The sequence below is a fragment of the Cupressus sempervirens genome, chromosome 2 (genome assembly GCF_028749045.1).
Source record: "Cupressus sempervirens isolate cs-2001-9-10 chromosome 2, ASM2874904v1, whole genome shotgun sequence".
Taxonomy (NCBI): domain Eukaryota; kingdom Viridiplantae; phylum Streptophyta; class Pinopsida; order Cupressales; family Cupressaceae; genus Cupressus; species Cupressus sempervirens.
The window spans coordinates 203,369,654-203,441,742 of record NC_143119.1 but is presented as its reverse complement, the minus strand read 5'-3'; positions in this window follow the sequence as shown (position 1 = coordinate 203,441,742).

The following is a 72,089-nucleotide window of genomic DNA, read 5'->3' as shown; positions in this document are numbered from 1 at the left end:
CTATTAATGGTTGGGAGGAACCATGCACTTAGTTTATTATGTTTGATGTTATGATGGATGTATATGTTTTCTATGATGATGTATCATGTGTATCATGTGATTATCTTTACTTTGATGCATCATGGATTAGGATAGGAGGATGTACCTTATTCTATGAATGTATATTCTTTTGAGCTTGTCATACCCTGTGACATGTACAGAGGATGGATGAGCATTTGAAATGTAATGTACAAACATTGGACTTATCATTATTGTTTCATGTGGATGTTGTACTCGATGGAATCATATATGTAATTCAATGTAAAGGGATCTTAAAGAATGTAATATGTTATGTATGCTATGTTTATTTTTAGATGGACGTTATAATTGCTTCCATTATTGTACATAAGTTTTATGTGATGTTTACTTCCATGGAAAAAAAAATGCTGCTAAACTTAGTGAAATTCTAGGTTAATTCTTTGGATCCCTTGGCGGGGCATTACACTAATAGATTTATTTAATGAATATAATTTTATTTATTACTAGTTTTATAGTAAAATATACCAGCACTTGCACCATAGAAGGTGCAAGAGAATAGTCGATAAACAATTTTGTACATATTCTGACTTAACTACCTATATGCTCAAATGTGTAAAATTAAACAAATTATCTAGGTAATTCCAATTGTGTGTATCATTTACCTTGATCAAAGAGTTTTGTTGGCTCATGTAGTTATGGCATGAAAACTAGAGTTTCCCAATAGATGGGTTACTCTTGGACACATTCTTGTCATGGAAGATGAACCTAATAACTCAAGAAATAAGAAGAGGAAAGGTATCTCAACATGCTTGACTAATAAAAATTCTAGGGAAAACCACTATGCACCATCTTGCTTCTCAAATTTGTAGGGAGCATCAAGTCTATTGTCTTTCAATATGACATTGAAGGATGCCTCGAAGAAAAAGACTTCTTGTCTCCCTTGCCATTTGTCATGGTTGTATTGAGGCAAGAGTGATTTTCCTTTTAAAGGTTCAACACTCTTTACTTTGTTCATATCAAGAAGTGACAAAGTATCGGGTTCAAAAAGAATCAATTCATAACATAATCCCAAGCATCCTTTCATGTTCTGTAGTTTCCTACTTGATGGTTTAATATTTTAAGAACTATGGAGTCTATTTACCATCTAGGGTGACAGATTAATACATGTCAACAATAGACAAGAACATGTAACAATAGTACTCTTATTATTCACATATATGTCGAAGAGATCACATAGTACTTTCAATGATGATTACAATGATCTCTGATGGTGTACATATACTTCTCGAAGAACCTTCCCAAAGGGGTTCATTGACTACATAACAATTACTGAAGAGGTCCATTGATTACATAACAATTACCAAATACATGCTAATCTACTTGTCAGCTTTTTTTATACTTTTACAAACAATAGAGTGAACCATTCCCACATGTTTCTATTCAATCTTGGACATAGAACTACCTTTCATCCTTGTTGGCTTATGATTTAGCAAAATTTTAACAACCTCTTAAAAGATGAGAATACCTAAGAGTTAGCTAGAAACCATAATGTGTACTTGTTGTGGTCCCACAACACATGCTCCATTCCTTACTAGGAATGGGGACCCCCTACTTTTTTTGAGTCTTCGAACTCACAAATTGAGGATCCAAAGAAATGTTACAGAGTCAAAAAATAAAAAATAAAAAATCAATATTTAAAAAAAAAAAATGAAAAATAATAGAAAAAGTCAAAAAATAAAAAAATGAAAAAATAAGAAAAGACCAAAAATTTGAATATTGAAAAAAGTCATAAAAAATTTATAAATTTAAAAGTCACAAAAAAAAATACTAAAGAAAAAATCGAGTGTGCACTACATGTAACACCGCCGCGCGTGCTACCTATGAGGTCCGCACCATGCATCCCATGGGTGGGTGGGGCTATAAAGCCCCCAACCCCCATGCAAACACTTCACCTATTTTCTTTTCATTTTCATTTTGGCAACACCAGAACTCTTGCATGCAATGACTGGGCTCCACACTTGTAAAAGGTGCAAGCATAACTTTCACTACACGCGCTTCACTTTGTCGTACGTTGCACATAAACCCTCATTTTTACCTCCCTTATGCACAATGGATACTACATGTGTTTGCCACATAGCACCAAGTGTTTCCTTTTCCATAATCCACACTCGTTCCACACAACACCATGTACTACTTGTGCATCCACCTCCCGTGTGCCTCACACTACCGCACACTCTGCATTCCACCATGTTGAGCCCAATGCCACTGCAAGTGCACTCATGTGCTACATATCCATTTTCTCATTGTGCAATGCATCCACCCCACTATGCACCATGCACACCACCTTTTGTTGTGCACTGCACTGCTTGCTCACTTTGCACTCCACTACACTCGCTACCACACATGCTCACCATATGTCCCTATTACTACACAAGTATCAACGTGTCACGGATGCCACCATGCATCCTCACACCCTATCTACCTTTAAAACCAAAAAAAACCCTAAAATGTTCACAGTTAAAAATTTAAGAATATTAAAAAATAAAATAAATAAATAAATAACTAATAAACATAAATAAAAGGACCCAACTTTTTTAGTTTTTTTTAAAATTTTATCAATAGTCAATTAAATATTGATTAAGTTCTTTTCATCCTTTTAGGTTCTCACTATTTTGAGCTAATAAATTTTTTTCCTTGTGTTGTGCAAATATTATGGCAGCCACTTCTGGAGAGAAAATGGCACCCAAGCCCATTATATTCAAATTCCAAGGTGTGCCATCAAAGTCAAAATTTCATGACAATCATGTAGAAATTAGGGACACCAACTTGGGGCACATAGACTTGAGATAATTCCTTAGAATTTGCAACAAACCCACTAAAAGATTTTCACTAGTATCGTCATTGATTTTTTCTAGGTTGGTGATCGTAGCTTCACATCCAGTATCAATACAGTCAACCAAATTGATTATGACACTAGCACAAAACTTTGTCCCTAAGGAGAGAGTGGTTAAGAGTGTGACAAGAGAAGTGATCCTTGATCTCTAACCCAATAAAATTGAAAGGGTCTTCCACCTCCCAAGGGCAAATCAATTCATCAGACTCTCCTATGAAGCAACAGAGACGTGGTAGAAGAAACGCTAGAAAGAGGCAATGGAAATCATTCAATCCTCCTACCTCATTGAGAAGATTCCTTTGGGTAGGATCACATGGAAGGTAGACTTGACTAGGGGATACATGAAGAAAGATAGTGAATATTCCATCATTCTTTTGAGCAGAGTCATGCTGGGCACCTCAGCACCTTCACGGTTAACTTCATTGAGACAATCAAGATGGAAAGGATGTTGCTAGATTCGACAACCACACTAAATGAGAACTTGTCTAAGCAATTGGGAGTAGTTAAGGAGAAGAAGAAATTCTATATGACTTCTTACATGGTGTATCTAATTGCAACAAGGGTGATAAACTACCCTAGTTTGTATAAGAGAGGTAATATGCAAGATCCTAATGCCTAGCCCTACATTGTCTACCCTCAACTGGTAAGGAAGAGGCTCTAGACTCAAAGAAAGGAGTATAGAATCGTGAATGATGCATTGATTTTTGCAATCATTCGATTAATTGAAGGAGATTATGCAAAGAGGTTATCCAATGAGGAAAAAGCACATATAATAGCTCTTGGGGCCTACTTCATCCAATTCAAGACATTCACATATTTGTGGGTAGCTAGTGCCACTATCAACCCCAAGAAGTTCCCTATATATCTAAGTGACAAACTAGTGTTATCAGAGATTGTCTAGCAGATTGAGTCTGCATATGAGAGGGTGAAGAGATAGAGAAGACCCTATTGGGCATGACCCTTGGTCATTGGACCATATTAGGTAAAATGGAAGCAAGATATTCTATCTTTTGAGTGGGAATGAGAGAATTATCCCCTCAAAGAATACAACTGCCCTAGGCTCTATTTTTATAATATTGAGAGAGTGGAGAGTTTCGCCAACAAGGAGTTCCATCATGAAGATGTCATAGAAGATCATTGGATGAATGCCACAAATGACTATGCTGTTTGCGTAAGAGACTATTGTAGAATGACTTTGGATCTTGTAGAGAAGGCTCTTAAGTTTAAAATTCTAGAGGAAATAAGGCAACAGGATTCATGAGATCTGTTGTACCCCCTGTTCAACGTGAACAAAATAGGAGAGAGGCCTATAATGAATGTCAAGGTTGACAAGGACAAGGGCGATGATATTAATGATCAGGTGAGGCATGTTGTTAGAATGATAGAGGATTGGATCAAGAAGCCTTTTCAACTTGATCCAATACCCAACACTATAATCTTTCACTCTCAAGCCCACCTTGAGAAAGGTAGAGGGAGGAAAATTACAATTCCTACCTTTGTGGCCCAGTCTCTCATCAGGCTAGAGAAAATATACCAACTTGACCACCCATTTGCATAATATCATCCTCTAGAGAGGAAGAGAAAGAATAAGAGAAAGAGAACCTCCCCACAAAGGATTCAAATAGAGCAGGGTGAAGCACAAGTACCTCCCTAGCAATAGGAATAGAGTGTACAAGGGTTTGAGGATACTGGTGCTTCCAAAGTCCAGGATGGCCCTCAATTGCCTCCCTTTGTGCCCAACCAATCCAAAGAGGGAGAGAGTAAAAAAGTTTCCATTCCTCCTCAAGAAGAGCCTCCATCCCCTTTTGCCTCCACAAAACAAAAGAGGATTAAAATTTGAATGAAATAAAGGAAAAGGGTGACTAGGAGAATGGTGCTTTTTCCGTCTATTCCTAAGACCATTATGGAAGGGAAAGAGGAGGAAGAAGAGAAGACAGATGAAGAATAGAACTACCCTTGTAGAAAAGAACCTAGCTAGCTAGAGCCACCGAGCAAGAAAGGAGAAGTATCACTAGCATATTTCCATCCACCCAAATAGGACTCTTGGAAGTTTCTTCTTCAAAAGATGAAGTACAACAACGGGTGGATGAGCAAGGTGAAGAAGGTGATGCTATTTTCAAAATGTCAAATTTTGATTTTATGCCTATTGGTACATAACTAGTTGGGGATAAGATCAGGGATACCCCTACAAGTGGACCTCAACAAGAAGATTGGATGCAGATGCCACTAGATTCACAAAGTACTAATCTTACTCCCCCACCTCCACTACAAGTCACGGTGGTAGATAAGGGCTCAGTTACTCCTCTGCCCCAAGGTTTAGAAAAGGAATAGGTTTAGAAGGAACCATCACCAGGGGAGCAGCCTAAACAAACAACAATTGATGAAGTGTCAAAGGAGGGACAAATGCTGGAATATTCTCAATCACCTTCCCAAGACACTTAGGTGTAAACTATTGGGTCAACTAAGATTGAGACTGCAAAAAAAGAACCCTCACAATAGGAAACAACTCTGAGGAGGAGCAATAAGGGTAAGGAGGTAGTAGAACACACCCTTCATCCTTGAGAAGAAGGTCTTCAACTGAGTGCATCCCAAGGTGGTTCCAAAAGGAAATAATGATGAGTACTAGACCTCCCTTAATTTTGTGGTTTGGAGGAGGACGTTTTTGAGATTGTAGAGATTTTGAATAAACTTGAGTCTCTGTCATACAAGGTAAGACCATTGGCGTTTGTCACTAGTACATGGAACTAGGAATTGTTCTCGCAAGTGGCCATTCCCCCTAAAGACACAAATGTAGAAAGCCTTGGTCCCAAAAGATTATCAACTCAAAGAGAACATTCTTGGGAGAACTACATGGGATACAACCTGATTAATTGTAATAATGGGAATTAAAGAAGTCTTAAAGAGCATGGGGTAGGATGAGGTTGAACTCTAAACACTTCAAAGAAGATTGAGATCCCAAAGGGATATTTGGCTGAAGTGGTTGGTCCTCTTGATCCTAAGCACCCTGAGGACACATTGAATATCATTCTTAAAGAAGGGGGAACTATGCATATGGATACATTTTTGAAAGCTTGTCAGTAGTGGCAAGAAAGTTTTGAGGAGAAAGGTATTCTAATTATCATGGGAAATTTGGATTTACTACATGCTACATAGGAGAACATGAATAAAATCATAGTGATTTTGAAGCAGGACTTCAACATTATGGATGAAGTGAGGGCCTAGAGTAAGGATTTATAAACTCTGCAAGCCATAAAGGGGAAAAGGTACTTGATTTTGATTGATGTATATACAGGAGAAGAGTTAGATATAATTGATGATTGGATAAAGAAAATAGAGGATAGCAACATAGTAATGGAAACATTCATTGGCTCAAGGACAAAGCCCAAGAGTGAATTTCAGAAGCACAAAAACACTATAGCAATGCATGCTTGGATTTTTTGAAGATGAGGAACGAGAAAAGTTGTTACCTATAGAGACAGTGGTAGAGAATTTTAGGAAGATTTTTGTGTAAGTTATTGATGATGAGGACATCCAACAAGCCTTTAGAACTGAAGAAGTATTGTTAGAATTGGATACCAAACTTGGAGATTTTGCTAACACCCAAATTGAGGTAGACAATTGTAGACAAAGGGTCAAAGACAAGTATGAGGCTTTGGATTCACTAGATGTGGCCAAAATTATTGATATTATAGAGAAATTTAAGGGCAAACATCCAAACATAGCTTTGGGATGAAGAAGAACAAAACCTAGAGGCCAAAATTCCAATTTTGACACTCTGTAAAATTTTGAGATTTTTGACCATTTTGAGGTGTGCAGCTTCGCAGGTGCACATTTTTGAAAAAGTTCTACCAATAGTCAACTACCAATTCAAAAAATAGAGCTTTCCATTCATTGAAAACACATTTTGATGGTAGTTTGACTCCTATAAATGCCTTGTGAAGGATCAACTTCCATTTTTGGCACTCCCAAACACTTCCACTTCCACTTGGAGCTTTCTCTCTCATATTTCTTTTTTTTTAAACATGTAAAGGGCTCATTCATCCAATTAATGAATAAAATATGAATGGAGTCCTACTTAGCACCAATTAGATTTTAGTTTGTACATAATTAGTTTTTTTATTAAATTAAAAATATTTTATTCCATGAAGATATCTCTCACTCTCAACACAAATTGAGGAGACAATTTCTTATAAATACCCCATTGTAATATGTAATGAGGGCTGCCATTATTTTGCAATGAAATGATGGTTTTGGTGCTTACAGTTGGAGTGTAGTAATTGTTACCTAAATGTGTCATTGTTTTGTGGATTCATTTTAATGAAATTGTAATTGAGCCAAAGGTTTATTGCTTTGTTTTTGGTTGTGCAATTCATTAGTTTTGGTGTTTGTTATGGTATTGATGAATTTTTCTGTGTAAGTAGCTTGAAAGGAAATCATTGAATTGTGCTTACATAACTTTTTGTCTTGCATGAGTGCACTTTTTGTAGCCTTGTGATTGATGAAGGGTGAAACATCATACGCTCATTAAGTTTCTCACTGATGATTGCATTAGTGGAATCAGGGAAGCACTTCTCCTTCTTTCATTGGTTATTTCCAGATCTCTTTGAAAGCTTAATTTGTAGACATGTCGTTCTCCATAACTTATGTCCATTAGGAATTTTCAATTTCACATTATTTACTTTCAAGTTTGTTATTTGCTTTGCTAAATCCCTTGTTAGAATAGGAAATCAGACTAGTTGCATTATTAGATTGCATTTAGCAAGAAAAATATAAAAAATACAAAAACATAGCTCTTTTTGTGCATTATTTTGAAACAGTGTGCAGATTCTTCATCCCATTCTGAAATCAAAATGAACCAGTAAAGGCCTCCTTATGAATAATCAGATTTATCTTCAACTAAATGAGTTCTAGTAGGTCACAAGATCAACCCAGAACCTTGGAGTTGATTCAAAAAATCATCTTTTCAAGAGAGGAATTCATAAGAATTCCTACTGTTTAGCATCGTGCATGACGATAACACAATAATACTTTGAAATGTAAATTAAAAGGACCAACTAACAAGACTCTAAATTTTCTTCTCCATTTTGAACTCTAGAAAAGTTAGGTAGATATACCTAGGAATTCATCTTCTTTATCTAATTTTCAATTCGTAATATGAATTCCAATATAAAAAATAATTTAGCCTTAATTATTCTAATTCTGGGACTACAAAAGAGATGCTAAATGGCTATCTTATCAAACCCTAAAATTCCATGAATCAAGCACAAGTTTACTTTTCAGATCTTACAACAATAGAATGATTAATTTATAAACTATTTATACTATAGAGATATTCCAAAATAGATCAACTTTTAATAGATGGCCAATGCCTTATCTATTGGGCTATTATCTCATAGGAATTTGACATCTATTTATCATATTTATCTAGAATGAAAATGCCAACTTTATCCATTTGGTAATAATTTCTTTGAAACATGTACAATTAAATGCCAATTCCTATAAGAAGATACCTCAATTAGACCAGCAACTATATACTTTTTTCATTCTTTCTTTCGAACAAACTTATACAATAAACATGGAGCAATTTAAAAATGAACAAGAATCTATTTAGACTAAAATTCTCAAACCGTCACTCCACATCTTGGAAATCCTTTTATAGAAAAAAGGATTACAAAAAGTTTCAAGTGAGAGGACACATGTTCAAAAACAAGATACAACAACTTTTCCATATAAGAAAAAATAGTTACAAAAAGAATGTTGGAGATAGTCAAAATCAAAACAGCTATCAATCTGGATGCTCAGGATCAACTTTGTAGTTTTCAATGAGAGCATAGCCATAGTAGGTGAACCAAAAATATAAGGTATCTCTTTGGATAGTTTTCCTTCCTTTTCCATGCTCTTTGAATTTTCCTTGCATGTTTAGTCGCTATCTCTATATGGAATTGCCTTTATATAAGCTATAACCTCCTAGATGGTAATATCTAATTCTTCATATGGCTAGGTGGCTCCTCTAATAGTATTCAATTCATTCAAGAATTTATTTCATTTTTCATCTATCAAGGTTCTAATATCTACAACTGTGTTGCTCATGTTCACCTCCAGCATGTACAAAATATCAACAATGTCAAAAATCGTTACTATGTCAATTTCTCCATTGTTGTAGACAACAAATCTTTCATACTTTAAAATATTGTCAAAAGAATTTGACCATTCCTAACATTATGTTTGATCTTAAACAAAAAGGATTTGAACTCCTTAGAATTTATGAAGTCATCATCCTTCATAAATTCTTGAGTTTGAATGATTTTTTCATCTAGCATCCTTGCCTCAAGCTCAAGTTTATTGGGGATTCATTCATTTTTGGTGGCCTGCCTTTTCACGAAGTTATTCTTGATATCATCAAAATACTTGGGGCATAATTTGTAGTGCCTTCTCTCTTGCCCTATCTAGGATCTCAATCAATTTTGGTGTCTTTCTGCCACCTTGGGCCCAAGCTAAACTCTCTAGCCGATCCTCTTCAACATCAATCTCTATGATATCATCATGTTTAGGGGATTCGAGTGGTTCTCTATCTCTTATTTCAGGAAGGACCTGAGACATTATGTTATCAATTTTTTTTTGATGCACTTATTATATATGTCTAGGTACCTCTCCTCATGATAGAAACCTCTAAAAGAGGGATCAATTCTTTTCATCCCCTCTTCCACTCTCATGATTTCTCTCCATCTCATTGTTTTGTCTTTGTAGTCCTCTATTTCTAAGAAATTCATAATAACATCCTCTTCCCAATAGGGCTTGCTACTTGGCAGATATAATTTTCTCATCTGCTTGAGGGCATGCCTAGCAAGGTCATTAGAGTCATAGGTCCTAGTAGGAGCTGAAGCTAATAATAATTCACTCATGAATTCATCTATATCTTTAGTAGCATCTCTTCCTTTGAAAAAATCACCTACTTTGACACTTCTACAAATAAAGGAACCTATTTTGACTTTAGATCCTAGGTACTCCCAATTCATCGTAATTAATTGCCAAAATAATTCTACAATCTCCATTCTCTCTAGAATATACCTATTGGTGTTTGAAAATGTTAACCATTTCCAATTACCCTGATGAGAACAGAACACATCTAGGGGTAGCTAACTCCCATTCTCAACATGCCCATTCAGACACTAGGCCAACTATATGGCTAGACCCTTCTTCTTCTTCAGGCTCTACAAAACCTAGGTGGGTGGACCTATAGATTCTTTATATGGTACCAATTATCAATGCATACACTGAATCTGATATGAAGTAGATAAAACCCCTAAATCTTCTATACTTAACCAAGAATCACAAGCATGAAATAGCTAAGAACATAACTCTTGAAACTGGTAAGCTACGTGCGGGTTAACATTGAATAGCTTTCAACATAAAAGGGAAAATTGATTTAATATGTTGATAACAGCAAGACCTAGGTGTGAGAAACAAAACTTAATGATCCTATCTCTGACCAGTGCCCTATCTATTGGGAAATTAACATGAATTACAATCGTACATCTTCTTGAAATCTCAAACATATCTCTACATCAAGAACCCTGATCTATCCTTCAATTTGTGAACTGACATTTGCTAAAGAATGAATCTCATACTCAGAACATCCTATCATAAAATCTGCAAACCCTGTGATAAACACCAAGCAATTACATGGTTCTTTGTTCAATCTAAAAGATATTTTAACCACATACATTCCAAAATGAAATGCAACCTAATTCATGCTCTTTGATCACAAATTAGAAGAAATAATAGATCCATAATCAAGAGACAAGATTTAGACTGAACTTAAACCTTTGCTGTGCTTTATTTGTTTTCTTTAAAACCAAATACATGAAAGATATATAGAAATAACTCAGAGAAGAAGACAAAATATGTATGGAGAAGGCAATTCCCAGATTCAATTTGCAATTGACACTTATCACTTAAGAATTCCCTTTCAAGAAGATGAAAAATCTCTCTCTTCCTTCTCTCTACAACTGCATATCAGATCCTCTTCATTCCACCTCTCAAAGGCATCAAAATATCTCCAAATCTAATGATGAGAAAAGTAACTGATTTTGGTGTAAAAATGGGCTTGAGGAAAAGTAACAAATCAGTTAAAATGGTCTTGAGAAGACAAGAAAACAACCCCAAGTTGATTTTCTTCACTTTCAGATTGCAATAGACCTTTAAAAGTGTCCTCTAACCAATCTTAATCATCATTGAAGAACTCAGAATGTTTTGTTGCCAATGCCCCAAATTTTACAAATTGACCTACAATGTCAACCAGTGCACACCTATGCATAATCTGGCTCCAAAAATGGAAAATTTAGCTATTCTAAGTTCCAACGGTATATTGGAGCACCCAATTTGGTTAAAAAATCCCCAGATATGGCCGTATGAAAATTAGGCCTCTGTTCATGGCTTTGCACATGTTTTGCCAAAAATTAAACTTTACATATAGTTCAAACTATATTAAAGTTCAAACTTTATTTAAAATGTTATTCACGTCAGTTTGAGAGGAAATTAATAAAATATTCAAATTTGGAAGCTCACAAATTCCCCACCACTTTCCATTCAGGTCAAACCATGTTCACCACCCTTGACATATGTCAGCTTCTGATTGGTTCAACTCATTCCACATCAGCACACTACATGGATGCCACATCACACTCGCTACTTTGCTATATTAATCGGTGAGCAAGTTCGCCTTAGCGAGGTAATGAGGACCATCGGTTGTGCCACCTGGTGCAATCTGGTATGCTCCTGACATTTGCTCGCCACATCATTACCCAGTCACTCTCTTGCTACCACTTGGTGCGATCTGATTCATTTTTATCTCCAGGCAGGACCCACATTGCATTCTGACTCTTGCTAGATTTTTGGATTTTTTTGGTGACCTCGCTATGTCGCTACCTGGACTTTTTGAAATTTCTTGGCTAGCAAAGTAGTGAGGTGCTAGATTTTTAGAGTTCTTTGATTGCCTGCTACTTGCTGACATCATCCTTCTGATATGCGTGTTCTATCAAAATTATGTCATGTTCATCCTGCCGATGTCATCATCCTTTGGGTCAAATTGGGGGTCCTACGCATGTGTGAGCTTCCAAGAGCTCTTTCTCTTAAGACACAATGTAATATGTTTGAAATTGCATTTAAAGACTTAGAAAAACCTCCCACGACCCATGTGGGATAATCATTTTAAAACTATCATCCCCTGTTCCTTTACATGCCAAAACTTGACTGCGTGCTGACAGAGCTCCCTGCCTGATCTTATTTGGATCTTTGTTTGGCACTACTTCTATGGGGTTGTCCTTTCAAAAAGGCATGAGCTCTATCCTTTAATTCCTGGTAGATCTCATCTAAAACATTGCCTCTGCGTGAGTACCCTACCTTTACATGCATTGATTTAACTTGCATAAGGTCGCTTCTCTTTGACTTGTGTGAGTATTATTTTTGGTATCTGTTCCTTGCATGAGAAGTTTGTCTTATGCGCCTTCTTCTATAATATGTTGTGGGTGGTGCTTGAAGACGCCTCCCCGCTGTTCTTTTATATGTTGAAGCTCTTCATTTAGCATGGGGTTTGTTTTGTTGATGGCATGAGGGGTTTCTTTAGCTGATGGTGGCTCTGATTGACTGTGGCTTCCTCCTTTGGTGTGTGAATTACCTCTTCACAGCTTTTGCCTATTCTATTGGAAAATGTGTGATCTATGTTCCAAGTTGTTCATTCCTGAGAATGGATTGACTTCAGTTTTGACCATTCACCATTTTTTCCATGCTCAATGGTGCTTGCTTTGCTCCTTCCTACCTTTGGCTATGGCTTCCAACTCTTTGACGTGGGTAGTTCTGCTATGGATATGCTCCTTTTGGTTTTGTTTATGGCTGTATCTTCCTCCTGAAACAATGCGTGGAAGTCTTTTTAACTACCTCCTCACGTGGGCTGCCAAATAGACTATTGCCGCCCATCTTCTTTCTTGAAGGTGCCTCCTCCTTTCAATTGTGCTATGTGGGATAGCCTCACTGCTCCTTGTGTGTGGACTACCTTGAAATACATGGTTAGTTGCTTTGGCGTGTTCTACTTTAATGCTATGGCTTTCTTTTAATGTGCTTGCTTGTCATAATGTGTGCGTGTCTGTGTGGACTTCTTTTCTTTGATTGGCATCTTGGATGCTCTGCTTCCTTATTGAGGAGTAGCAACAAGGTGAAAAACAAGTAATTAGGTTTCTCTCCCTACTACAAATCCCACCTCAAATGCTAGAAGATCAACACATCCCAAGTCGCATTGCTTTCATAAACTTCAAAACTTAATCCAAGGAAAGATGACAAAAGTAATGACCTCTAGTACAAACAAGTTGCAAGCTAGGGGCACATTCTGTATTAGAGAGATTTCCCTTCATTAGATCCTTAGATGTTGTCAAAACAACAACATTTCCAAATTTGATCTCACGAGCAATAATACCCACAAGGTCTCCTTTATCATCACCTAGCATGCCAGTCCCGATTTCATATATATCTTATTCTTCACATAGTTCATAAATGCCTTGCATTCACATTAAAAATTACAATGGTTGCAATCATTATAATTCTTCTATTTAGAAAAATTTAACCCCAGTATACCTTATCAGTCTATTATCACTTAGTCGGGCCCCAAAGCGGGTCTGACTATTTTTTTTTTCATTTTCAAACAACTGAAATGCCAAGGTGATCCACCAACCTTTTTAGACTGATTGGAATCAATTTTAATCATAGAATGATCATTAAAAACTCAATTTATCACTTTCTACAAACCATTAGTTTGGTGCCAAGAGGTCTATTGACTGCCTTTAAAAACTGACCTGAACAACTGACCAGGCTCTGAAACCTGACCTACTGATTCTCTACCCCATATACTTTCACCCTGTCAAATCTCATCTTATGATGAATTCCCAATCAAAAGATATTTTCTGTCAAAGTTGCCTTCTCAGAATTACTTGCAAGATAAATACATCAGAAAGAAATAAACTAGGTTCAGAATTGGCTTGGAAAACTCGGCAAATGAGCACATGGGGAAACATAAATTGGGACACTCATTCTCTGTCATGAGGAAATTATGGATCTACAATTTAGGCTCATGATGAATAACAGGGCGCAAATGTCGATCAGTCAAAGTGGGCTACTCATAATTTTGCAACTAGGAACACTGACTAAAAAGTGATTTTGGCAAACAAAATTGTCATGGAAAAGTGTGCATGTGGATTCGTCATGACTTACAAAATAACACGCTTGGAGTATCCTTAGAGGAAAATACAATGGTACAATCCATTCGATCTTAGAAATCACGTATTTCAAGTTATAACACCACTAACAGGGGTATTGACAAATCTGCAAGTCCTGACACCAGTCAAACTTTAGAAATTCCATTTGGAATTGCATTTGAAAACTAATCAAATGGATTGGTCATAAGCTAAAACTTGAAACATAACAAGTCTCTGACGTCTACAATGCAACACAAAAGGAATTTTAGCATTTTGGTCAATTGGTCAAAAGTTATAGCACGTCAAACAGGGCTTCCCATAATTATGTGCAATGTGCATTAGCATGAAAAATTTAAATGACCAACTTTGAGTGATTCAAAACCTAGTCAAACGGACTTGAAACGACTCAAAATTTGAAACATAGGTTCTCAGGTATGGACACTAGACATTCCCAAAGCAGAAAATCACAAAACATTTATGGGTGCAAGATATTCACTTGCAAACTAGGTCTCGTGTCACTATTTGACACAGGGTAAAATGCATAAATGACGCTAGCTCAAAATAGGACTTCACGGAATGGCTCAAAATGTCAATCTAACTTTATGGAATAGGTGGACATGCTGAATGGATGGTGTTAGAAAAATTCAACACCTTTTAGGCCCTAAAGGTATAGTCGGCTACATTTGTGTTTATGGGGCTTTCATAGGCTTGACTTGATTCAAAATCATAAATGGGTGCTCAAAATGAGAAAGCAATTTTAAGCTCCAACAATACCTAGGAAAAACATGAGGGGGTTGGGGGCATCCATAAACCCTTATAATAGAAAAATTTTCAAATAGAAAAATACTTTCCCAATAATGTCCCAATCTCCTATCCTTATTAGGGCATGTAGATGGTCTAATTAACATACTAACACCCCTAGGAACCCTTTTAGTAATATCAACTAACATATTATAAATTAGAAAAATAAAATCATTATAGAAAGCTATAGAATTGGAATAAGAGTAAAACCTTTTCCATAAACTAGTCCATAGTTGGACTGGCAAGTTTTCTCCATTCCCTTATGTCCCTCCAATGAAATCAAGACTAATGTGCCCTATATTCTTATAAAGAATGATATGCATCAATAATAAGGACATAAAGTGCCCTATATATCCTTAATTAATTTTATACTTGATTCGAAACCAAGGCACTTTATTCTTATTACATTTGGCAATCGCTATATATAAAATTATTAGTAAAATATATCAAAATAGTCAATATTAGGGAATTAAAATGTTGTTAAATTGAGAAAAAAAGGTGTCAAAATCTTTATTTAAAAATTATTAACTAGGAGTGGATGCTCCTACATCACTTATTTGGGGTAAATGATTTTCAAATGATAGAACACAGGTCACTACTAGTAGAACAAGGATGCAAAGCGTCTAGTACCTATCGTCATGTATTTTGAATTGTAGCTTATAGTGTTGAGGTGAGAGAACTTGCTGATTTTGGTAATTATTGTTATTTGATTTTCTTGAATTTTTTTTATTTGAGTAAGTAAATAAAGCACTAAGAAGGTAGAATTAGGTTTTCCTACAACAAAATACAATTGTCAATTTTTGATATATATATTTTTTAACCTAATTTCAAAATATGAATTCTCTAATTTGTATTGGTTAGACCAATTAAAAGAAGTATTTTTTATAAAAGCACTTTTGAAGGTGTTAATCATAGGTTAACCTTGGAGAACTTGAGAGTTGAACAAAAATATATAAATTGATACAATGATTAAGAAGATATTTTAAGATCATGATTCATTACTAATGTTTCTAGTATTTGAGGAGTGCTTGTTATCATAAAAATATTGAAGAAAATATAAATATGGTAAATCTTGTTTCCATAATTTAGATACGTAATCTTCTATGCATTATCTAAAAATGAAACTCACCATTAATTTTATTTCAAGTTACATAATTTATATCAAAACATTCATAAAAGCATTGTGTAAAGTTAACAAAGAAGCATTTGCATCATATCCATTCATATGCATGATAACAGTAAAATTTGTGAACATATATCATATTCATTCATATGCATGATATATCCATGAGAACCATAAAATTTATGCACATATATCACATATGACAGTAACAAATAGTTATTTCATTTTTTAATTTACTTCATGCCATGCAGACTAGTTTTATAGATATGATGGTATAGAGGGTCACAAAGAAGTGAACCCTCACTAGAAATTTAAAAATATGTCTAAAAATAAGACACATAGTTATAGTCATATTTGGTATAGTATTCAACCTAACCTATCAGTGGAATATGCAAAATATAGAAATCTGGTTTATGACAATTTGATGCACTTTGTAACAAAGCTTCTTCTAAAATAGTATTCTATAGTTCTTTTATTCTTCTTTTTCCTACAATGTCAACAAAAGAATCAAGTTACATATTTTTTATTGCTATATGAAAAATTTGTGTAATAATTTATGTATTTAGTGCTTTCTTTAAAGTATTTGTAGGCTTACCTTTTCACTTGCTTGAGTGGTTTGAAGCAAATTGGCATGCATAGATGCATTGGCTTGTATTAGTGTGAAAGTTCCTTCAATGCAAAGCTCTCTTAGGATGAATACAACTCTAGATTTCTACTACATATATTCCTCATACTTGATGTTGTGGAGTGCTGGGATTAATTGTTCAACTATTGTGTTGTCAATGAAGCATTGGATTGTTTGTTTATTTTGACTGAAAAGCAATGTCTTTAGGTGTAACTTTTGTACATAGTTGACATCTTGTTTGCATCCAATATAGTGTGTAGTTTCTTCTTTGAGGATTCCATATCCTTCAAATTTGTGTTGGCAGTGTGGGAAAAATGCTCCAAATGGATTTGAAATCTTCAATTTCCCATTGACCTGTTTCAAAGTACAGTCTCTAAGTGTCAATTACATTTAATAGAAACAATTTTTTACAATTTAACAATGGTTTTCTATTACCTCTCTTATTTTATGCATTATGTCATGTAACATTTGCAGTGTCATTTTGTCATTTAACTTGCAAATAAACGTTGATAGGCCTATATGAAGTGTTTGTTTTCTATCTATCCTTGTTATAATGTTTCTAAAAAGAAATGCTGATGTTTCATTTTGGGCAAGATGTTTTTCTACTAAGATGTAGTGTTGAATAAAATTTGGATGGATTTCCAGCTACATAAAATATATAGATAGAGTTTAAAATATTGAGTTAAATATTTGCATAATAAATGCTCTAGTAATTTGAAAAAGTATAATTAAAGAAGTAATTTATATTAATTGTAACATGTTCTCTATCTTCATCAGAATGGTCATTCTTTATTTCTATAGTGTTGAGGTTGCCTTTCTTTTGAGCTTCAACAACAATGCACTTACTATTCCAATAGGGTAGTTGCTTGTGCTATTCAACAGGTTCCATATTGTAGTGCTGGGGATGAAATTGTAGTCATTGCATATGCGATTGATTGTTTCGACAGTGCTTATTTCCTTTAATACAAGAATACAATCATAATCACCTATCATAGTCTGATTTTGATTGAATTTCAAATCCACTTAGGGAAACACCCATGCTTGGAATTATTTTGTCCTCATATTGGTGAATTAAGTTTTCATTAGCACTCACTATTATTTTCATCTCTACTTTGATATCTGTCAGGTCTCCTCATAGCACTTCTCATGTTTTGTTGACTTTGTAGACAACTAAGACATCTCCTTCAAATGTGTTGCCTCATTTTCTTACATTTATGTCTTCTATAGAAATGTAGCCAATAGTTTTCACTTTTGCCCTACATTGGCATGTATGTTAGTGCATTTTCCATTAGAATATGAAACTGAAAAATTTATGAAAATAAACAAAGATTACCTTTTTGTAGATAGTTCTTGCCTCATTTGTGTAGCCTTTCCTTCTCTTTTGTTTGCATCCATTGATTCTTGTACATAAATTGCAGGTAGGAGAAATTGGCTTAGTGCATCATATTCTTTGTTAGCATGCAAATATTTTGTAATTTTTATAATGTGGTTATTGAGTTTTAAAGTTTGATGTTAATATAGTAATTAGTAAAATATTATTAGTACAATTGTTTGTCATGGGGTATTCTAAATCTTTTTATTTTGAACATTGTAATATTGCATATTTTGTTTGTTGTAGTATGTAATTTTGTCAATCTCAAGAAATGGAAAAAGGAGGTGTTATCTGATTTGGTTATGTGTACTTAATGCAATTATATAGAGTAGGTAGTTGTTGGTGGTAAATGTATTTCAAGAAATGTTGGTGAAAATTGTCATTTGTTTGACGGATTTTCAGTATAGTTGTCAAGTGATCAGTCCAGTATGCTTCTGATTTGTAAATATTGCATATATCTATAGTTTTGTTGGACTAGATGTGGTCAATAAGTGAGGTGCTAATTTTGTCTATATTTTATAAGAGGAATTTAAGTTTGTGGTGTTGCATGTAATTGTTAAGAGTTTTAGCTCAGATGCTGCTTGTTTGCATATTTATATTGAAATCTCCTACTATGCACAATATGTTATTCTAGTCTATGCTATTTAGTACATAATTTAGAGCTACCTATATCTTGTCTCTATTGGTGTTTGGCCTTGCATATAAGTTGGTAATATTAATTTTATTGTTGAAGCTTTTTATTCTGATTATCAGTATTTCTACATTTTCTGTAACATGTTCTTTGACCTTGGTTGCTAATAAATTTTTTCTTGTTAAAGTTAGTAAACCATGGATATTATGAATAGAAAAGTAGTTTTATTTTTCACTAAAAGGTTTGAAGTCATCAATTTTATTGTTGACTTCCTCTAGGCATAAGATTTCAAAAGAGATGATGTCATAGTCATTTGAGAGGTCAAGTAAATGTGCACGGTATCTGCGAGTGTTTAGTGAGAAAATGGTCAAATGTTATGATGATTCCAAGCATATGTGATCATGTTGAAGTTTACATTGTGCAATTGTACTTAGTCATTCCATCTCTATAATAATTTTCTACTTTAGTTTGAAATATTTCATTGTAAGAGGCTTGAGAAAGTATAACTGATCAATTGTTCTTGTCCGTGAAAGTGTTGTATATGTGAGGCTATGATTTTTAACTCCTATTGGATCAAAAGCAAGTGCCCCCATTGTTAGTCCTTGAGATCGATTGATAGTACGAGCACATGCAAGTTGAATTTGGGAATTATTTTTTTATGGTTTTTTTAAATTTATAGTCATTTTAAGGATTGGTCTTACAATGCGTAGAATTGGTACCCAATTTTGGTCAATTTTGTCATTGTAGTATGTAATATACTTTGTTTTTTGTTGCTAGCCTATGTTTGTATCATTGAATTTTATCCATAAAATGTCGTGGTCATTATTTCTAGTGTATAATTTCAAAATTCCATCCGAGCCATTGACAATACCATATTATGTGTTGCAGTTTCTTGAATAGATTTCTGTTAGAACTCCTTCCTTTACATTTATTTTAGTAGGGAGGGATGTTGTATGAGCGTAAAGTCATAATGCATTGTACTTTTCCTTGTAGTGATCAATTTCTCTTAGTGTAATTGTACTTCTAGGCATATTTGATAACATCTTGTTGTTATGTTTATCTATATTTGATCTCTTGAGGAATAGGAAAGGAAGAGTAGAGTCAGTTGGTATGGATTTTTTGCAATGGTCATTAAGGTATTCTATGTCTTCTACTATTTGTTTACCTATACAGATTCTATTTGGATTGTTAACAAACATGAGGTCTTTTTGACACATTGTATCTTTTAAAGAGAAACATTTTATATTGTCACTCCAGAAATTGTAGGGCATCAATTCTTTACCTATTGGTTTTCTTTCGAAGACATTTGAATCTAGAACTAGTAATGCTTGGTATTGGTCACCACAGAAGATTGTGTCTAATCCTCCAAAATAAGTAGTGGGTTTTTTCATGATTTCACGCAAATGTAAGTCGATGTATCTCAAGAAAGAGGATCCTACTAAGGATATTTCATCTATGAGTAGGAGTCAAAGGTGGCAGTAGTGCTTACACATCTCTTCAAGTGTATCATTCACTAGTACATTTGGGTTCATTTTTTGACCTTTATTGGTGAAATTTTTGACCCAGTTTTTGACCCAATTTTGACCAATTTTGACCAACCCATTGGTCGATATTTTCTAGTCAAAATTTTTTCCAACTCACTGGATGGTAAAAATTTCAACCAACCTATTGGTCAAAAACCTTCCAAAGCCATTGCCTAAGTTTAATCAGGAATTGGTCAAAATTTTGACCAACAAATGTAGAAAAAAATTAAGCATTGGTGGAAATTTTGACCGAAAAAGGTAGAAAAAAATTTAGGCATTGGTGGAAATTTTGACCAATGAAGGTGGAAATTTTGACCAACAAAGGTAGAAAAAAATTTAGGCGTTGGTGGAAATTTTGACTAATAAAGGTAGAAATTTTGACCAACAAAGGTAGATAAAAATTTGGGCGTTGGTGGAAATTTCGACCAATGAAGGTGGAAATTTTGACCAACAAAGGTAGAAAAAGAATTTAGGCATTGATAGAAATTTTTATGAACAAAGGTAGAAAATACCTAGGTGTTGGTGGAAATTTCAACCAATGAAGGTGGAAATTTCCACCAACAGCTAGGTAAGATTTTTTTTCAGGCATTCTATAAAATAGTTCACATGCCTTGCCTATGATATGACATTTTGCATGCATCCTACACTCTCTCATCCGACTGATGATGGATTATGCAGAGTAATCTAAAACCATGGTTCTAAAAAACACACATAATTAAATACAAAATGAACTTGCACTAAAAATGGATTGTGGAAATTTGATATTATTAATTTTGCATGCATGTCTACTAGGACAAATATATGTTTAAGTTTTGATTGTCCTAGTAGACATGCATGCAATTTTACAAATATCAGATTTTCATAATCCATTTGTAGTGCAAGTTCATTTTGGATTTCATTGTGTTTTTTAGAATCATGGTTTCAGATCACTCTATGTAATCCATCATACCTAGATGAGAGAGAGTGCAGGATGCATGCAAAATGTCATATCATACACAAGGCATGTGAACTATTTTATAGAATGCCTGAAAAATACCAACAGTAACTAATATGAAGAATATATAATTAGTCATATGATTGAGACAAATCATGTACATTGTATGAAGGCAATCCATGGCTAAAAAGGCCCACCAAAAGATAAAACATATGATAAAAAGAATTATTTTCATGTTTTGAACATATCGGGTACACATAACATGACTTATTATTGCACAATTTAACTAAGTTTAGTTAATTTCCATAGGGATTGTCCCCATTTAATGGTGAACATTTATCCACATTTCAAGCCTTTTGATTATATAAAGAAATGGATAGCATGAAAAGTTTAAGTAATGTCAAGTTACTTGATATATAATGTGAATAGAACTATTATGTTTCTCAACAACAACCACCAAATAAAATTATCATCATGTACCCGAAAAGGGATGGATGAAATGTCAGAACCAACCTCCAACTAACTACTATCACCATCCCTCTATATTATAAGTTATAGTGGTGCTCTAGATTTTCTCTATTCCATCATACACTTACATATCATACACTTTACCATAGTCCATATCAACAAGGTTAGAGAGATTAGTTTCATTTGATTGGTATGTGGAAGACCTTGATGTTGAGAAGTTGTGTGATTCACATGGAATGGAAGGTGTTCTGGCCCCTTGGAAGGAAGCTTCATCTCTTTTACCGACTTCTTTATTTTTACTTGGAGAAGCATATTACTTTGAATTGTCCCCATTGCTCTTTGCAGATGATGCCAAGAGTGTCCTTGCTATTTTCTTCTGCCATAACATAATATTCACAAAGTGTTAGAATTGTGTCTAGATGAAAAGAAACTATAGAGTCTCAATTCAAAACCACCAAGTTTGATAAATTCAATGTTCAAAAGCCATAATTACCTAGTCCAAAAATTTGATTTGTTTAGGAGATCCATAAAAATTGGAAATCTAGAACCGAAGAAAGAATTTATTAAAATTTGTATAGGAATTAAAAAGCCAAGGATGAATTTGACACATTTTCCTAGTACAAAAAATTTGGATCAAGTTAAGTTTGATTTAAAACTAACCAAATCTAGTAACTATGTAAGAAAGTCCACCATCTGACACTTTAGCATGAAAAGTCAATCAAAATAAAAGACAACATGAATACAAAATTAGATGTCTACAACCAAAGAACATCTTCCTTGATACTGACATCCACATCCCATAATATGATTTAATTTTCCATCCCATAGGCTTTGACTCAATCCTTGATTAGGCAACTACCATAACACATTAATACAAACTTCAGAAAAAAGTTCAAAAATCATTTCCCACATCTTCCTACAACTATCAATATTTCCTACCTATCAAAAAAAAGCTAGCAAATATACATGATTACCTGAGTCAATAAGCTAGTTTGAGATAGTGGACCTCCAACTAAAGTCTGGCTTGCTGGATTTTCAAGACCAAAAAAGTTGAAACTAGATCCGATACCTCCAATTGGTTGATGTGAACCTTGATGTGGTAAATGCCCCCCAGTGGGACCACCGGAACTTCCACCTCCTGCACCAAATCATTTGTTACACTTCACTCTTGCATTCTTGTCTCTTGATGATGGATCTTGTAGTGTGATCCAAAAAATTCATCCTAAAAATACCTTACACAATCAAACTGAAAAACAAAAAATTTCCTTTTCAAATATATCACTGTTGATGTAGCTACAAGATTATGCTTACCACAAATTCATTTGATCCAAAACATTGATGTTAAACCACACATTCATTTGATCCAAAACATTGATGCTAAACCACAAATTCATTTGATCCAAAATGATGATGCTAAAAATATTTACACAATTGAATTTAAAAATCAAATTATAGTGTCATTCAAACTTACCATATCTGAAGGGATAAGTAACAACATCCACTGCACCTTTCAAAAAACCTATGAACAAAAAGGATGAAATTGCTAAAGAAAATAAATAGATTTTTTTGGAATAAAAATCCGAGACTTGAAAAAAGCATTTAAGCATTATAACACTTAATAAGATCTAGCATAAATTAGTCACCTAAACCATAAGCAACATTTCACAAAGAGTTCCACTACCTTTGCATAAAAGTTCATCAGGGGGCATAGGGATTATTGTTGCTAAAGAAAAGATAAAATGGTGTACATATGTCATATAAAGGTAATATGTCGCAACTGCATCAGATACTGAAAAGGAAGCCATTTTCTATACAAAATAAGCATCAAAACAACATATCATGGCACTTAGAAATGGAGAACAATATAACCAGTACACTGATAAATAATTTAAATAGGCTAGAACGTACATCAGATATAATACAAGAAAATTAGGAAAACTTGTCCTAGGATGATTAACTGAGTTGTTAAGCACTGGCATAATACTTGCATATTTCTATTTCGTTGTCTACAGCTTAAAATAGGAATACATCTACTAAACATAGTACAAATCACTCTACAAATTTGAATGTGGTAGAAGAGTGATCAACATCATAGTGAATCAAGTCTATAGGTGGCACTTACTAGTTTGAAAAGAGATTCAAATGGAGGCCTAGTTGAGGATGCATTTCAATAGAAAGAAAGAGCAAAGAGATGATGCAAGCATTACTCTGATGCAAAGATTGGCAACGAATAACATGCAAACATATGCTTATTTTATAAACTTCAATGAAATCTATTTTCTCCTAATCCAAAATGAACTTGCATTACAAATGGATTTGGAAATCTGATATTGTTAATTTTGCAAAGCATGTGAACTATTTTATAGAATGCCTCAAGGAAATGTGGTCTCTTTGCAAGCCATAATTGACACCATTGAATTGATCTAGCCACATCAATTAACAAAAATATTTTAATCGATAGAAAACATTGAATTATGAAATAAAATGATCATTCTATCCAATCAAATTGCAATCTTAGTGTATTCACCATTCAATTTAAATATCAAAGGATTGTAATGTCCCCTTTTGGATTGTGGAAATCTAATAGCAAAAGTTTCAATGGATTCTAATGTCCCCTTTTTAGTATGTAGTAGTTAATCAGGTTAGCCTATCACTAGATCCTCATAGACTAACATGATGGATAGAGGATAAACAAATTGGAGGTATTAGTTATTACCTTGAAATATTTTGAGTTGTCAAGTTTATAGAATTTAAACCTACGTAATATTCTTTTAAAAAGTGTAGTAAGAGAAAGAAGTGTTTGAAGAGAGAAAGAGGAGCTATGAATTGGACAACTTTTTTAGGGAGACAGGGAGGGAGGGAGAGAGAGGAAATCCCTTTAGGCATATTGATTATAGGTTAAGTCACCTAGGATTTAGTGTCCCTAGTTGCACCTCTCAAGCAACCAAATCAAACTACATTATTGAAAAGGTTTTTAATTTGTTAAAAATAAATTTATTGTTCCAGTGATAAGCTCTCTGAGTGACCTATGTGGCTGCCACCTTGTGGTTTAAACCTTGCAATCAACTATTTTTAGAACTATCTCCAACATAGTGCAGAGAGTTATTTTCTGGGTATGCCTAAACCAAATAACTGGGGCATAGAAAAATATACTACTAAGGTTAATTTTTTTGCATTGTAAATGGTCAAGAATTGCAAGGCATTTACCTAGTCGTACAAACAATGAAATAAAGAACTACTGGAGGACAATGATTAGAAGAAACCTCAATGCTAGAAACCAATCTTCACATGAATCAATCACTTCTAATAATATTTCAAATGGCTTAAAAACATTTACTAGATTTGTACAAGATTTTATTTTGGGTTTAACTGTTTGGTAAGGTTTTTGGATTTTCTAGGCACCACATTAACTCTTCAGTTTAGGTACATTTTTTTGGGATTTTTATAATATTTTCTTTTGGATTTAAGTATTTGGTAAGGTTTTTGGATTTCCTAGACACCATGTTAACACTTTAATTTAGCTACAGTTTATTGGCTTTTTAAGCTTTTGAACTTGAAGTATACTATTGAGTTTGAATATCTTGCCCTCGAGTGAATGTTTTTTGAGGTTGTATTCCATGTTCTAAGATGGTGTGAGCTTAAGCTTGGCCAAATTCTTAATAATTAAAGACCTAGCTTGCTGGATTAAACCATATTTATTATCCTATGACCTCACTATTTTAGCAAGATTTACAAGATATATGAGACTATGAGTACCTTTATCATTGCACCCATTGGCCATATGGAGCTTCCTTGAAAGAATTGGAGGACTATAATGTACCCTGCTAGAAGCTGCCAATTTTCTATGTTCAACATACACTACTACACATCTAAATAAAATTAATTCAAGAAACTAAATAACTTATAATCACTAATACATTTGGCATTGATTTGTGATGGCTATGTGTCACAATTATGATAGAAATGTGTCACCACTACGACAGTAATAGACGTTGTTGTTTTTTCATCGCAAATTATGACGTCTATCCTTTACCATCACAATTATGATGAATATGTCACTATGCAACCACTTTATTGTGACATCAATACTATCACAATTCATGTGGCTGACAGCGTAATTGCAATTGGAAACCCTAAAAAATGTGACAGCAGTTGACCACTTCAGTGTAACATCAACACCGTCACAATTCTTGTGGCTGATGTCACAATTGCAATGCCCACCACTAGAATTGTGATGCAAAAAGGAGGATGATGTCAGAAAAACTATATTCACCTAAAAATGGCCAAAATTTGGCAATGCGCTATGCCACCAATGGAAAATGGTAGGGTTTTTTGATGGCAACATCGAAAAACTTGGAAAATCAGCAAAGTCAATTCTTGTGGCCAATGTCACAATTGTGATGGACACCCAAGAAATTGCAACGGTATATGGAACTACTGCTACAACAACCCCATCATAATTCTATTGGTGGATGTTGCAATTGTGACGAATAAAAAGTAAAACAAAAAAAAAAATCCTTGGTTATATTTAGTTGTCAATACCTGCCCATACTAACCACCCCTATCAATCAGTTGTCAATACAGTTATTTTTCCATATAGGCAAGGATTGCTAGGCTAGAGTGAATTGAGCAAGAAGGCAATAAAAACATGACTTCAGAGTAGTATTGGGCTACTATTGTATATGAAAATCTTTCCATCTATGAACTACTATTGTATATGAGAATCTTTCCTCATCTTTCATAAATTTTTTGATCTTATAATATAAAGGGAGTGGTCCCCAAGAATAAGAAACTAGTGATTAAAGAAAACACATAATTATCAATAATGATAAGAGTTTATAAGTCTCAAATAAGTGAGTTAAAATCCAATTCACAATGATAAAAATTTATACTTGACATGAAAGAACATGTCTATAAAATTTTTATTTAGTCTTAAATTTATTAGAGATTCATAATATAGAAAACCCAAAATGGATCCACTCCAGATGCATTCTTCACAAAGTTAATAAGATCAAAAGAGAAAATAATATCTCTTAATAATATGATATTTCCACTGACATTCAGTGTCTTCAAATTTCAACCTCAACATTTATCATTTTTAGTGTCAGTTTATTTTAAGCATGAATAAGATATTGAGACTAATATAAATTGAACTCAAGCAAGAATCAAGTCCAAAGGGATTGTGATGACCTAGAACAAAATACTCTTCACCATATTCCAAAAAATAGTGTTCTGAAACAATTTAGGGTGCACCTCTAAGAGCAAGACCTAGATTCATATCTCTATTAGTGAATTCAAGAGACCAATTAACAGTATTTGAAAACTTGATTATCTATAAAAAGTTCTTGTTTTCTGGAGACACTTGAAAGATTTTCACCATTCTCCCCATAACCTCCAATTGCATAAACAAGACCATCCAACACTACATAAGAAAATTCATAGTGTGCCACATTCATTTATGTTAGTTTTCTCCATCTAGCACACAGTCCAGTACCAAGGGTTTATCAATTTGGCATTTCCTTATGCCAGAATGGAGTTAAAGCCTAAAGATATCTGAAATCCAATCGTCTCACAACCTTAAAACTATCTCATCTAATCGAATTTAATACCATAAAACATAACTATTTATCTAATTTTAGTTACATTCAATTCAACATAATACCCTACAATAAATAAATTCCACACATAGGCTGATATGCAATGAAAAAAGATAAGTCGAGGAGGATAGAGAACTTCAATATCCAAGTCATTTACTACCAAATTAATTCAGATTATCTCCTACTTCAGATGATCATCACCTAATTCCTTTAGTCTGGGCCTCTCCTAACAAGGCTTTTTCCACCTCATAAAGATAAATTGGATCAAGCTATCAATTTGATTATTGCTTCTTATATGTGAAACCTGTCTTTTTACTCAATCAGCCTACAAATGAGGAAAATAGTATGCACCAAGACAATTATATTACAAAAACAAGGAGGAAGAAATATGGCTAGAAGTCACTCTCTCTTTCATCTATGATTTGTTAATTTAGGACACCAATAGACATATTCCAATAACAAAAAGAAAAGGAAAGTATAAATAGCTTCAATCCCTTGGGTGAACCACACATAGCATGTGCACCTAAAGTGAGGTTTCATTTATCCTCTATTGGGAAATATGCACATATGAGTAAAGAAGGGACTGGAAATCCTTTGTTCACTAATTGACTGTGAACATAGTTATAGAGATGGGCTTGTATTTTTCTCAGAGGTAATAGTGATCATGCATTTGATATAATCTCTATGTAATAAAAACCACAATACTTGCTAGATTCAACATCCTACCTTAGTTTTTTTCTGGTGCACCATGTTGGGATCTTAGGAATAGAGCACAATCAGTATACTATGTAGTGTAGGTAACATTGATGTGCCTAGAAGCCTTTTGTTTTTAGCATAAATAGATTTAACATAAACTATTAGTCTATTAATGAGGAATGAAGACCTGCTTGCTACTTTAAAAAATATCATCAAAAACACAACTTTCATAATTAATCCTTTTTTTAGACATAACATGAAAAATATACATTTTAATCCTTCTTTTATGGATTGAAATTCCATAGAAAAGTACATCTAGATATCTATCTCTTCTAGAAATAGGTTTTGAAAATATATTAAAAATTTATTTCAAATATGCTAAGGAACAGTTTCTGTGCCACTATTGTTTTTAAATTCTTGCCTAGACTAACAATCACAACATTAAGTACCCATTTCTCGTTTAATCATGGATTGGGGTGATTCAAATTGGGGATAGTAGATCCAATGTTTAATTTCCACTACAACTGGGTTTCGAAGAAAATAATAATTGGTTGAAAAAATATGCCAATGAACTATTAGGAAATGTAAATTTTACTAGTGCAGATTTAGGATAGACAGTCAGTATTGTTGGCACAACTTTGTCATATGATATAAAAATTGAGTGATTCAAATTGTTTTAAAAACTAGATTCATGGGAGAATATGCCTTGGAACTAGATTTTAAAGATTCAACAATTTGATCATCCAAAAATTGATTGGCCTAGCTCTATCACAACTCTTGCCCTGAGTTTCTTGTATGACATCTACTCACTATTTTGACCATATCTTTAAAATTAATTTATCTTTCAATGCAGCCTTCCAATTCAATTGTGTGCACCATCCCTAATTCTTGAGTGGTAAAAAACCTATCCATATTAGAGACATCTTATAGAAAAGTCATCTAAACTAAAACCCAAACATTCCTCCAGCCCCCCAAAACATCTCTAAGGAAGTTAACATCATTTGAAAACATTTACTCTCTCCAGACAAAGGAGAGAAAGGGACTACCTTGACAGATGAGAACAAGGACCTCTAGGCACTTGACCTATAGGAAAAAAAAACATAACCAAGATGAAGGTACTCCATCAAGGCCTTTCAACAGAGGCGTTCAACACCACTAGTTAAAAGCAAAGATGAATGATGTTGGGGGAGGGCATATATTGTTGCAATAATGTGAGGGGTGACTCAAACTAATTCGACCATCATTGGTCCTAAGAGTCAATGCTGCACAAACCTCCAAGGAGCATGAGATCGTCTTAAGAAAGAACTCTATACATGAAGCCAAGTCAAGAGATATGTCAACTCTCTAATGAAATAACTTCTCAAGCTAAAAGTTTCATGTCTAGCTCCAGGTGCATCACATTGGTTAAACTCCTTTTCCTTAGACATGTAGCTTTCCTTACTATAAATTATACAAAATGGGACTCCCATTATTGCCTTCTTTTTTTAGAACTTTGGGCATTGACTAACACATCTTCCCTTCATTCATGACATTTCTTTTTCGGCTTTTCATGGATAAATTTTATTCTAGCATCTGTAGTAGATTTGTGCTTGGCTTTTCTCTTGACTTCTAGGATCAACCAATCATCAACAAATAATCTGGGCAAGTGTGTTATCAGTAGGTCTGGTGTTTGGTTGAAGGCAACTGTCAAAGTATTTTCAGCTTGATATGGTGTTATTTTTAGATTATCCCTTTCTTTCTTAATGATTCCTTGCATGATAGTGGCACAAAAGAAGGATAAGTACTACAAAAACTATTTTCTCATTCATGTTTGGAGTCTATCAGGTGAAATTCTCTGCACATACAATTGCTTGGTCATCATTCAATTCTCTGTCAAACAGATTTTCTTCAATGTCACCATCCACATCCATTGTTTGTAGTTTGTACATAAAATGACACTAGATGTGCAGATTGCCTGGTATTAATATGCAACAACAATAAACAAGTTATTGCACAAGAAAAATAATAATAAAGAAATTCAACAGGCAATGTAGTTTGGCAGTGCACACTTGGAACACCGATGTGGAAACCATATCTGATCACTTAGGTGTTGAAACACTGATCCAATATATAGTCATAATGATCAATAACCAAATACTAAAGAGCATATCTATGAAACTAATCTATTTCATTTTGATGTCTAGGCATTGATTTCCAGGCATGGTTCAACATAACTTGAGTTTCTAAGCCTAACTTTCTAACCTCTAAAAATGGAAGTTCAAATGTCAATCCCAAATAATCAGTTGAATAATTGACCTACAATAAAAGAAAGTGAGAAAAATTAATATACATATTCTATTAAACATTTGAAGACATGAGATTTCTACATTCCATTAGATGAAAATTGAAAGAGCTTATAGTAGTAACTGTGTAGACATTTTTCAATCTAACTAAATGAAATTAAAACAAAAATTATGTTAAAACACCATACAATTAGAAGTTACTGACTGCACAACATTTTTGTAGTAATAGAATCTCGACAAAAATGTAAACCATATCTAATACAATGCAATTACATACCTGGGTCTTCCCAGATAACTAAGTGGTTGGTCATGGCTAAAAATATGAAGTACAAGATCAAACATTGTTGGATAGAAAGGCTTCCCAGCTTCAAGCCATCCAATCTCATGTTTATTTTTTTCCAAGACTAAATCCCCAAGTTTCTCCTCTTGAAACTCGTCCAAGAATTGAACGAATGCCTCAAGTGTCAGATAGCCAACCTAGTGGGGGAAACTAAAGCTTTCAGGGTGAAACCAATCATGTTTGTTGAAAAATGTCACTTCACAAATAGTAAGGACACAATTTCTACTCAATATAAATAACATAGAAAATATTATCATATTCTTACTAGGTTTTATGAGCAATAGAAAATCCTCATTTCTACTAAGCATGCTCGAGTGACAAACTTGTATTAGACCAATAATGATCTCTAGGATATTAGTAGATCACTACAAATTACTCGCCTAAAGGTAGATGCTTGACTCAAATTGGCTCTTTAGAGCATATTCATTAAAAATTGAAGCTAAGGAAGCAATTGTTACCTATAATGTTTCCAAATAGATAAGGATGGTATTGAAAGAAATTAGAGTTATGATAAAATAATAATCTTACAGTTGTTTATGCAAGCTAAAAGGAAGTTAGATAAAATAATTAGTTGTCTTAGAAAATCCTATATTATTTTGGATTTTTTTAAATTAGAATACTAACGAAATTTTTATCATACTTAGAAAGGGAAATAAAACTATAAAAATTGTAAAATTCTATAGCTTCTATATACAATTGGTATGAAAAGCTTACTCTATGGTTATGTTGTTTTCATGTAGTGAGGAAATTTTCCTATAAATTTTAAGAACTTGTACACATGAATCAATCGTAAGTTGATTGTATGATAATGCAGGGTAGACACGCAAAGGTTTTCTCAAGTGTCATCACAAGTATCTGTACTCTTATTGCCTTTCTATCATTGCATGAGATCCAATGAAACATAGGGACTCATTGTTTCCCTAGTTAATTATGATAATCATATTATTGGTGATAACACAGTCCCAAGATAGTGCTGAGATCCAAGGATGCAATAAAAAAGCTACAAGTTTAGCACTTCATGATAGTTCAAAGCATGAAGTCTTAGATGCATAGGACAACAGTCTAAACATAGGAAAAAATAGAGAAATATTTATTATCTTATTAAGCTTCACTTTATTTCGAGAATAGTTTAATATTCTCTACTAAACAAGGCCAACTAGGTGAAGGTGGAAGCTCATTTGGCCCCACCCCCCTCCCCCTAACATCACTCTACATTCCCTGTTAACATCTAACATTTATTCATTCTTTCAACCATTAATAAAATGTAACATTCAATCAATATCACATGATAACATTAAATCAATATCACATGATAACATTCATTAACACATTAGATTCGTTAACATGCAACATTCATCAATATTATGCATTAATAAATAATTCATGAACATTCATTAGCACATAATTAAATTCATTGAGACATAAAATTAAGTCATTATCAATTAAGGTATGTAGATGACAATCATTTATTTTTTTTCTTTTTGTTTCTTTTTTTTATGTAAGCTCTAAGAGGAGCATCAGTGTCATCATCAATTCCCCCCCATCAATTGTTCTATTCTCTTTTCTTGATGATCTCAAATTCCTATGCTGTTGCAAGGAAGGGTCCTCTGCAATAACAAATAAAAGAGTTAAATTAAAAATAATTTATTATAATTGTTACAAGTATTTAATTATTTTAAATAACATAACTGTGGTGCTCTTTACCTAATCTGACCACATCATTTTGTCTGGACTTAACATTAACATGCTCATGAACATCAACCCCTCGATCCTCTACAACTGCTATACAAAATATTATGTTAATCCAAACACCAATTGCAATTACATATAAAAAATTTAATAGAAAATGTATACCTCCACCATTGGGATGCACATCATGCGAACCTTCAACATCCACAGATTGTGTAGAAGGATTGTCAGGCTGCATTCCAACATCCTACGCATTGTTATCATTGCTTTCTTAAAACAGATATACTCACTTTATATTGGAACTTAACATCAAATAGACTAATTGGTAAAGTATTCAATTTGAAATAAATTTCATTTAGCTTATTTACCTATGGCTCATATGCATCATTATTAGAACCTTCCACACTAATTTTAGCTCGTAGCCATTCAGCTACGTCTCTATAGCCTTTTTGGAAGCCAATTCTCTTATCCTCTTCTGTGAGGCATCTCTTGAACTCTGAGCCCCCCATTTTTGCATGGTATGGTGAATTTTACTTGCATTGTTTCATCAACCAATGGAGGGTAGTTAAAATATCAAAAGGAAATGGTAAATAGTTAGTAGGGTTTCCAACCCTTGTTACACCTTATTTTGGTCATGTTGGAGTTGTTCTAAATTGTCTTTAGTGTTTGGGAGTCCTATAGGATCCAATTGCACTATTGGTTGGGTGTGTAGAACAAAGGGCAAGTGCTGCAATCTGCCTTGTGACTAGTAACAACAAGTTTGCCTTAGAATTGATTTGTTTTGGGTTGTGTTGATGTTTTTTTTGGTTTGCATTTATGTTAGAGGGTTGGAGTTGTCAAAAACACTTGGTGTCAAGGTTGGGTGTATGAGGCCTTGAATGGTAGAAGGGAGAAGTAACTAGTATGTAGCCTTATGTGATGAGTTGGGTTCATGAATTAAAGGAGTAGTTGTAACAGAAGATTAGTTCCTTGTTTGAAGGTGAATCAAACCTTGAATGTTCTTGTGGAGAATAGAAGATTGGGGTGATAACTTTAATTGCATAGTTGTTCCAAGGTGCTAGGAGTTTGTTGGTGCTTCCAAAGTGTGTTACTCTGCATCATATATTGGTGTGGAGGAACACTGAGATCCAAGTTGAGGATCAGGAGTATAAACAAGCTAGTCTATCCTAGCATTTCACATCACATTATATAAAAAATTTGATACAATTTTTCATTTATTAATACTTACAACTCTTGCTTGAAGTTTTGAAAAACCACCAGAGCCGAGTTTGTGTGTCTTGTGCTTTTCTAGTCTTGCCTTTGTTGCCTTTGATGTGTCAGGCAATCTATGAAAAGTTTGAAATATGCTGGATAGTATAAATATAGAGGTTAATTAGTACATAATTAGATTCTCAATAGTATCACATACCTTGCTATACTCTCCACTGGTGTAATATTATTTTTCTTTGTCAGCTTTATACTTTCCATCGAAAATCAAAGCCTGCCACTCAACTTCAGGAACATAGGGTGGATGCTCATACTTGGGGTTATCCCATAAAATTTTTCTGTATTGGTCCCTAATATACTTCAAACATAAACCATCTTTTTCAAGGAGCTTGTTTCTCTCGAATGCATGAGGTCCAAAGAGTTTGGTCATGCTCTCCATAAGATCATCCTTCAACTTTTTGTCTTGGTTATTCGACCTTTTAAGTAAAAAAAAACATGTTAGACTCATAAATGAAGTGAAGCTACCTAATATAGTTCAAGAAATGGATGAAAAGTAGAACTATTCTAGCAATGATATGAAATCAAAATAGTGGTTTGGGGTTTTAGTTAGGATATGATGTTCCACTAGGTATGCAGTGTGGGCCCGAATATTCGCAAACACTCATCACCAAGTTTTCTCCAAAAAACATCATTCCCTACAAAACAATCATGGGATCATTAGTCGATAAAGAGTGATAAAAAACTAAATTACTATTATATCACTATAGAATAATAATAACTTTAAAGTAATTAGAACTTTGGCTACTTTTAATGGAATGCCTTCATCGTCACTGATGATCAATACAACATCCTTCACTATTCCCATACTAGGAACATAGGAACATCCAGGAAATGATGTTGCAGCTCCTATTGCAAAAAGTTTCATAAGTTTCATAAGTCTTTGTCACGAAGTATAAAAGAAAAAATGATAATTGATGTTAAAAAGTTGTAAAAAAAAATTGTTTATTGTTGTCATAAGAGAGGAAAAGAGGAATTTGTGTACTAGTAGATGGTGCAACAGTCAATTCCTGTAAGTTGCGTGTTGTCAACTCAAAAGTTGAAAAGAGATTTTTTGTTGTCCTGGATGGAGGCGGCATCATCATAGGATTCAATTGATTTGAAGCTAAAGAATAAAATTGTTAGAGGATGCATAAATATAGAACACGTGGACTAGCATGGACAAGATTGTTAAAGCATTAAAAAAAAGGATTGTTCGAGCATGTATTGTCAATGATATGATCATTCCTATATATATTCAATGGAAAAAACAATTAGAGAATGAAACATATGATCTACTTGAACCACCTACAACACCCTCATCATGGGAATGGGGCTCGAAATCATGCAAAAAACACTATAAAGAAAATGCATCCATATTTTAATTAATGCCATAAAAGAGCATAACATAAAAACCATTATTGAACTCTTGTTATAATTAAAAATTTCATTAATACTTACTTTTAAGGTTTCAGAGGTGTGCAACAATTCATATCCCCTATCTTTTATTTCCTTGGTAGTAGGCTTTATGGTTTCCAAATGTATAATTACTTTGCCAATTTTCTTTAGCAACTTTTTAATCGAACCAATCAGGTCATTGGTCTCTGCTAAATCAATATAGAAAGGGTCCTCCTCAGGGGGGGCTACTGATCAGGGACTATAGGTTCCTTTCCCTCCCTCTGACCACTGGCCCTTTGTGACAACAATAGTATTAGTATTATCAAATTTACTCCAAAACAATGAAGAAAATAACATTAAAAAAATAACATTTTTCTTTTATCTAGTTTGCACAATTACAATGAGTTTTACCTGCTCATGTCTAGATGAGCTGAGAACATCGCCAACATCCCCTCTGGGTGGTGGTTTCTCCATATTGTGCCCCTGTGTCAAAGATCAAGCATAAAAATGTTAGCCAAAAATTTATTGACTAAATAGTATGTTGGAGTCATTGATTAGAAGTTGGTTTAATAGTATGTACCACCCCCATGATAGTAGCCTTGTTTGTATCTATGCGGTTCAAATTCTAATCAATAAGAAGCTCTTCCCCTACATGTATTAATTTTACTGCACAGATGAATACATGAATTCCCTCAAGCACCTCAAGTATGCAATTGGGTTTCATTATAGTTGACCCAAGTCATGTACTATTTATAAAACCTGCAATATTTCCAGTTGCTTTTGGCCTTCCATCAATGTATAAAGCCACACTTTTGCTTTGATTATTGTCTTATTGTTGTATATAATTTGCTGAGAGGGCATACCTACACATGCTTTTTTTATATTGAACAATATGCATCCAACTTTTGTAATCGTAACATGGTCCAACATACTCCATCAATTTAGAAACTTTTTTGTAAGACACCTTTATGCCGTCCATAGAAAATAGGCCCAAACCATGTAAAGATGATGGTGCTATGTGATATATCCTCTCGTTAACACAAAAATTAGTGTTTATTGGAGGAAGTTCCTTGGATACCCAATGTTTCTATAGATTTTGGTACCTCAAGGGCACCTCGATGTGACCTTTTGTCTCATCATCATAAGAACATGACCCCCCTTGAGCAACGAAAAATTTCATACATTTATTGAATTTCCTTCTAGTCCTTTGATCTCTACTTAATCTCCCTATTCTAGATAAACTGCATGTCTCACTTTCGTCTTCTATTCCTATTTTCCCTCACTCGAAGAAGACACTTCTGAAAAATACCTATTTGCTGGTACCTACAAATGGGAGAGATCTTAGAAGAAATCAATCTTACTATTGATAAGTGTATTAAATATACTATCTATAAGGAGTATTGACTTATACCTTTCGATCCATGAGACTGTGCAAGATGCTCCTAAAAGGGGTTCAGTTTCCTAAAAATGTAATTCAATTATCATGAGCATAATCACATCATAATAATAATCACATCCATCATAATCACCACATAAAAATTAAAAACATTAAAAGGTAGACAATACAACACTTAAATCGGGCTCACATTATAAGCCTACTAGGGAAGTAGGCCTAGTGAAGGGCTAAAACTGGGTTTTTGTATCAGCTGATGAGTTGAGGGCTTAGTCACCTTGGAGACATGCTATTTGAATTTTTTTTATGTGTGTGGAGGTGGAGGAAACACCTAGTTAATTTGAAGTCAAGTTTGGTGCCTATTGAGGCATTGTGAGCATTTGATAGTTTGTTGATTAGATTTCCTGGATGAATCCATTGGATGGATTAAGGGACATTCATGGGATTATTCCAAAGATGTAGAACCTAAGGTAGCATAAGAATTTGGTGTGCACTCTGATAGGTTATGGAGTTGGCTTGGATCAAGGAGAGGGATCTTATGAAGATGCTTGGTTGGTGTTGTGAGAACACTATGGAAGTCCCTCTTGTTATGAATGATTGCAAGTCCACCTGGGGTCTCTGCATCACCTACAGAGGCAGAATTACTAACCAAAAAATTGGGTAAGCACTTATATTATGTTTTCCCTATGAATTTTATTCTAGGTACAACTCCCTTTTATAGATATTTAATGAATTCCCTTTTCTAAAATAAACACTTACAAATGCTTTTGACTTGAAAGAAAATAAGGCTCAATAAATTCACACATCAATATGTGTCTTAAATATTTTTATTTAATTAATTTAGATTAATAGTTAATTTAGATTAGTAATATTCTATTTGTAGTTGAAACTTGTAGCTTTTAAATAGATAATGAATAAACTATGTAACCATATATATAAGATAAATATATTTCTATCAAGAAATGAATATTAAATAGATTAAGGATTGATGGCATACCTCTAAATTCCATCATCATCATCCTTGTTGTCATCATCATCATCATCATCATCATCATCATCATCATCATCATCCTCATCATCATCATCATCATCATCATCATCATCATCATCATCCTTTCCATAATCATCATCGTCATCATCAACATCATCATCATCAACATCAACATCATCTTCATCATCATCATCAGTAGCAACATCATCGTCATCATTTTCTTCTTCTTCATGAAAATTTGTGTCAGGAATATCATCCAATAACTCTCGATCATGGTCACCATCTACATCATCTTCTACTTTTTCGGTATCTTCTTCTTCCATCGCATTATACTTTATTGGCCTTCCTCTCGGTTCATGTCCAAAAAAAAATGACCAACCCAGTTTATGTGGAACCTCTAAGTAAAATACCTGCTCACATTGGCTTAGTAGAACATAGGCTCATCCCCAACTGGCTCAAATGACCTTGTATTAACCATTGTAAATCCATTATCATGTTCAATAATAGTTCTATCAAGATCATTTGGATTAAGTCGTAGCCTATACCATTTGACAATGAAGAGTACTAATTTGAAGGAACTAAAGTCACACTCAAGTATATCATCCAAAATTCCATAGTATTGATTTTTAGACTCTCGAGGATGTAAGTCATTTCTAGATGAAATATTAGTCACTTGAAAGACTATAGTTATTCCTGAATCACAAGTTTTCTTTGTGTCATCCAACACTTTGACATAAAATTTTTGACCATTACAAAACATAGCCCTGTGGTGTTTAACCTACAATAATATGTGAAACATGTCAAAATTACTATATTGTCAGTTGATAAACATATGGGTGATTAATAAATTTGTACGTACCTAGAAATCTCTTGAAACACGTGCTAAATCTATTTCCCTTTGTGTAACATTGGAATCTCCATTACGATGAGCTTCTTTAACCAATGAAGATACACCTTCACATGTTAATGTGCGACCAAAATTTTGACATCATTCAATCCATACTGTCATCCAATCAAGATTGTTTGCAATATACAAATGCAGTACATCCCACTCTCAAGCACCTGTACAAAAAAAATAGATAAATTACAACCGATTTATTTTGAAGATTAAGAAATAATTTATTACAATAACATCTTATAATTTATTACCTCTCACTTTCCTCAATGTACATTTCCCCATCAAGTACTCCCCTTCTAATTTTTTAAAAGGTTGGATATCCCAAATGCGATCTACATGGATATTTGATGCAAACTTAAGAAGATATTCAGTAATGTACACCATAGTCTGGTATACCATATATCCCTCTACCATAGAACCCTTAGGATGTGCTCTTTGTCAAACCAAAGCCTTCAAAGATTTCAAATGGCTCTCAACCATCCACATTGACCTTGATGAAAGTATGCCAATCATGCGTTTTGAGTCCTGGCCCAAATTCACTTTTTTTTTTATATGAGATTGTTTATGTTCGCAGAAAATCCTATGGGAAATCAAATTTTTCATATGACTTCTTTTATGGCATCACTTTGTTGCTCCTTTAATAACTAAGGAAGGGCACTTATATTAATCTAATCTCTGTTGCTATTTGAGTGAATGAAATTCTTCAATGCATGATTGGGTTCATGAATGTCATTACAAATTTTGACAATTTTTTCTTTGTCACGCCTTCCATCCAATATTTTCCACAATGTCTCTATTATATTCTTTCCAATATGCATAGTATCAAAAAAATGCACAATTTTTAAGTGCTCGTAATAGGGAAACTTTCTAAATTGTTTGGGATAACTTTTTAGTCCCTCTGGAAGGTTGTCAGTACTGCCTTGACGAACTTCACGATCATCAATTACACAATTAATAAACAAAAATCACAATATAAATATATAAATTAAAAAAATAAACCATTAGGTGGAACAACATTACCTCGATGATTAATTCTATTATATTCCAACTTCCATAGGCGAAGTGTCATTCTTTGTGGCTTTGCTGTAGTCTCTTCTTTCCCATTGAAAAGATGTTTTTCCGTACTTTGATACTTATGATTCCTGTGGAGGAAGTGTCTACACTCATCAAACACCTACTTTCCTAAACTTTTTGAATGATGAGATTTCATCTTTGGACCACAAAATGGACATAACATACCATAAAAATGTGTTAGCCCTGGGGCATCATGTATTGTCCATGCAAGTATTGCATGGAATTGAAATTGTCTTTGTCCTATTGGTCTAGACACATCATACATTGTGACACCATTCCATAACTCTAGCAACTCGTCGATAAGAGGCTCAATATATACATTCATATCTTTTACTTGACATTTACCTACATGAATGAACAATAACATTACATAATTATTGTGACCATTTTATTGCAAGATTTGTAAGTACATGTAAATTAATAACTATCAAATGATAAGATACCTGGAACAATCATTGCCAACATAATGTGCTCCCTCTTTATTGACATCCACAGAGGAATTTTATTATTGATAACAAAAATAGGCCACACTGAGTAAAAAGATCTCATCTGTCTGAATGGATTGACACCATCCATTGCCAATGAAAGCCTAAGATTAAGAGGTTCTTCTTTGAAGTGTTGCCACTTTTCCTCTATGTGCATAAATGCCGAACAATTTGTAGGGATTTGAATAATGTCATCTTGACTCCTATTTTGTGCATGATAATCCATAAATTGAGCCAAGCTACTACACCTGAATAATTGTCACATCCGTGAAATAACAAGGATGTAACGAAGAACCTTTTGAGGAACCTTTTTTGTTAGTCAATCTGTTTGATATCTAATTTTATGACATAGAGGGCATTGTGTTGCAAATTCATGTTCTTTATAATATATAATATGATCATTGGGACAAGCATGTATTGCTTCATACTCCATTCCATTATCTTTCATAATAGCAAATAATTATTGATATGAGTGAGGTAGAATATTTGATGGTGGTAACAAAAACTAGCCTATCAATCTACAGCAAAAATTATAAGTTGTTAATATAAAAAATATTAGTGGTACATTATTCACCCTTTGTTAACTATAAAGACATATATGGCATACGTTAACATAGGTGACATTGTTATGTTGGATAAACCATTCATAACCTTCAAGTTCAACAACAACAATATAGCATAGAGAAGAGTTGTTTGGGAGTCTTTGTATAGCGGTTCATATGCCTTCTCAAGTAGAGGTACATTGAGGCTATCATAATCATCATGATCAGATACGCTTGAACTAAATGTGTCATGTATCATTGTATTTATACCATCATCATGTTCCTCCACTTCAAAAACCATATTCTTCGAATTGTTGTGGTTCATATCATGTACTTCCCTGGAGAGATCAACCTATATAAATTTATTAACATAAATAAACCATGATAATCAACTCATCAAGTGATTTCATATTTATATAAATTGTTAAAATGATATAATGAACAACTTACCAGTGGATGATAGTCATGCCCCCCTTCAATGTGACAATTCTCCCTACAATGTCTCTTAATTGTTTTGATTAGCAGTCTTCTACAATTTAACCCCTTAAAATTTTTGCAAGGACAATAACATTTTCCATCACCTTTTCTTTTCAAGTTAGACCACAATCTAGCAATTGTCTCCCTAATTTTTTCTTCACTTATATTATCTGACATGATCATTCTTTGCAGGAAGGAAAAATCAGGCTATGAAAACTTTGGTCTACAACTTTCAAAAACTAAGAAAAACTATCAAAAGTACACAAATATTCTTAGACCTAGCTAAATACTTTAATATTTTAAAAATACTTTCTTTGACTTTATTCCTAAGACATTTAACCCAATCACCTTTTATAACATTCAGTCAATTGCTCTAGGCAAATTTGTTGATAAGATTATTTGTAAAACTTTGACCAACTACTTGAAGGTCTTATTTCAAGAGACCTTACAACATTAAGCCACTAAAAGCAATTTCAAAACATATAAGCTAAAACTCTAGTTAAAATATACATAGATTAAAAAATATACAATTTTCATACCTGAGCGCGCAGCTATAACTCATGCTACGACCTTCTTTCTTAGCTATAGAAGCTCTCCAGCAATCAAATTATACAAGCTACAAGGCCTAACATCAATTTCAAAACATATAAGTGAAAAGGAAAGACATATTACATGACATGGAAAAAGGAGAAAAACTTACAAGCTTTAGCAAGACATATTAAATGACATCATAGTGCTAGAGAGATCACAATTATATGAGTCAAACATAGTCATGAAAAAGCACATAAATTAATTATTATATGCAATTGAAAGATATATAGCTAGATAGGAACATCCATAGGGCATATTGACCCTTGACAAAACAGTTGCTTGACACATCTTAAGTTGATTTATCTTATGTATTATCTTTATATACTTATACCAGAACCAACTATACCTATGACATAATCAACATGGTGAACTAATATCAACCACTTTGTAAGACTAATTAATTCCAATGTTGGTTCAGACATTGTGTACTATATTAGACCTTCATTACCCATTCATTCTTGGACCATAAATCTCTCCATTCCTAAATAATCTTGGTACAAATTGCCTCATTCCCCTTGATTGTTAATGTTTTTCCCAGAAGTAAGGATAAATAGCAACAAAGAACACAACAAAGTTACAAAAGACATAAGACATTTATTCTGGGAGAACACTTTGGCTTGAATGGAAAGGCCCAATTCGAGAAGAAGGTGAAGTTCCTAAATCAAAACTGGATCATGATACAAGAAGGTGAATTTTGATACTACAACATGGCCAAGATACTGGAAAACATAATTCAGTTGATCCTCCTATACCTATTAGACCATTGCAAATTTCAATACCTCCAATCAAGTGCCTGGTGGATGGCTTGGAGAAAAAGAAGAGATGAGTCCCAGGAAACTTACAAGGCCAACTTAAGGACTAATTGTTCAATCCAATTCTCTTTCTTTAGAAAAAAAAATTCAATAGCCTTCTTTCAATCATGGTGTGGAGATTTCTCCTGCAATTGATAGGTGTCTAGGCGAGGCTAAAAGGTGGCTTTCTGAGGAGGTGGGCATTTTAATTGTTGCTACATTCATGTATTGACTAGTATGTATTTGCAATTTATCTGAAAGTGAATTTTTTTGTAAGGGACTTTCTTATTAAAATTTCCTTTCCAGCAGGGAATTTTTGGAGATGACAAAGTAAAAAGTAATCATATGGTTCCAGATTTGTTTTCCCATTTAGGTATTTATTTGTTAGGAAAGATTTTAATATTTTCCCAAATATAGAATAAAATTTCTTCTAATAACTATCATTTTGATTGCTATTATTTAGTAACTTTATTCTTTACATTTATATTTTTATTCTCATGTATCCATGCATATATATTGGATGTGAAGCATGTGGCTAATTTTGACATCTTCTAATAACTTGGCTCAACCTTTAAATTAATATTTTTGAGAGCTTGGTAACATAACTTCTCTTAAGAAGAAAAATATCTATGTTGATCAAGTAGTGCAGGAATATGCATGCCTTCTTTACTAGAGATCTTTGGTTTGAGTTTGGATTGGGTTAAGGTTGTACAATATCGTGAACAATAGATAAATGAAATATCCCCTTGTGGACTCCTGCAGAGGGGGTCTCTCCCCCAAATTGGTGCTTCACAAGGTAGTGACCATACAAAGCTACACAAAATCAATTGGTGCCAAGCTTGACATAAATAAGGTGTTAGAAATAGAAAAAATGTCAGATGAAATGTGAAGCAAAAATTCAGTGGAACTGCAAGTTTTGCAAAATTTATCTATTATTTTTAGAGAGAGATTTGACAAGCTTAAATTAATGTATATGCAATTATAATGCAAATTCTAGTTCTAAATTGTATATGGAAATGCTAGTGGATTTTTTAAACTAAAGGTCTTAATTTGATTGAGCTAATCAGAAGATGAAGAATCTTCCATGAACAAAGTACCAACTAATGGCAATCCAGGAGGAGGTAACATACTCAATGCTTCGAATGTTGTGGGATTTTTACAATAAATTGCAATGAAATGTGGAACAGAGGTATTCAGCTGGGATTTGTCACACTATCATTTGCTTTGTATCATGATTGTCTTTGTATCTTGTCAGCTACTAGATTTCTGATTAGTTGTTTCTCATGTGGAATTTAATTCTCTTTTGGATAAGACAATGGAGCTCCAATTTACTGTGGAGGTAAGTTTGCTAGGTTGCTAGCCTTTATAGTAGGGAAATAGTGCATAATAAATGAATTTGTTCTAATTACATCCCCATGGAAGTTATATTAAGTTGAATTTAAAGATAATGTGTTCAATACTACGAATTGATTAAATTAGTGCTGACATTATTTATATTTGTTACAACAATTCTTATTGAGTTCAGGTCTTGTTTAGTGGAGAAAAAGTAGGAGTAGGTATAGGTAGAACAAAGAAGGAAGCACAACATCAAGTGTCTAAGAAGGCTCTTAGATACATGGCAAGTAAGTAGCAAAGTTTCAAATCATCTGAAGAAAGAAGCACACACTGAACATCTAGAGATGCAAGTCAATGTAGTTTAGAAATTCTAGAAATCTTTTCTCTATATATTTACAATATTCATAGCATGTGCTAAATGGTTCTTGTAAACTTAGTCCAAGCTTTTGAAGAATAAGGGATAGCCACATTATTTTATTTTAGATTTGGTAATTTAGCAAGTAGCTATCAAAATTGCAAGGTGATTGTCTCCTATGATGTTGCTAAATTTATATAGCTTATGTAATAATATCTCAAAAAAAATAGTATTGTTATCTACATGTAATCTATATCCTGATCAAGGATTAGTTTTTAGGTCAAGTGAAACCTTTCCTAATAATAATGAATAGCCACAAAATTCATTTTAGATTTGGTAAATAAACAAGGATCTGTTGCAACTGTCAAGCTGTAAGCTTTAACATATTCTATTTTTTGGTTAAAAAATTTATACCTTATAACTTTTAAAATTTAAAATAGTATTCTTATCTAAAATGCAATCCATATCTTGATCATGTTTTAGTTTTCAAATCTAGTTGAAGCTTTTCCAAGAAAAGGAATAGCCTTATTATCTCATTTTAAATTTGTTAAATAAATAAGGATAAAATAGTATTCTTGTCTAGAGAAGTAATTTATATTTTGATCATGGGTCAGTTTTCATATTTTTTTATGGAGGAGGTTACTCAAAGTTCTCAACTTGGCTACATAGACTTAAATTTAAATTTAGTTGTATATTATTCTTTGGTGTTTAGTTTCCTGGTATTGGTGCTTAAAGCCCTTTCACAAAGTGATATAGTTGTATTTATCAGGTTCGATCAGTGTCTTTCTAGCAAAATGTTATGTTCTCTCTTTGTGGTCAATATTTGTGTGGTGAAGCTTTTGACATGGATTTAAATTAATTAAAAAAAATGTTGAATTCTCTTACAGACTTGAAGCAACCTTAGAGTTAATCTATTTTTTGTGACAGTGCTTGACTAACTGGTCAAAGGACAATAGTACAAGGAAAAACCATAATAAATGAAGTTTTCCTTGTAAAAGTGAAAATTCTTTTGTATGACTTGTGACAAGGGAAGTGTGGATAAAAGATAAGGAAAGTGAAATGCCAAAACTATTGAATTTAAAACAAGACGATGATCACCTCCAATTGAATAAAAAGTATCATTGGACATTATGAATGGATAATGATAATGATAATGGTAAAATATAAATCTTTGAAATTTATTTTGCTGATTTTGTCAATGACATACATGCCATGGGCTCACAATTATGATCCAAAACAAGAGCATTTACAGCATATGGATACTAAAAACTTTAATATTGATCCTTGCACTATCATGGATCCTATAGAGAGTTTAAAGGCTAGTGTACCATTGGCAGTCCCACTATAAGGAATTGAAACAACTAATGAATAGGATGTTGGGAAAATGGAAGAAAGAATATAACTAATGAAGGATGGAAGTGCTGAGTACAATACAGAGAAGCACTTGGTGGTTGATTTACTGATAGACCCAATAAAAGGAATTGAAACTATTAATGAACAGGATAGTAGGGATATGTAAGAAAAAATCAAACAAATGAAGGTTGATAGTATTCAAGACAATACAAAGAAGCATGTGGCAGTTGTTTCTCATGTGAATGTTGTCATGGTGAAAGGTAAAAATCATGATGAAGTGATGCATGTCATTAAGACCCCAAATGAGGATGTTGTATTGGCTTCCAATGATGAGAACTCCAAGTTAGATGGTGAACAAGGAAATGGTCGTGAGGAGTCACTTGAAACATCTAGTCTTTTTCTAGAGAAGGCTAATAATGAAAGTATTATGGTGAAGGATGATATATTGGCCACAAAGAAAATTATTCTAACTTTAGGTGAAGGTGATAGCAAGACAAAGGAACTTGTTCAGGATAAACAATCACATGAGCCATTTTTGCATAAAAGCATAGAAACATCAGATCCAATGGAAGTTGATAGTATATATGATAAATTAATAGAAGGATGTTTTAGGTCTTACCCCAGATAATTTTGTACAAGTCTGATAATATCTGGCTCAAGCTTGATCTCATTCACATCTTTGATTACATGCTCTCCACACCACTCTCTCTTCTAGTATTCAATAGAATCGAGTGATTCAAAACCAAAAGGAAGTATATTTATGTCGTAAGGGTTTCATAGACTTTCATGGCTTTCCACTTTGTTTGCAGCTCCATTGCTCCCCTTCACTAGAAAAACCAAAGCAGTCCATCCCTCACCTCAAACTTGCCCTTGCCTCCATCCATTGACATTGTGTTTGGTAGCTTCAACATTGCCTCAAACTTTCCCTTGGTTCATGTTGTATAACAAATGAGCAACATTTACTTATTTTTCTCTTATATCCCATCAGCATCGCAATTGCGACATCATCGTGCTATGATTGAAAAAAAAAAGCCAAAAACATATTACATTTGCCTGCCATCACAAATTGTTGTCGCAATTTGATGCCTAATGTATTAGTGAATGTATACAAACAATTATGAGACATTATTTATACTTAAAAATAGATTCTATGAAATCAAAGAATTGGAGAAAGAACATTGCTAACTCACCTTCAACACATTGATAGGGCAGTTGCACTCCACTTGTTAGTCTCAAAATGGTTTTAACATTTGATTGCCACCACAATTAACCATTTTCTACATTGGAGCCAAGCAAAATATGTGCCGAGTTAGAAAAATCAATAGGTGTTGAGTGATCTTTAGGTGCTGAGCAGCCTTTAGGTGCCGAGTGAAGATCAAGTGCCGAATGAGAATCAAGTGCCAAATGATTTTAGGTGTCAAACATGATATAAGTACAAAGCGATATTTGAGTGCCGAGTCACAAATGATGCTGAGAAATGCAAAAATGCAACAAGAGGCGAGTAAGCTAGTTTATTACATGTGTCAAGCATCTAGGATCAATAAGTGCTGAGTAACATAGAATGTAGATATGAGTTTGTAACTTTACTAATTCAGATGTAAACCATTATCATGGCTGACATATGATGAATCTCGAAGGATTAAAATGATAAGATCAAACCTTTTGTATTTCCTATGCAATCTAGATGTAGCCAATAACAAAAATGGAGAAGGCATGCAACCAATAATATAAGTGCAAGGAATGAGCAGGAAACATGGATTCAATATGGATCGTAGATCCACATCTAACCCTATGTCTTCAAATGTCTTTATAAGGAAGATGAAGTCTCATTGAATAAGTAAGTGAATGGACAAAGGTGTGTAAGGAAAACTATTTCAAAGTGAAGAGTATCAGATCTAAGAGGATCAAGATCAGAGAAAGTAGATCAAGTCCCTGTATTCAATGATCAAAGGATCATAATCTATCAAGTTCATTATACCTAATACTCTCTAGCAACTATATTAGAAAGGAAACCCTATGGTGATAGGTTAGCTTAACAACTATTTTGCAGATCCTTTAAATAGGTGATTAAATCCTTTAATAGGGTAACACTTCATGTAAAGTGTTCATAAATCCTCTAACAAGGTCACATTTAAAAATGTGTTGTAGCCTTTAATAAGGCAGGCCTTTAATAGGGCAGATCATCAGAAGTGGTCAAACATTATTGTTGCAGTAAATTTGTGGGTATCATCCCCACCCCAAATTTACCTTCTTATACTAGAGCGTTTTTGGGTTACCAAAATTTCTAGTGTTATGAGGTGATGCACATGTGTTTTTCATGATTGCTTAATGTTGATATGCATGCATGTGCATTTCAATATTATGTTAACAAGGATTTGAGAAAAATAGGTTAGAAGCTAGTACTTTTGATTCACCCACACCCCCCCCCCTCTCAAAAGCATTCTTTCCATTAAGATATTTCAACAATTGGTATCAGAGCAAATAGGTTCTCACAAGAAGAAGTCTAATAGCTTGGAGAATAAGGTCTAAATATGGAAGTCTTCAAACATGGAAAGATTATTGAAAATCAAGTGATTGCTGTGCAACTAGCTCTACACAAAGTAGAGGAAGCAAGGGAGGAACTAAGAAAATCCTTGAAAAGAAGAAAGGATATAGCCATAGCTGAAAATGATACAAACTACAAGGAGATAGATACCACAAAACTATTTTCCAATGGAGGTACTAAAGAGTTTGATGCAGCAATAGCAGAACTGATGGAGAAAAACAAAGTTCAAGCAGAAGAGATAAGATCTCTCAAGATGGAACATGAATCATAGGCCATAATGTTATCTGAAATTGCTAAACAAAAGAAAAGAGTAGTCAAGGATAAATTCATGATGGAAAATGATAAAAGAAATCTTGCAAACAAACTTGAAGAAAAATGTACTGAATTGACAAGGATTTCAAACATGCAGATGGATACACTTGCTCAAATGATGAACCTTCATCATGAACTCATTATGAAATATATTGAGATCTCTACTTTGAAGATGTGGAATGAACAAATATAGAATGGATTGAACAAAGAAAAAGAGATAGCAGAGAATCTCAACAAGTCAAGTGAAGCCATAAAGTACTTTGAATAGTTGCTGAAATTTCCAAGATTAGCCCATGATACATCAGGACTTGGATACAACAGCACTGAAGTAGGAGAATCATTAAAGAGTTTTGAGCAAAGAAGTGACAAAGGTAAGGATTCTATGTCATGTCCCCTTTTCAAATAATTAAAAATAATAATCTTTTCTAAGGCAGGCAGGCCCAAAAAGGTGAAGTTTCGGAAAAAGGGGATAATCTTTAGAAGCTAATGGACTAATAAATGAAAATTATTATTAAAATATGTTTAACTAACCCCTCTTGAATGTGAGTTAGGGTTATGCACTCTTTTAAGGGGTTTGGAGGCATTTTGGGCCGAATTCCAGAACTTGATTTTTGCTCATTTTTTTTGTTGTTCTTCAGAGGTTGCCAAACCTGTGGAGAAGGAGACCCAAGAATGGGAGTTTTTAGGTTTCTAGGAAGGCTAAGGATTGGAATTTGAATCCATTTGATGTGCATGCTCATGCAGAGTTTGCCTTTGTGCTAAACAGTGCAGATTTGTAAGTTTTCGGGTGTGTTTTTCTTGTAAGAGTTTGGTGTTTCCAGTTGAGTATTTCATATTGGTTTGGGTTGATGCTGTATTTTACAGTTTTAGATGTTAAAATAGATCTGAATATAAGTATTTGGTCATGATTATACTTTTGTTATAGATTATTAGTGTTTTTGTGGTGTTTTTGGGCTATTTTGTGTTGTTTTCGAGAGCCCGATGAGCATTATTTTTATCCTCTGTTTGGGAGCTGTTGCGTAAATGTTATGCAGATCTGGAAATGTAATTTTGTAGGCTGTTATGCTGCTGAAATTTCTATAAAAAATTTCCACTTTCAGATTTATTAATAATATCTGAAGCTGTGAAGTTTTTGGCACTATTTTCGGCATAGCCGATTTGGGGTTTATTGAGAAATTGGCGGATCTTTGAAATATTGGTTGTTTGATCTTAAAGATCTAATTAGAGGCTTGAAATATCATATAAAATTAGAAAAGGGACTTTTTAGTGGTATCAGAGCTATGATCTTGCCAGCCTGAGGGTTTGTAGAAGTTTGCATGTCAGTTTTGACAACTACCCAAATCTTGCATGTCAAAATCTATTGTTGCATGCTACTTCTAATCATTTGCATGTTAGTTCTTGGTGAATTTGGTGGTTGCATGTTGCTTCTAATCAGCTTCATGTCAAAATATATGGTTGCATGCTACTTCTAATCATTTGCATGTTAGTTTTTGGTGAATTTGGTGGTTGCATGTTGCTTCTAATCAGTTAATGCATGTCAAGATCTATTGTTGCATGCTACTTCTAATCATTTGCATGTTAGTTCTTGGTGTTTGAAGAAGTTATAACCTATTGGGGTTACACTCTACTTTATTGAGAATGGATAGGTATAGTATAGAGTCTCATAGGACACAATCTTAGACAATTGATATTCAGAGTCAGAACAGTAGAAAGGATGGTTATTTAGACTTTCAAGATAAACTTAGGAAAATAAGCCATGACATGTCTAAATAGTTGGTTGAGCACCATCGTATGATGAATGACATGTTGTCTGACCCAGCTAAGGTGGATAAGTTGACTGGATTTCTATTTGGCAGATTTTCTCATAGGGTAGATGACACAATTACCAAGAACTTGCATGAGGAGTTTGAGAAACTAGCTTATAGCCAGGAAAAGGTCTCAGATTCTACTCTGCCACAAGAGGTAGTGGGTTTAGATGATGATTATGAGGATGTTTTTGTGCATGATGGTGAGATACCTAGTAGAGATGAGCAGACATTGAGCATTCATGACTTTGTTGAGAAAGAGTTCCAGGCATAGTTAGATGCTTCATCACATGAGGTTGAGGTAGGTAGTAATTCACATGATTTGTCCATCCAGCTGAAAGTGAACAAAGATAGTATTGTGACTTCATTATCTCATCATGACAGGTATGTGGAGTTAGTTGGTATTGGTCATATTACTCAAGTGAGGAGTTTTCTTGACTTACTAGCTGATTCTAGTTTATGGATATGGACTCGAGATTGTTATATTGGTGTTTGGGATTCAGTTGACTCAAGATCTTTAACACTTTTTGGTAGCAGTGTTTGTTTGGGTGCTATCATGGATTTGATTAGCAGATTGCACAGTGTTGTCTTTTCTTGTGCTAGCAGCTTGTCTAATATTGGTATTAGGTTTTAGACACTGGTGTTGGGCTTTGTTCATATATCTAGTCGACCATTTTTGTTGGAATGTGTTGATGATATTTCATATTTGGTAGTCTGTATAGATGAGTCTCAGGATCATATTGGCATTGATGACATCCAGGAGGATGCATTGGGCAGTTTTGAAGACTTAGTTTCCTTGGTGGTTTCTTTTGGTACAGAGGAGTTGGATAGCAGTGCTACTTTTTTTGATACTCTGTATGTTGATATGAGCTTTGGAGTTGATTTGCATGTTATGGATGGTAATACTCTAGAGACCAATAACCTTGAGGATACTCCTTTAGATAGTGTGTAAGATGAGGTTTGTAGGATACAGTCTAGCTAGTGCCATCATGTGTCTAGTTAGTTGAGAGTTAGTGAGCGATACATTGGTATTACTTGCCAACATTTTGATGTTGTTTGTCAATTGTTAGCAATTTATGGATGAGGTTCTCCTACTAGTGATGAGCAGGGAGGTAGTTATCTTTCCTTGATAGAGTTCCACTCTTTATGGGAGGCTATCTAGATTTTGAGATAGGATTATATGCAGTTGGTAGCTGATAGAGATTATCTTATGGACTGGGGTAGTACAACACACGATGCATTGTTGGCCAAGGAAGATGAGGTGAGTGAGCTTACACAATAGCTTGAGGTGACTTCTGAGATTCTTGAGAGTACATAGTTGGCTTTCAAGGAGTCACAGTTTCATTTGGCTAAGGTGACCATGGAGTTAGAGTAGCTACAATCTTTACCAGATTCTATACAGTCACAAGCTCTGGTGTCTGGTGATCTGAGGATGTCCATGATCGAGATTGTCAAAGATAGTGGAGATGGGGATGCATACATCATTGATACTAATATTGGCATATTGAGTTCATCCCCACTAGAGTCAGGTCCAGTTGAGATGGGTGCTATAGTAGATTGTTTTGGAATGCCTGACATGATGGTGACCTCTAGTACTAATGGCATGAAGACTAGAGATGTTGTATCAAAGACCATGTGTGATGTTGGTGAGCTGACAGTTGGCATGGTTCCTACTAGTAATACTACTCCCTTGGCGATGTCTTCAGAGGTAGTATTCAGTTCCAACTTGGTTAGTGATCGATTGCAGTTAGTTACATCTAGATTGTAGTCTGAGCCACTAACTAAGATTGGCACATTCTATTGACATTACATTGTGAGGTATGCTCTTCAATTCACCTTTGATGACTATGTTGATGAGATGATGATATAGAGATGTACTTTGGTTCCTAGTGATTATCATCACTTATGGGATAGTTTGATGCCTTGGGATGAGAGTTGTGATGGGCATGACATGGCGATAGGTTCTATAGTTGACAGCTTGATAATACATGACTTAGATTAGGTGTTTGGGAGTGATGCTTTAGCGGGTGTTGTTATTGATTCTACTCCTTTGGTTATGACATCTCTTGACTTAGCTGGTGATTAGTCATAGTGGGTTGTATCACTTGTTCATGGTGAGCTATTGACTGAGGTTGGTTTATTTTATCAATATTATATTGTAGGGTATGTACATCAGTTAGCATTTGATCCTTGTGTTGAGGAGTTGATGGTAGGAAAATTTGGTTTGGGTTCCATTTCTTGTTATTTATCTTGTGATGGCTTTTCACCATTAGGGGTGCATGCCAGTTATGGTTATGAGATAGTGGTCGGTGATCTGTAGAGTTGTGCTGATTGTAGGAGTTGTACAGTGTGCAGATTCTCCATACTTGGTATATGTTCATTTGGGAGCATTCACCATTGTTGGAAAGTTGGAATGTACATTCTGTATAGGCCAGTGGGATGCATTGATGGTATTTACTATGTTGGCAGTTTGATTTGTCCACTTTACTTGGTTTTTGATGTTCTAAGAGTTTGTGTCTTGTGGGTTTTTCACTGTGGAAGTTGTGACTTTGGAGTTTGGTTGAGCAATAATTGTTAGTTTGATTATGGATTCCTTTTGGTCATATTGCAGACGATATTGTAGGAGCCTATGCTAATTGACAATAGTATAGTTCATGACTACATTTGGGATCCAGGTGGATTGATTGCTTTGTTTTTTAGCCATTGCTTGAGGACAAGAAATATTTGGAAGGGGAGGACTTGTCATGTCCCCTTTTCAAATAATTAAAAATAATAATCTGTTATAAGGTAGGGACACCCAAAAAGGTGATGTTTCAAAAAAAGGGGATAATATTTGGAAGCTAATGGACTAATAAATGAAAATTATTATTAAAATATGTTTTATTAACCCCTCTTGGACGTGAGTTAGGGTTATGCACTCTTTTAAGGGGTTTGGAGGCATTTTGGGCTGAATTCCAAAACTTTATTTTTGCTCATTTTCTTTGTTGTTCTTTAGAGGCTGCCAAACCTGTGGAGAAGGATACCAAAGAATGGGAGTTTTTAGGTTTCTAGGAAGGCTAAGAATGGGATTTTGAAGCCATTCCATGTGCATTCTCATGCAGAGTTTTCCTTTATGCTGAACAGTGCAGATTTGTAGGTTTTCGGGTGTGTTTTTTTTGTAAGAGTTTGGTGTTTCCAGTTGAGTATTTCATATCAGTTTGGGTTTCTGCTGTATTTCAGATTAAAAGATGTTAAAATAGACCTGAATATAAGTATTTGGTCGTGATTATACTTCTGTGATAGATTATTAGTGTTTTTGTGGTGTTTTCAGGCTATTCTGTGTTGTTTTCGGGAGCCCGATGAGCATCCGTTTGGGGGATGTTGTTTAAATGTTATGCAAATCTGGAAATGTCATTTTTTAGGCTGTTATGCTGCTCAAATTTCTATAAAAATTTTCCACTTTCAGATTTATTTATAATATCTAAAGCTGTGAAGTTTTTGGCACTATTTCTAGCGTACCCGATTTGGGGTTTATTGAGAAATTGGTGGATCTTTGAAATATTGGTTGTTTGATCTTAAAGATCTAATTAGAGGCTTGAAATATCATATAAAATTAGAAAAGGGACATTTCATTCTAAACTCATTTGTCATTACTATAATAAAAAAGGGGCATACTGCTAATGTTTGCAGGAGTAGAAGAATCAATCAGCCAAACACACCCAAAAACAAGAGTTACCGTCACAAGTGCAACATGCAAAGACATATGACACAAATACAGATCCAAAGTCACAAGGGCACAAAGATTTGATGGACATTGTCATAATTGTAAGAATTATGGACATAGAGCATTTGAATGCAAATCAAAGTCTATGTGGGCATCAAATCAACCAACAAAAACAAAAGGAAATGAAAGTCAGTACCATTGGGATTACAACATCAGGTATAACTATCATTATTGTTAGGAATATGGACATATACCCCAGAATTGCATAAGAACACATTTCAAAGGGAACTATAAGAGGTGGTTGAACCAAACCACATGTTTTAGTTTTCTGAAAATTGGTCATATCAGTAGAAACTGTCCTACAAGGTCAAAGGTACCAAAGATTGATGTAAACAAGGGAAAATAAAAGATTGATATGGAACTCATAAAAATAGACATGAAGAAAATATAGCAGAAAAAGAATGAATCAAGTTCATCCAATGAAAGGTTCACTTCACCCATAAGGTCAAGTGATCATTTCTCATTCAATTAAACACAAGAAAGAGCCTACAGGGCTGATACATATAAGGAGGTATCATACATCAGCCCTAAACCACAAAGAAGCAATGCAAAGTATAAATCTGCATGAAACAAGATGCTAAGACAAAAATTTAAATATTGATGCCAAGATGTCTTTGGATGCTGAGTAAAACTCCAATAAATGCCAAGTTCCTAACAGCGATCGAGTTGATAGCTAATGTTGAGTTTGTAGTTGAGCATTTAATGGGATGAAAATAGGGTATATTATCAAGATTTCAATCATTTTTCCTCATCACGATCAAGAAGTAGAGAAGGGAAAGAGAGTAGAGTGACTTCATACCAATGAATCTAGCATTCCAAGTAGATTGCAACCTCTTATAATGCATTTTCATCGATCTTGAGGCATTTTCATTTGTCCCAAGCTACGCAGTTTCATATTTCTATAAAAAGGAAACACTAGTTTGTATAAATGGCTTCGAGTTCTAAGAAAACCTAGGATAAAGAGTTTTTTGAAGTCCAATTAGTATCTAATGAGGTTAGGTAGCCTAATTTTTTCCCTATCCTTGAAGTTACATACAAAAACGATCCTGCTAGAGCCCTTTCTTGCATACCCCCAAACATTGTTATGGTTCAGGATGTAAGAAGATTCTATAATTGTAAGATAGGAGCCATAGGAGACATGGAAATAAGAGAAGCCTTTGCAAAGCTATGTGTCAATGGAATCCTAAAAGATGAATACAAAATTTTTGAAAGGAGGGGTTTAACACGAGTTTTGAGTTTTCCCACCATATTTAAAATAGAATGGATCAGACTTGTGTTGAGTAGAATTCATGATGGTAGTCTATGGTTAGAAGATGTCCCTGTAAAAATTGCAAAAGTAATCATGCATAGGGTAACTGGATATCCTACCCTAGATCACTTCAAGACCTTGAGAAGTGAATCCAAGGAGGTTATTGAAAACAAAATAGGTGCTCAGTGGAACAAAAGAGGAATGAAAATTCACACCATTCGGGATCCTCCGGTTGAGTTTTATGTTAGAGTTATTGCACATAAGTTCTATCAATCTAGTAGACTCAATAATGTGCCATATATTGTAGTGGATGTAGGCTACAAACTGGTGAAAAATGATCATACTTATGATCTTGCAGAATTGCAACTACAACAAATTAATGAAAACGTAGCTGCCATAAGAAGGACAAAGGGTGCACAATGCAAATTTGGAGAAATGTTGGTTTGTGTATTCTTTTATGTTTAGAATGAATTTACCTCTTTTGGAAAAGTTACATGGAGAAGTGATAGAACTATCATATCCCAAATTAATGAATATATATAACAAATGGGAGACAATTTTGATACCTTAATGACTAGCTATTTTGAGGATTTTAAGAAATCCATCAAGTAAAGGGTGAGAATACTAGTTTCCTTAGTGGAAAAACATATTAATGATATATTCTTCTTAGTTGATATTGACTTCACCTATATCCAAGCAGCAGCTCAAAGGGTGAGATGGCTAAGGCCATTTGGTTATGAGATTAACATAGATGAAGCATCTACAACCATAACTGCATTATTGGCAGAAGAGACAGATAAGAGTGCCCCACACTTTGGCACTTATGATGTGGTAAGGTAAAAGATAAATATGGAATTAAAGACTTCCTCCACATTGAAGAAGAAAGATAAATTGATGAAGAAAATCAAGAAGAAATTTGGTGAAGGAATAGAGGCTGAAGGAGAAGAAGAAGATGATGATGACAATGATGATGCTTAGGATGAATAGGACCAAGGCCCAATGGGATTAACTCAAGGCCTAGGTGAAGAAAAGGAGGAAGGTGCTAAGGAAGAAGAAGTGAAGGATGCTCCAACCTTAGTTGAGCGAAAGAAAATAAAGGCAACAGAATAGCCTCCAGCTCAGTCCAAACCAAAGAAAACTGCCATGCCATCACCACACAAGCCAACAACCAGAGCTACAATGAGGGCCTCCACACAAAAGGATAAAGAAGATGCTACAAAGAAGAAAATAATCAAGAACACACAAGAAGGGCCAAGGAAAAGAAAAAAATATGTGGCTCAACCTAATACTGATGAAGAAGATCAATCTGAAAAGAAAAGCCATTTTTTAGTTGATACATTATGTAAAAGGATTGGAAATGGAGACTTAAGCAACATAAATAAAGTTGATTTTAAGAATTTCACTAAAGATGAACAAAATAGAATAGAAGAATTAGTGTATGGAATGATGGCACAGTTCAAGTATACTCCTCTTGAACTAGATGAACAATTTCCAAATGAACTATCAAAAATTGTTGAAGACAGATGGCATTTTTGTTTGAAAATGGAGAAGGAGATGAGAGAATCAACCCTAGCAAGCATACTGCCTGATTTGACCAAAGAGAAAATAGAGAAAGTAGTCAAAAGGCATAATACTAGGTTTACACCTAAGTACAAAGCATTTTTCATTCTCCAAAACAAAATGGAAGAAATTGTACAAAGAACAACAAAATCATGGAAGAACTTGTACAAAAATATTGAAGATTTTCTTGAAGAAGAATACAAGGAAGAAGCTATTACTCCACCTAAAGAAAGAAGAAAAAGGAGAGAAGAGAAGACAAAAGTAGACCAAGGAAGAGAAGAAAAGAAGGAAAAGAAAAGAAACAAGAAGAAGAGAAGAAGGAAGAAGAAAAGAAAGAAACACAGGAGAAGACACAAAAGAAAAATGAAACAACAATAGCTGAGCAAGAGTAGCAACAAGACCAGAGTGTGCAAGACACATAATTGCCACCTTCTAGCCCTAGTCATGTACCCATCACACCTGTAGAAACTACAACTATATAGGATGTTCCTAACACTTCTGCTCAGAACATCAATCCATTAACTACAAAGGATCTCAAAAGAATCCTTGACCAATCCACACAACAAGAAAGATTATGTACGAATCCAGTATTGGTGAGTGTGGATGAATTACAAAAAATAGTAAAAAATACAATTAGAGATAAGGTGAATCTACAAGAACCACCTTCCATCATTTCTACAGCTACTAGTGGTCAACTTCAAGTGCCAACAATTTTTTCATCAGGCATAGTTGACAAAACAATACAAAAGTTGAGTGCAATAGGAGAGAAGAAAATAGAACAAATAGGATAGACTATTACACTAATCCTATAGCACAAACTCAAGGTGCACTTCCTAAAATTATAATAATTGATCAAGGTAGATAGTAGGAGGAGAAAATAGAGGAAACCCCTAAAGAGTAGGAGGCAATACAAACATTGATAAAATTTCCTACCTTGGGGACTCCTTCACAATAGCCACTACAAATATCTGCATGAGGATCAAGCTCTACAAAAGTTGCAAGGGTACTTTAGTATGGAGACCCTGAAGTAGATGAGGAAATAGTCATACCAAGTTATGACTCAAAAACAATAGAAGCCTTAAATAGAAGAAAAAACCAAGAGATACTCAAGAAGGAGTATAAACAAAAACAAACACTACATGAGATTAAAGACATCTCTATGGATGCCTTTAGTATTCAGTCACTAGATGAATCCAAACATATAATGGAACAATTGATAGATATTGTTGACCAGGTGACAAATGCAGACCAAGAGAAAATGCAAAACTTATGGAATGATCTAAAATAAAATTTCAAGGGAAAGTTAATGAGAAAATATCTAATGAAATAGCAAATTCACAGATTAAATTGGCAAAAGTAATAGAAAAAGTGAAAAAGGTACTTGAGAATATATTCTCATTGTACACAAAGTTGCATGACTTTTCATACTTCACATAGGAAACTAGCAAAAAGATAATGAGCCTGGAGAGGAATTTGAATATTTCAAGCATGCAGCTACCCAAGGATCCAGCTCAAAGTGAGAAGCATTTTTCTCAAATATTTCACACTCAAACAGAAATAGTTGTATTAACAAAAAAAGAGGCCACCATCAAGGCAAAACTAATATAGCTCCAATCCTCCATTACCCCACATTTAGAAGTACTCCATAAAGAACAAGTCTATGTTGAAACTTTTCTCAAGAAAGATCCTAATCTTTCTACTTTAGAAGGAATTATTCACCTTGTTGTCAAGACTGCCATCTAGCACAAGTCATTAGAAATTGCTTTGCATAATTGGGATGCAGCTCTCAAGATGATTATGGAGGTAAACAACAAATTTCTAGCAAAATATGGTCTTAACCCTTAAAATCATTTGACATAATTGTCAAAAAGGGGGAGACAAGTTAAACAAGGGGAGACAAGATGAATGAGGGAGACAAAGAGACAAGTTAAACAGGGGGAGACAAGATAAAAGGGGAGCATGATATACAACATAAAATTTTGGTTACCAAGATAGCACAGATAATGACACAATCAACCCAAGAGGAGTTACAACAATTTTGAGGTATATATTGTATATTACAAACTTTTATATAACTACAAAATTTTTGTCAAGGTTTTAAAACCTACATGTCCTCATAAGGTCAGTTAAGTGTTTTTGTCACTCATGTCAAAGGGGGAGATTGTTAGTCTCAAAATGGTTTTGACATTTGCGTGCCACCACACTTAACCATTTTCTACATTGGAGCCAAGTACAATATGTGCCAAGTTAGAAAAACCAATAGGTGTTGAGTGATGTTCAGGTGTCAAGAAGCCTTCAGGTGCCAAGTGAGAATCAAGTGGCGAATGACTTTAGGTGCCAAACATGATACAAGTACTGAGTGATATTTGAGTGTTGTGTCACAGACGATGCCAAGCAATACAAAAATGCAACAAGAGTAGAGTAAGCTAGTTTATTACATGTGTCAAGCATCTAGAATCAATAAGTGTTAAGTAACACAGAATGTACATATGAGTTTGTAACTTTACTAATTCAGATGTAAACCATTTTCATGGCCGACATATGATAAATCTCGAAGGATTAAAATGATAAGATCAAATATTTTGTATTTCCTATGCAATCTACATGTAGCCAATAAGAAAAATGGAGAAGGCATGCAACCAATAATATAAGTGCAAGGAATGAGTGGGAAAAAAAGATTTGATATAGATCATAGATCCACATCTAACCCTAAGTCTTTGAATGTCTTTATAAGGAAGACAAAGTCTCATTGAATAAGTAAGTGAATGGACAAATGTGTGTAAGGAAAACTATTTGAGAGTGAAGAGTATCATATCTTAGAGGATCAAGATCAGAGAAAGCAGATCAATTGCCCATATTTAGTGATCAAAGGATCATAATCTATCAAGGTTATTATACCTAATACTCTCTAGCAACTATATTAGAAAGGAAACCCTATGGTGATAGGTTAGCTTAACAACTATTTTGTAGATCCTTTAAATAGGTGATTAAATCCTTTAATAGGGTAACACTTCATGTAAAGTGTTCGTAAATCCTCTAACAAGGTCACAATTAAAAATGTGTTGTAGCCTTTAATAGGGCAGATCATCAGAATTGGTCAAACATTATTGCTACAGTAATTTTGTGGGTATCATCCCCACCCCAATTTTACCTTCTTATTCTGGAGGGTTTTTGGGTTACCAAAATTTCTAGTGTTATGAGGTGATGCACATGTGTTTTTCATAATTGCTTAATGTTGATATGCATGCATGTACATTTCAATATTATGTTAACAAGGATTTGAGAAAAATAGGTTAGAAGCTAGTACTTTAGATTCACACCCCCCTCCCCCCCCTCTCAGAAGCATTCTTTCCATTAAGATATTTCAAAACCACCATCTTGACAAAACACGACACATAGAATAACCACTTCAGAGGTTAATGGCCAAGTTTCTTTTGAACCATGTTGATGTCTCGCCAATGTATTTGAGAGTAAGATGCCACCAACCATTGCCACATTTTTAAAAATTGATGAACCAACTCTTGTAGTAGATGTAAAATAGACTTCAATTTAGCCTCCAATTAAAATCACAGAAAGTAGAATCAATTAGAACAATGTAAAGATGAATAAGATAAAGGGAAAGGATTGGAAAAAGTAATCTTGTGTAGAAGGACAGGGAAGATATGTGGAGAAGAAAGATGAAAAAACATGTGTAATTATGTATAATAAATTAGTATTTTGTGAAATTCTTTTGGTGTAATCGTCTTGATTGCAACTTTATTTCTTTCTTCCTTATTCATTGGTTGTGGTGATCATCAAGATTCTTAGATATATGGTAATGAAGTATAGTACTGTTACTGATGTTTAATGTTGTCTTGAATCATTGGGTTATTGTCAAAAAAACTTATTGCTTGTTGTTAGACAGTAAATTTTGCATATTTTATGAGAACTATGCCATAGTAACTACATATTCTCATTTAATGGAGAGAGGAAAGATTGTTAAAGGTTTTGTGTTATTGAGATTGTCATATCATGAGCCTACACCATAATGTTATTCCCCATAAGGGTATGGACCAAGAATCAACAAGCAATTGATGTTGCAAGTAATTACAATGAATCAACATTCTTAAAAAAATTTTATAGGGGCTTGGTTAAGGTTAGCAAGTGTATTTGAGGGTTTCTATATAGTAATGATCTAATGAGTGAGGTATTAGGAGAAGGCCTCATGGTGCTCGATGGTAAAAAATGGGCACATCACTAGCGGACAATAAATCCATCTTTCTATACTGACAAGCTCAAGGTTTTTTCAACTAGATTCCTCTTTATTCAAATAATTGGATCCTATAAAAATGGTTAAACTGACAATCCATGCTAATGGTAAACCAATAACCAATGTCCCTCTTCTAACAAAAAAACATTTTAAAATAAAAAATAGATATTAAGTATTATGAATTTTAGTATTTAAGTATCATCATGATGTTAAATTACTAATAAATTAATATATTATTAAAATTTTAGTTTTATATACACCTAATTTTTTGTGGAAGGAATATAGTGCCACTAAATTCGATATTATGATTCACCTAGTGCTAATTTTCACACTCCCCATTGCTAACACCTAGCTTCCATACAGTATAAAAGAGAGGCTAGGGGTAGTTATTGGTATTCATTGTTGTGTAGGGGTTATGTCTTACAATGAGAAAGATGTTGCATCAAGGAAAACTAGTTCTACTCCTATTGTGCTACACTGTAGTGCCTACAATTGCTAGGACGAGGATGTTCCTAGATTCAACTTCCACTACTAGCTCCAAATCTTCCTCTTCCTACTTCTACTCTTGCTCAGGCTCTTGTTCGATCTCCCATTATAGCTCTGGTTCCAACTCTCATTCTAGTGCTTCTTTCTCTAGCTCGGGATTTGGATGATACCCAAATTTAGAAGAAAACATATTAATGGACAAAGAGGCAAGTAATAATGAGGCTATTCATTTCTTTAAAGATAGTGGCAACTTGATGCAAGCCAAGGAGCACTATCAAAGTCTATGCGATGTTTCTCTTCCCATCAGAAAGAGGAGGTAACACAAAAAAAGAGATCCTTGTAGAAATCATGTTCAAGACATCAATTCCCTAGGTGAACTTCAAGATATAAAGCTCTCTATATGGAAGTACACTTTGGCTAAATAAGAGAGTTGGAGACAACATCATTGCTCCTAGACTTGATAGGTTTCTAATTCAAGAAGATATTCTTAACCTCTTCCTCATTTTTATTTGCAAGATTATCCAATGCATGATTTTTGATAATAAACTAATTCTTTTGGATAGTTAGTAGCAATAAAAATAGGGACCATAATCCCTTTAAATACAATGCTGATTGAATTCACCTGATCGATTTTCCATAAAAAGTTGAGTATAGATGGAATTCATGATGCTCTTCCAACAATGCTCAAGACATTTGTAAGTTCAATATCTCTAAATTATAATTTCATTTGAGAAAATGGATAAAAATTTATTTTATCTTTGATGTGCCTAAGAAATCTATGTTGCTCCAGCTTGAGAAAAAATGAAGAACTATCTAAAATACTACCCCTCACTGAAGCTCTTAAATTAAAGATTTTTTTTTCGTTGTCTAGTTGCATAAAATAGTCAAGCTGAAAGAGCATTTGAGGGTCAAATTCTACATTACTTGATGCTATGAAGGAAATGCTAATAAAATATTTTTTTACACCTCAAAGCATATCAAAGGTGTGAATGGAACACGATCGAAAAAATTGTGTTAGGCAATGGCAATATGATTTTTAACAGAAAAGGAATTAAAAAGATCTTTATCAAAAGTCAAACAAGACCCTATTATTCAAGCTTCTCTCCTTTAATGACATTCCTAATATCATCACTAAAGAAATTAAAAATAATATATTGTCAAATGGTCACCACAAAGGAGCTCAGGGATTTCATTTTGAACATGGATATAAGAAAAGACACTTAAACCTGATGAGATCTCAGACTCTTTCAACCATTAGTTTTTTGAACTCATTGTGGCTGATCTCCAACTAGTTGAAGATGTTCACAAAGTGGTATGCTCATTGAAGCCATCAATTCTACCTTAGCATTGGTACCTAAAGAAGAGAACACTCTCGCCACTTAGGACCACTATAAAGATCTTTATCACAAGTCAAAAAAAACCCTATTGTTCAAGCTTCTCTCCTTTAATGACATTCCTAATATCATCACTAAAGAAATTTAAAATATTATATTTCCAAATGGTCACCATGAAGGAGCTCAAGGATTTCTTTTTGAACATGGCTATAAGACAAGACACGTGAACCTGATGAGATCTCAAACTCTTTTAGCCATTAGTTTTTTGAACTCATTGTGGTTGACCTTCAACTGGTTGAAGATGTTCACAAAGTGATATTCTCATTGAAGACATCAATTATGCCTTAGCATTGGTACCTAAAGAAGAGAACACTCACACCTTCAATAGGTTCATACCTGTTTCTCTTTGCAATTCATCTGAAAAATTCATAACTAAAATCTTAGCCAACAAAATAAAAAAGATTTAAGTTTTAACATCCTTGAGGAGCAAGGATGATTCATTCTAGGTAAGTAAATGTATAAAAATATTGTTATTGTTGCATTGGATACCAACAGCAAGGTGACTAAGAAAAGGATTTCCATTGAACTTGACATGGCAAATGCCTTTGATAGAATTGATCTTAACTTCTTGATGCAAGTCTTGCAAGCTTTTGGGAACCCTTTTTCAATCATGAAATGAATCTTTGATGCATTATTGGCCCTTCGGTGGGTCTAATTATCAACAAATCTCCAGCTCAATTTCTTAAGGGCACTGCAAGTTTAGGTCAAGGCTGGTCAGTCATTCCCTACCTATATATCATTTTAGAAGAAGCTTTTTGTATGTCCCTATTAGCTTCAATGAGAGGTTCAATTGGTACTAGAATCAAGGTTATCAATGAGATTAGAAAGATTACTAATGCTCACTTCACTAATAACACCATTTTGTAAGAAAGTCAATAACTTCAATGTTAGCCAGCTAAATAGTTGTCTTGATAGTTTCTACTTTCACTTTGACTGATGCCATTGATGTTGAAAAATGCAAATTTTACACTATAAATATAAACGCCTCTTCTGCTAATAACAAAGCTTTTCCAGATTCTTCAATTTGTGCTTAATGATGTTAATCTCTTTTAATAGTTGAGTGTTCCTATTAACTTCAATTTGTAAAGCTCTAATCCTGACTTAACTCTTGGAAAAAATTTCACATGCACATTCAAAGCTTCAACAATGGGAAGCTAAATCTCACAGGTAGATTGGTTTGATAAAATCAGTCATCTCTATCCTTTCTCTATCAACTCATGTCATATTGTGCTACCATTCTAATTTTGCAGTTTTCAGATAAAAAATAACATCTTATGGAAAGAGTGTAATTAGATCTATGAGAAGAAATTTTGTTTTGTTAGCTGAAGATAAAATTACTAAAGAAAAATTTCAAGGTGGTTTGGGAATTAGATCTCACTCACAATGAGTACTACCACAAGGACTGAGCTTTTTTGGACATTCTTATATACTCCATTAAGTCTTTGTTTTATTTTGTCAAATATGGTGATGGAAAACAATGCATGTGCTAACTAAATTCCATCCTTCAAAAGAAAGGCACCTCTAAAATATGGACTCTAGCTGTTAGAGCTGCTAATAAAATTAAGCATCCTAAAGATAGCCATAGAATCATATCTTACTTCTTAGATGGTCTAGCTCTCATTAATGAATGCTTAAGCTCTTCGAGTGGCCCTTTTTTGTCCATGAAATAACTTGTGGCAAAATCTGGAATACTACATTCGACTAGAAAGGATTTTTCCAAAGTGTTCTGGTATTAATGGGCTTTCTAAGGAACTTCAAAATGAATCGGTGTTGATTAGGAAGAGATTTAGGGGCATTATTCCTACAAATTGATATAGGGATGACATTTTAACTTGGAGAAAAATTAGTTCTACAAGGATGTATTTAATTGATGTGGTTTTCATCTTCTCCAAAAAGGGTAACCTCTTAATAGTCCTCTAAGTCAAAAACTTAAAAATATTTCAACATTACCTCTAAAGTTGTATGTCTCAGTGGCTTGTCAAGCAGAACAAAGTTCTCACCAATGAAAAAGGGGCATTTTTGAACCTAATATTTTCTTCAGATGCTACAACACCTATGACACCCAACCTCACCTTCTCTTTGACAAAAAGAAAGTGTTTTCCATTCAGATTTCTCTCTCTCAATTTTGGTCTCTACTTTCAAACAAAACTAAAATTAGAATTTTGCATTTGGCATTAAAATTTAATTTTGTATGTAGCAAGTCCCTTATTAAGTTTTTGTACTCTCCCTTACCTATCTTTTGGTCCATTTGGATTGACAATAACAAATAATTTTTATAGACATGGCTACCTTGAAGAACACCTTGATACAAAATATTCAGCAGGCTATGATGAACAATTTCAAAGCTTATCTCAAGAAAAAAATTAACTCTAACTGAGCTATCTAATGTGGAAATTCATTTCTCAAAGAATGAAACCTTAGGAAATTCATTAGCTACTCATTGGAAGGTTTCCTTTGTCTAAAAATTCATTTCAAATATCCTTCTTTCTTTTTTAAGTGGTTCCTTGAAAGCCAAATTTAATATTTGTGCTACTAATTGTGTGCTTTGGTCTAAACCTCCTTTATAGCTATCAGAATTCAACATAAAGCTTGAGCAAGCATCCAACAACATTGCTGAATTTATAATCTAGAAGTTTGGCCTTCCTTTTGAAATTAAAAAAGTTAAAGAATCTTTAACATTTATGGAGATTCTAAGTTGGTAATCTAATGTCTTTTGGGAAAATATGTAGTCAAATTTGTACAGCTTCATCTTGTGTTTAATTTGATTTTAAGATTATTTAGAATTTTTATTAGATTAGCTATCAGTTTATTCCTCCAAAAAATTAAGTCTTGTTGACAGAAAGGCCAATGAAATCAGCTTGCATAAGACATTTTCAAAGCTGAGGAGCTGTCAAACTTGATTGTCCCTAGGCACTTCACTGGCTCTACTGGACCATCCTTGGTGTAATTTCTTTCTCAACGTCTATAATATATTTTTAATATCCTATTGTGATTAAATAAAGACTTCCCTTTATGAAAAAACAATGTGTTAAGACTAGTTTTAAGAATGAGGATTAGAAAAGTACAACTCTGCTTTCAAACTATATTTTTTTCAAGGTAATGAAAGATTGCATCCCAACATATTTGAACTGAAACCTTAGTAATCTACCTTACAAAATGTCATTAAAAATATTTTTTGTGCATCCAAAGAAGCTTTAATACTACTTTCCTCAATATGATGATCCAGTTTTTGTCCTTTCTATGTTCTCTATGAGTAGATTCAAACTAGCAAGAAAAGAAATTGTGTAGAAAAAGATAAAAATGGCCTACATAAGGTTGAAAATGATACATGAGCATAAAGCTATTATAAATTGTATCATGGTAATCATGAATCAAAAGAATGCACATTAATCAAGTGAAAAACAATAAATTCTAGTAACATTAAGAGAGTAAAATGCAAAGTATTAATTCATGGAAAATCCTTCACAAACTTCCATCATGTCTTAAAAGTTAAATAATAGCCAAAACTTGAGAACATAAAACTGAAATATCATGTGTATTCAGCGGTGAACAGATCTACTATTATGGGTAACATACCATAAAATGAATATAAAGGGTTTCACCCAAATATTGAATTTAATATTTGCATAATACAACCACTGCAAATAGAAAAGCACATGAGATCTAGTATAGGTCCATAATAAAATTTACTACCCATGTGAAGGGCAGATTTAGATATTAGAACAATAGGAAAACCTAGCTTCTTACAGAGAAACTAAACCCAAAAATTTCTTTTTCTTTCCTAGCATCAAACTAAGTGCATCATTGCCAAGGCAATATGACCTAGGTCACATCTCTAAGACATTTATTGGTGCAACCTTCTAGTTGTGATAGGTTGGCAAACAAAGGCATTCAGTTTGCCTGATTCATCTCATTCACAATCCATAGACTAAATAGGGATCAGCTTTCTCATGCTACATAGAGGAAAGTACTTATTATCCCTATGCCCCTCACTTAGCCTCATTTGATTACCCTGTGAATCCTTCACTCTACCTCATCTGATTACTGTTGAATCCCTTTCTCTACCTCTTCATGAATCAGATACATAACTATGGAAGAAAAGAATTAGGGCATATAAAATAAAAATTGGGAGTCTAATACAAATAGCAAAATCAAGGCCTTTCATGATGATCCTTCTTGCCACTTTGATAATTTCAGCAGACTAAGCCTCAATCCTTGCCTTTGGAGAAGTAGCAGACATTGAGTTCCTATGGAAGAACCATGAGTTTTGAGCAATCGTGAACTAAGGATTATAATAATGAAAGCTTCGTTAAACTCAAAAAGTTCTTTTGTATTTACTCAAGAATAATTATAAATTAAAATATATAATTTAATTAATTAAAATGTGTCTAAGATGAAAATAAGATTTTTTCTTTACTTATCGTGGTAAATAGCTATGCCATGTAGTAGTGGCACCAAGATTGGTCATATTGCCTATCAAGTAGGCTTGTAACCCAAGATTGAAAAGCATGTATGCTATAATGAAAACCATTTCTCCAGTTTTCTAAGCATGAAGATCTCCATACCCAACAGTGCTTAAGGTTGTTATAGACCAATACATGGAGGAGACATATGCAGTCCAAAGGCTTTCCTTTTTGAATTTTGGGTATGTATTACGAATCTAGGTGCTTTTAGGGTCAGGATACCACCATTCCAGTAGGTAGTAGAAACACCCACCACAATGGACAGCGAAATGAGTCTCTTGGACCATCACAATCCCTTATAATCATCCTTGTTTAAGATGCAATAGAATCAAGAAATCAAATATCAATCACAGAGATGTATTGACTCCTTACACAAATAAGCTTTATGCATCTTGTCTAGAAGTAATTCAAGTGCACATCTTTCTCTAACCTACATCTCAGCAAAAAAAATTTCCTAAGTTTTTTGTAGTGATCTTCAGGTGAACTTTTAGTTATTTAAAACCTTTCCAATTAATAGCTAATGCCTTAATAGACTTGAATTTTGTTTTTGATTTAGGAGATTACTTCAACAAGTTTTGGATCTTAACAAGAAAAGATGGAACTAATTGCAATTTGAAAGACATCAAACCTAGGCTTAGCAAGCTTGTTTTTGAGTGACCCGCTCCTGGTACCCCAAACAATGAAGCTTTTGAGGCACCAAATCTCTAACCAAGTACTACATTCATCTCATTTTTGATGTCATGTGCCATTGTTTATCCTCCACTACATCAGTATCCTTACAAAAGGTCCTAATTATATAATTATATATAAAAGTTAACAAAATTGAACAAGAAAAGAATTTACACACCTGTGGGGCTACCGAAAGCTGCTGATTACACACTTGGACCTACTGGAGAGGAGTGAACATTTTACCTCTAGTGCTATCTAAAAATTTCCTATACATGCAACATGCAAAATAAAAAGGAACTAAGGCCATATATACATGATGAGAAATACAATTTGGAAAGAAAAATCTAATCCAAATGTATAATCATTGAGAAAAAGTTTCAGCTCAAATGAAAAACCATTATACTAGAACCAAATACTAAAATTCAATTCACACTTTCCAGTTGTAAATACATGAATTAGTGTAAGTTTGGCATAGGAGTTTGTGCTAAGAATTTATATACCCTAAAGGCTTCCCGGGAATGTTTGTTGCCTTTAGCATTGTTGTCTAGTTTGCATACAATAACTGACCAACAATATCTCCAAATCTCTATGAAATCAATGTACCAGCAACCATACAACTATCTATTAATGATGATTTACAAAATGAAGTCACACATTTTATGTGTTTAAATTAGTACCATTGTTCATACTACACACTAGTTTGATAAGTATTCAGATGGGTGCATAAACTAATCAAACACCTTAAGGGATCCATCATCCATGGAATCTTTCAAATGAGGTAGCTTTAGTCGTTCCTCATATATTTTTGTTGCAATGGCATTTTATATCCCAAGGTTCTACCAGAGGAGAGGATCATTACCGACCAACCCATTAGCAGAGCCATTTAACAAACCTTCTATGTGTTGTTGTTGTTGCTGTGCTTGCCTCTGTATCGCTTACAGCTACTGCATTTGCATCAATTTATGCTCCTCTACAATGTGGCTATGAATAAATGCCACCTCTTCACCAAAACTTTAACTGACAAATTTTAGGGAATCCATTTGCAAATTAAAACTAAACCATTAACCATCCTCTAGCTCCTTCACGTGCTCAATCAAATGATTTTTTATTTTAAAGTTAAAGCCCGTGTTGGTCGAAATTTTGACCAACATGTTGGTGTTGGTTGAAATTTCGACCAACATGTTGGTGTTGGTTGAAATTTTGACCAACATGGGTTAGATTTTTAAAAAAGAGAAAAATTTCCTTCTACAATCTGACCAACCTAAACCTTTTTAATTGATGGTGAAAAATTTTGGTAGAAAAATGAGATCAAATGTAGTAGTGCAGTTAAACACTTTTGGTAACTCTGAGCCATCTTAAAATGATACACAGTGGGAATTATTTGAAATTGAAGTAAAAGGTTCATTGTTGTCTAGTTATCTCCAGGAGGATTTCATTTAACTTTATTAAGTAGATGAGTGTATCTAGATCTAACGAAACCATGTAGTCTAGAGGAACCTAATTTTTCAACAGAGCTTGTATTTTGAACACTGTGGACTTAATAGCAGGAAGAGTTACAATTTTCAATATAAGAACTTAAATGATGTCTTCTCATGGAATGCAATGATTACAAGATATGTATGAAATGGATTAGTTGAAGGGATCTATAAACATTCAATAAATTGAAATTGAAATGTGTAGACACAGATTCTACAACGTATGCTAATATTCCTTGTTCTTGCATTAAAATAGGTTCTTTGGAATAGTGCACGAGTATACATCAAAGTTTCAAACCAAGTTTCTTTTAGAAAGTTTCTAGTTGTTGCACTATGGATGATAGGAACAAAACATAAAGCTAGGGCCAAGTTAATCAATTTACTTAGTTAAAATGATCGAATGGTGGCTATGGTTAATCACTAACTTAATGGATAACAGTTAGAAAACCTATGAAACACAAAAAACTTTGTACAGACAAAAGAAGTTTCAGTGGTATCCAACATGCCATTTAGTAACAACTTACAGCTACTTAGCAATCCCAACTACTCTTTGAAATAGATAGGCCTCAACAGGGAGCCACTCTTATTGAGAAATCAAAGGGTTTAATTCAATTTTTTGAAGGGTAGAAGTATCTTTCATTCAATTAGTAGAGAACCTAGGGGATTGGGTATGAAAAGCTCTCTCAGTTTTGGAGATTGGGGCACAATTTGGGATAAGGTAAAAGTTTAGTACAAGATATATGAAATGACTATTTCATATTTAAAATATATATTAAAAAAACTCAAAATTTCCATTTTAAAATATAACTAAATGAAAAAATCTTGAACAACCTAAAAGAATATGAATTTTTTTAATGTAATACTAAATAGTATATGAGATGGATAGTAATAATCCACTAGATATATAATTCTTCTGATAGTTATAACATGTATGAGGATTTGTGTTGCATTAATTGAAGTTACATAACAAGTAGTCAAAAGCATGAGCTAAGAAATGCCAAAAAAGAAAAAGAAAAATGTTTGTACCTACTCCATGCATTTATCGAGTAACAAGCTCCAATATTTTAGAATCATCCAATGGGTATTTGAGAAGCTTCTCTTGAACATTAGAATCATTAGACTGAATTGCACCCTACAAAAAAAACCCAATCATCATTGACTACACAACCTAGTCTTCCTAATAATGATGAAATAGAAAATCAATGATAGTTTGCTATCCATGTGTAATAAAAAATGTGAATCATGACTAGATAGAGTTCATGAAATGAAAAGAACAATGGATTACTCGAAGGTAAGAGTGCAACATGACTGAATGAAGTTCACAATAATAAACATAAAGATCATAGTATCTAATAAAAGACTATGACAATGAAAGCTTATATGGCAGATGTAGAAGGCACAAAGGTTAAGAGATACATATAGAAAAATATGTAAGAGACAGAGAACTTCCAAAATGGAGGACTTAAGATGATGAAAAAGTATAGGAGCATTCACTATGTTATTTATTCCATTCCCTTGCATTTTTATTTATTCCCAATTCGATGATGTATTTTCAATCCCCTTTGTGTTGTAGGTTGCTAAAGATCTGTCTGGGAAGGACATCAATGCAATAGAGTAGCACATAAAGAACTTTCTTTACTCTTAACCATTGTTTTTCTTCAATACCTTGTACGATCCATACAGGGAGGGTTTCAATTTTGTTCATGGATATCATTTCAGTCTGCACCATGGAAGTAGAAATAAGCATACAAGTCTTTCTGCCATAACAATGAATTAGGACACAAAATAGAAAACTTTTTCTATGAAAATTGAGTGATGTGATGAACCATGTAGAGAAGATTTCCAACTGACTTATCACACCCATCTTCCACACCTGTCTGCACATATCACAAGTTTCAAAGAATAAATCACCATCATCATTGTTGTCTTAACAAAGAATGTAAACCACAAATATTTAGTAGTTAAAACTAAGTACTAAGAATTAAAATACTAAGTAGAAGATATTTTCCACAACAACTCAAATTGTGATATTTCTATAAGGATTCATCTGTGTAATTTTTGAGTCAAACTCATTTACCCATGTTTCATTAGTAGTGATTCACACAAACCCATCTCTCATCATAAAGAATGGAATTAAATTAATTTTTAAAATTAAATTATGGCACTAATACATTTGGTAACAAATTGCAACAATAGTGTCGTTGCAGTTTTTCCATCACAACCTTATCGTCATCACAATTGTGATGGTAGACTGTAGCAATTGCAATGACGACAAGGTTTTGACAAAAAAATTGCAATGGCACTGCCGTTGCAATTTGGTACCAAATGTATTAGTGGGGTTAATAGCTTGAAATTAATGCAATCACAATCTAAATATCCAATTTATCCATTGAATTCAAAAAGATTCATTATTTTCACCAAGGCCCAAGTTTCATGAGACCGTAATGATACCACCAATGATATACGATCAGGATGCAAGAAGCCATATTCTTTTCTAATTGCCAATAATTAATTGAGAAAACAATAGCATTAAGGCAAGTAATTAAAATGTTTTAAGAAATCGATGGTCTTGAGGAATATTAACATGACTGCTTGCATTCAGAATAATTAGCAATTATTTAGAAGAAGAGATGTGTCTCTTCAAAAGAGACATCGACTCTAGCAGGGATTAGTGACCTTAAGTCCTCCACATAAATATATATATCTTACCATTCAAGAACAGGGAGGATGAAAGGGGGAAATAAGGAAGATATATAGACAGCAGAAAAAAATAGGCATTTTAAGTTTTAACAGAAAGATAGTTTATACAACTATATAAAGGAGCACAGCCAGAACTCTTCAGCATCAACATTTAATTGAACTCTGAACAAATACAATCAAGACATGTACCTAGTATAGACATATACATCTCCCTCTTGTTTCAAGCTATCATTTACAACATATATTATTCTTATATCAA